At 36.6% G+C, this 72,089-nt stretch overlaps 3 protein-coding genes across 6 annotated transcripts; 1 reads left to right on the top strand and 2 right to left on the bottom strand.

The window, feature by feature from the left end:
- Positions 1-13,079: 13,079 nt before the first annotated feature.
- Positions 13,080-27,386, bottom strand: oacyl (O-acyltransferase like). The gene is made up of 15 exons (XM_051676834.1): positions 27,233-27,386; positions 24,651-24,784; positions 24,227-24,305; positions 23,963-24,098; positions 23,154-23,374; positions 22,322-22,489; positions 22,133-22,235; positions 18,505-18,606; positions 18,230-18,395; positions 18,041-18,120; positions 17,237-17,347; positions 16,840-16,963; positions 15,448-15,634; positions 15,080-15,222; positions 13,080-13,363 (listed from the first exon to the last, which is right to left on the bottom strand). The coding sequence occupies exons 1-15, from the start codon at positions 27,384-27,386 to the stop codon at positions 13,259-13,261; spliced, it is 2,013 nt and encodes a 670-aa protein (XP_051532794.1). The 3' UTR covers positions 13,080-13,258.
- Positions 27,387-31,952: 4,566 nt separating this feature from the next.
- znf532 (zinc finger protein 532) lies at positions 31,953-62,106 on the bottom strand. Of its 4 annotated transcripts, XM_051676814.1 has the most exons (11): positions 58,188-58,253; positions 58,022-58,085; positions 57,253-57,294; positions 53,305-55,615; positions 48,816-48,997; positions 48,007-48,183; positions 45,263-45,425; positions 44,790-45,095; positions 44,298-44,410; positions 43,958-44,099; positions 31,953-37,531 (listed from the first exon to the last, which is right to left on the bottom strand). In XM_051676814.1, the coding sequence occupies exons 3-11, from the start codon at positions 57,258-57,260 to the stop codon at positions 37,013-37,015; spliced, it is 3,921 nt and encodes a 1,306-aa protein (XP_051532774.1). In that variant the 5' UTR covers positions 57,261-57,294; positions 58,022-58,085; positions 58,188-58,253; the 3' UTR covers positions 31,953-37,012. The 4 variants fall into 4 exon arrangements, with proteins under 4 accessions (XP_051532774.1, XP_051532775.1, XP_051532776.1 ...); XM_051676815.1 differs by lacking the exons at positions 57,253-57,294; positions 58,022-58,085; positions 58,188-58,253 and adding an exon at positions 61,740-62,106; XM_051676816.1 differs by lacking the exons at positions 57,253-57,294; positions 58,022-58,085; positions 58,188-58,253 and adding an exon at positions 59,501-59,571.
- Positions 62,107-66,030: 3,924 nt separating this feature from the next.
- Positions 66,031-68,662, top strand: LOC127428457 (gastrin-releasing peptide-like). The gene is made up of 3 exons (XM_051676844.1): positions 66,031-66,265; positions 67,331-67,590; positions 68,118-68,662. Exons 1-3 carry the CDS (start codon positions 66,127-66,129, stop codon positions 68,154-68,156), a joined length of 438 nt encoding a protein of 145 aa, XP_051532804.1. The 5' UTR covers positions 66,031-66,126; the 3' UTR covers positions 68,157-68,662.
- Positions 68,663-72,089: the final 3,427 nt, after the last annotated feature.

Genomic DNA, 72,089 nt, shown 5'->3' with positions numbered 1-72,089 from the left:
CCTTTGTTGAGATGTTCAGAGTGCCTGCTTCATGCAAATCAGCCAATTATTATGTACCATCAGTCTCAGAGTCATCTATCTTTGGTATACAGGATGTCTGGACTTTAGTTGTCATCTCCATAGAATCTAATAATAAAAAGGCATTTGTTAAGTCTTTTGGGATGTTTAGAGTGTCTGCTTCATGTAAATAAGCCACAGACAGAGGAACGTCAGTCTCAGGATCCTCTATCTTTGGTATCTTAAGTGTCTTGGAAATTTAGTCCATTGCAATGTAGTGCATTTCTGGGTAAGTATTGTAAATCTAAAGAGGAGTAAGTATCAGTTGCTTTGTCTGCTGTTGAACATGGATGGTCTGGGCTCTGCTCAGTATTCTGAGACCGAGTTCTACATCATTAACCATTTGACAAATCTCACATAGAAAACTTTCAGATGAGACATATTGGATAAAGTGGAGTCTGTGCACAATTCATCTTGTTCTGCAGAATAAGAAAGTTGACTCAAATGGACTTCAGGACTTGCAAAAGGACTCCAAAAGGATGCCTCATCTGGAACTGGATTAATGTTTGTGTAATTTTGGTTTCTGTATGTCATATTGTCTACATCAATAAGACTCTGAGATGTTTGATGCTGTAGGTCAAGGTTACTGTTACTGTTCGACATATTGTCAGTCTCCTTTACAGCAACAGTATCAAAGTCAAGTTTATTAACTTAATCATTGTTTGGATGATTTCTAGTTATTTCCAGCATTGCAGTAAGATCAGAGAGCTGTCTTAAGACTAAATCTGATGCATTATCATATATTCTTTCCTCTTGAGTTTAGAACTCTCGATCTCCATGTTCTTGTCTTAGCTTGGACCTGGCATTGATCCTGAGCATTCTGAGGTTGGATCCGGGTGGCAATCAGGGGGTGGACTGAAGTCATTATCTGTCTGGTTGTCCAATACCTGGTCTGAGTCATCTCGCTGTAAGGGCATTGAAGCGAGAGAAGAGTTGACAGCATCAGTGTCCAAGAGCAGCAGATTGTCTGGGGTGACCACGTCGACCCACTCAGCTGTCATCTCTCTCTCTCTGGGTTACTGTGTCACTGTAGAGGAGGAAAGGGGAGAAGAGAAAGGGAAAAAAACAATGGATATGACAAAGAGAAGATCCCAGTAAATTTGTAAAACTCCCACTGAGGTCATTTAAAAAACAAACATTCACCATCATTATGGCTAATCTATCCTTTTTACTAACAGTTTCATGGTGCTCTGTTTTTTTGACACATGGCACCTTGGTAGTTGGTATTCTTTGAAGTACCTTGGAGTACCATGTAAATACCATGGCATATGAATATGGTAATCATTCAGTTCCATGGTATGAATGAATATGCCATGTTATTGCCATCTGGCACCATCATTTTGCCATGGTGCAGTACTTTTTTTTTTTTTGTAAGAGTTCCTAATTGCTGGACTAATGCAGCCCAGTCATTAGCAATCAGTGGCTTTGTTTATAACCCTAGAGAGCTGCCTACCTTGAGAGAATTTTAGGCATCATAGGAAAATTAACCCTTAAATGCATGGGTGTTTCGCCAAACATTATTACATACTCTGGTCTTTAGAGACCTGGCACGTATATCTATCCCAAATGGATCTAAAATATGCCCAGATAGTGTCAAATTTTCAAAACATTTTCAAGACAATTAGTTTTATTTTTCATTTATTAAAGAGATGATAAAACAAATATAGAACAGGATTCATTACTTCCACACTGAAATTTCATGAGTCACAACTGGCTGTCAAACACAGTGGGTTACACTTAACACAAGCTACACATAAGCTACACATATGTATGTTCTCAGGCACTTTTTGAGTCTAAAAAGATGGACAACTTACAACATAATTTCAGTAGTACACTCAAACGACAATATTCAAATCATACTGTTCATGTGTCACACTTGCTATAGTTTACTTCCACGTTGCTTCTTCAAATAGCAATGTCAAATGTAAGTCAAGTCAATCACTGAAACATCAGCACCACCTTGAGTAAGAAATATAAGCATAAGCATAGTTCTAGCGGGAGACTTGAAGCTGTACATCATCACGCCATTATCTAGTTAGCTCCTAGCCAGTCATACATCAGCCATTGCTTTAAAAGTCTGCTCTCAATTTAACTCTTTGCTGTTTTAGTGTGCCAACACGGCAACCTCCACCTCCCCACCACCACCAATCAAGTCCCGTCCTGCACGGGGGTAGGCTCCTCGCCCCCTGGCTCCTATCTCCGGCAGGATCTGACAGTTCGAGTATCAATCTCATCGGACTGCCAGACGGGGCTTACGCCAAAAGAGAAAATATATTCTGTGGCTCTATATCATTTCATCAGACATGTCATGTCAAATTTACCAAGTCTGCGAGTCTTTATGATAGAAATAGCATGTATAATATGTATGTGTACACGCATATGGAATACTGATAATTCACCATTGTTACATAGAAAATCAATGTGATAAAGTAGTCATTTGTATGAATATAGTTCTCTTTTGTCTTGTAATAAACAAAGAAATATATATCCTGTGATAGTAAATTTATATGGATATGAAATAATCATAAAAAAATTATTTATGGAAGCGCAAAAAAAACAAAAAAGAAACCTGACACTATTGCATATCTAGGGTCTTTAATGACCCTATACACTTTTGGTAATCAAGCAGTAATTTACACTATTCAGAAGAGAAAAGTTGAGGAATACTAAAGAGGTGTAGACATCCTGTAACTCCAAAAATGATTTTTCAATACATTTAGTTTTTTTTTTTTTTTTACTTTTTTATGTATGCTGGGCACACAATATTCATAAAGAGCATGACTGTGAGAGAAGTATGAGAACTGTGCATTAATTTTAAAAACAAATAAAAAGATTCAACCATAGGTTTGTCATTACCAGGGGTGTAAAGTAACGAATTACAAATACGTTACTGTAATTAAGTAGTTTTTCCCAGGAATTGCATTTTTACTTGAGTACATTTTAAGTGCTGTAACTGTACTTTTAATGGGCTATTTTCCCACCATCTGTGTTTGCTACTTCCCTGTCCTGATTTTATTTTAGTCTATCAACATGATTGGCTAGGGAGAGTCTCCTGACTCCAATCAAATCACACATAAAAAACTTGAAGGGCAGCTGTAGATCTGGCGCCAACTGCTATGTATGTGGAGGTTGCCTCAAGCACAGGCTGTGTCTCGTTTGGAAGGATGCGTCCTCCAGAGGTCGCATTTCTCGGCCACATACGTCATCAAGGCTGTCTTGTTCATAAAAGGGAGTAGGACACTTCGAATGCAGCCTTCGAATGCGACCTTCTTTCACGGGAATTCGGAGGATGCATGAGGTGTATCCTTCGTGGGCACTCGTAACCCACAATTCTTTGCTTCAACGGAAATTTAAAAAAAATAATAACGCCAATTTGCCCGTAAATATGATGTTCAAACGCAAGTAATGTTAATTCCCAAGTTGAAGTACCTCAGTAGATAGGTGCTGAGTATATATTATGTATAATTATATTAATATATAATTAAAGTATTAGACTAAAACTACACCTGTAAAATCAATTTTCTTTTCTGTTTACTTCATTATAACTCTACTAAATTTTTACTTTGTTCCCTTCTCACTCAAAGCACTCGCTCTTGTTAAAGAGTGGCGTGCTGTCATAGTAACCACGTTACGTTCCGTTTCCGTTTGTCCTAGGAAGGCATATTTCATATTTCTGCTTACTAGATTCTGTGTCTATAATGTAGCCTGTAAATTAGCTATCTATCACTGAGATTATTGGGTTGATGTGAGAGATTAAGGAAATGTTATCAATAGGGCTGGGCGATAAAACAATCTTTTAAAAAAAAAAAGAGATGTCCTCCATATCAATGATAAACTTTTGAGTAATTTTCTATACTTAGCCTATGTTCTACATCTAGACCGGGGTGTTCATTACATCAATCGTGATAACAAGACAACCACTGGTTGGTTGATCTAGATAAAATATAAAAGATTGACTTTTTATTTCCTGACGTCTGTAGCTGCGTGCTGTTTGATTGACAGGCGGCTAATGTTTGTAAGCTTTACATGCACATGTTGCTCAGAGAACGCTAATGCGGGTACATGCCTAAATGGTCAAATACACTTTCTAATTCCGGCAGTGCCCGTCTTGGTGAGGCATTAATATAAACGCAGTCGGTTTGGTCTAAAGTGAACGTAAACAGTGGGACAAAAAGCATATTTGCATCGAAATGTTGGACTTGAAGTGTGCACGTAACCGAACTGAGCACTGTCTAGTAGGCTATGTCATATAAAGGCTATTAATCAAACAACAATAACAAGGAAACAAGAAAACCACTCACTACTTTTGGCTGAATAACTTGAGTAGCTTTAAAAGTATTAATGTAATAGAATAAAACTTTAAATTAAATATTTTTTAATAATATTGTTAGTTTTTTTATATAATACCGACCCCTGATGTAGAGAGTGTGTTAATTTGTATAATAAATTACCAGGAAAGTAGAGATGATAAAATAATTTATAATTATGCTTTATCAAGTTTTTTCTAATGCCTGATAGAAAAGTATCAACCTTTGTAGTGCAATACTTCAGGCAGAACATTCCACCAGTCACAAACTTCAGAAAATTGTGCATACTGCATTAGAATGGGAACACAACTATTTCTGGGCTTAAAAGATACAAGAACTAAATCAATGATGGAACACTGTATTTCAGAAGGAGGACAATGTGGCCCCCCATGTGCTACTTAAAGAAATAGTTCACTCAAAAATGAAAATTCTCTTATCATATACTCACCCTCATGCCATCCCAGATGTGTGTGACTCTCTTTCTTCAGAACACAAATTAAGATTTTCAGAAGAATATTTCAGCTCTGTAGGTCCATACAATACAAGTGAATTACTCCAGTGGTTAAATCCATGACTTCAGAAGTGATATGATAGGTGTGGGTGAGAAAAAGATCAATATTTAAGTCCATTTTTGCTAGAAATTCTTCTCCCTGCCCAGTAGATGGCAATATGCATGAAGAATGTGAATCACCAAAAACAAAAGAAGAAGAAAGTGAAAGTTAAAGTGGAGACTGACTGAGCAGGGAGGAGAATTTATAGTAAAAATGGACTTAAATATTGATCTGTTTCTCAACCAACCTATCATACTGTATCTCTTCTGAAGACATGGATTAAACCACTGGAGTCACATGGATTAGGCTACTTTTATGCTGATTTATGTGATTTTTGGAGCTTCAAAATTTTGGCACCCATTCACTTGCATTGTAAATCCCTAATGCGTACATGTGCATCTCATAGCAGCTGCCGCAGAAGATAAAAAAATAAATAATAATTGATATTTGCTTGACCAGCAGCCACGTTGGTCTGCAATCAGTCTGAAATCTTTAAATACCAACCAAAGAAATTTTATTGAGCTCTTCTTTAACCACAAAAACATGGAGAATAATAATTTTGAGTCATAAATTTAACAGAATTGTCCTTCAAAAATGTCAGAGATATAGGCTAAAAAAAGACGTGCAAGTTACCCGGTGGTTTACAATAAAATAAATAAATAAATAAAATAAAAATGTAAAATAAAAACGTCATAACCAACTAAATTCATCTCATAACATGAAGTTTAGCTTCATACACAAACTCTGTCATCAAATAATACATTTATTTTATAGTCTATAATTAAATTATAAACAAAACATTTCACTGCCCAAAATATCCTAATATTTTATTGTGCAGGGTTGAATGTTGTGAATGGTGGACAAATGCTGTAAAAGAATGTATTTAAGCAGCTCGTCAATGCTTTGAAAATAGTCAATCAATAATAAATAGGTGCTGTTTATCTGTTTAGAGTTGCTGTCTGCTTTAGCAATAACGCTTTCCCCCCTGACTATTTAAAAATTTTCACAGTTAATTCATCAAGCTATTATGGACCATTTCAAGCTGACAACACTGCGTGGACCACAAGAGACTACAGAAGCCTACATGTGTAGATACATTACGCTTAAAAAGATGTAATATCCAATATGAATACAATTTTTATGTATTTTTATTTCGATATGCTGTTTTTAGTAAACTGTGAGACACATGATGTTGGTGACTTGACTCAATAAAGTTCTTGATTTTAAGTTTTTAACCATAATGAAACCACAATGCAAGGATTGAATTGGCTGCACAAACGCCACATGCAATTTAACCAGTTATCAGGTCATGTGTCATGTGAAACTGCCTTGTTTAGTTTCTATTACATTGGATACATACCCATCTTTATGTTTTCGTCGTGCCAGCCACTTAGGTAGTCGATGTTTTACAGTAGTCTCTAGTAACATTCAAGCGTATTGGTTGACTGATGAGTGTGCCTGTGCACGTGCGTATGTGTGTGCATGTGTTTGCTTAAACATTGAAACAACTCCTGCTACGTCTACGACTTCAGTGGCAAATACAGCTGCGTGCAGACAGAGGTGTGTTCATTAATTTCTGTTTTGTTTTTTTTGTTTTTTCATTGCATCACAAATGTCATGGAGTCGGATGGACTCGGAAAAAAATCTCGAGACACAAAGGCTCGAGTACGAGTCAAGTCCGAGTAAAAATGCATCCGGGTCCGTAACAAGTCCAAGTCCATTAAAATTGGACTTGTGACTTGGACTCGAGTCCGAGTGCAAACTCGAGTAACCCAACTCTAGATAGGGCCGTGGTCAACCATCAGAAAGTAAAAAAATCTGTGGTTAACTGTTACTGCTTGAGGAGTAGACTAGAAGTGGAAGCATTGATAAGCTGTCTGCACTGGCATGTGCCGCTGATCGGCGGTACTTGATCTTGTAGTTGTGAGCACCCAGAAGCAGCACCCAGCGTTTTATTCCGCTTGCTGCAAGGGATGGTATGTCTATGTGGGGACCAAAAATCAACATGGCAAAGGCCTCTTTTTCAATTTGTGGGTATTTCATCTCCTCTTTGTTTAAAGTCCTCGATGCAAATGTCACTGGCTTTTCTTACCCTGATGGTAATACATGTGATACTACTCTGGTTAGATTCGAACTCGCGACTCAAAGGGTGGTATTCAGTGTCTTTACTCGCTGAGCTACCAAGGCCCCCAAAAGGCCTATTTTTTAACTAAGTCATTCTATTACTTAATTCCTTGTCACTCTCCTCTCCCCCATCAATGTAATGACAACAAATGTATTGGGACAATGCTGTTATGTTAGCACAAGAGATGTCTGCTTCCAACTTTAAAACATTGCAAGGGTCCGATCATCCTCATCGCCAGCTCTTTGTTGCTTCTTGGAGCGTTGTGCAGACTACTCACAAATGAAACAGAGTCGGGAACACATTTAGTTTCACTTTTACCAGAGAGTGTGTCTTGGTTACAACTTTGGGTTCTGTTTATAACTCTATCCGGAAGAACTACATTACCCATCATTCCAAGGATAAGACACGAAACTACTGCAACTCAAATAGTTCAAATTAAATAGCTCAAAATACCCAACAGGTGCACTGTCCCTTTAAGTAAATCACTTACTAAACAAAAATGCAATAAAACAAATCAAACAAATAACTGCTAGGGTTAAGGTTATGCCAGGGTTAGGTTTAATATTTGGACATTTTCCACAGAAAGAAAACATATACCTGACTTTCACTCTGGAGGAGAATTTCCTCTCATCTGGTTTGCCACTGTGTTTAAATAGAACACCAAACAGAGAACGTTACCTCATTCAGAGTGTGTTTGGGAGAGTGTGTGTAGTGGAAAACTGTGTTATTTTGTAATGATGAGAAATTTATGGGCAGGTCATTGACAGCATTGTGTTGGAAAAAGGAACAGGTGCGGAGGCTGTAGGTCTTATAAACTCAGCATGACCATTCCTCTGTTTTTAACAAGGCATGATGATGTTTCTTGTGTGTATGTGTGTGTGCTCCCATACAAGTCTGAATGGAACAGTTGCTTGGCAGATATGGGTCTGGTATACAAACACACACTCATACACACACTGATACACACAGGTTTGTTTTTCTATAATGGGAGAAACTTTCAATTGACTTCTATTGTTTATATATTGAGCTATTTATATTTTATATACCCTAACCCTACACTCACCCTTAAACCTTACCTTCACAGAAGCCTTTTTGCATTTTTAGATTTTAAATTCTTGTGTTGAAAAAAACCTGACCCCCACTCACACGTCTTTAGTTGCCATCCCATTGGATCCCACTAATAAAAACAATGGAAGAACAGAAAGTACAGAATTTATCCTAGTTTAAAGTTTGTTAATGTTGCTCTGGCCGATATAAATAGTCCTCTTTATACTGATACCTATTAGCATGCATGCAGCACCATGCACTTCTTTACATGCAACATCTGTCATTCATAAAAGTTGTATGCATTCCCCATCCCTTGCATGTTTGTTTATTAAATATTTTGGCTAATTTCATTATGTGTTCAGGTACCAATAAGCATGCCTTACTCTCAGCTCCATGTAACTCCTTTTACTCTGTTTAAATATGTTCTGCAGATTTCCCCTCAAAATATGTATACAAAAAAAAAGCAAGAAAAATGCTAATATCCTGGCAATGACCAGCTTCTAATTATAAATTGTTCTCAGATCAGCTTTGCCAGTGGTGACACTTACCAACAGTTTTCTGCACATAAATTATTAAAAGATGGTCTTTGTTGAACAGAACACAGACAACATTTCTATACACTCTTAAATCCAAAAGGCTCTGCAAAAGCTCTGAAAGCTCTGTGGTTATGAAAAATAGCCACTGTAAAGGTTTAATTGTGTTGTTATTGCCAGTCCAGACAAATGCTTAGAGATTTAGTCCAGTTCTCGCAAAGAACCTGAAGCATTCATGAGTGAATGGAGATATGGAGCACATCCAGAGTGTCAACTTACTAAAGTCAGTTAAATATAACCTCACTAGGATGTGTTGTTGCACAGGGCATCTGAATGGCTTGCCACCACCTCTGAATCACTGTACGTGCATGGGGGGTGAAAAGGGGCACCCAAAGATGGGGCACCCTTTGACTTACTTCTCATTCTTACGTTCCAGCTGCCTTCACAAACAGCTAAAAAAAGGCACTCTTTTGATGAATATACTTTAGTCAAATGACGAAACAACTTGATTCATAGGAAGTATACAGCAACCATTTAAGATTAGAAGTTTAATAATGCTATATTTCAGCATGAGGTTTTGGAAGACCAAATTTATGATGAATTCAGGCAGTTATATTAAGAGAGCAATTTATTTTATTTTTAAATTAATCTCATCCTCACACACACACATACCAAGTAATTGTGTTGTCTATTCACAGTAACAGTAAACCAATGAGCTGTCTACTTTTGCACGTAATGGCCACAGAAATAGCCATACTACATTAGACAATGTAGATACAGACTTTACGCCACAGTCATACTGTATGCGGTCACCACTTATATTGAATGCAAAGTTAAAGGATGTCATCTGATGAACTAAGATATTTATAGAATTAAAAACAAAAGTCAACATTTTAAAGAATTCAAACCCATATGGAAAAAAAATTTATATATATATATTTTTATGTTTTTAGTGTATTTTAAGATATACAATATATATATATCATATTTATAAACATATTTATTAAAAATATGAATAACATTTTTAAAAATACATATCAGCAATGAAAAATAAAATATATTTTTCTGATGATTAAACAAAATATGGTAACACTTTACAATAAGGTTCCATTTGTTAACATATTCCATTTTTAAAATAAAAGTGTGTATATGTTAAAATTAGTTAATAACTATGAATCAACATGAACTAACAATGGACAATTGTATTTTTATTAACTAACATCAAAGATGAATAAATGCTGTTAAAAAAAAATATATATATATATATATCGTTCATTAATCATAACACCTAATGCATTAAATAATGTTAATAATGTTAATGAATAGAACCATAAGTGTTACCCAAAATATATACTGTATATATAAAAATGAAAATAGCTGGAAAATGATTTTCAACCATGGATAAGTCAAATTTCAATGTCTGCTCATATTGATGAATAAAGTGATTCTATGCCATAGGCTACTTTTGCAGTATTTAAATTTGTCATTTGTCAATTCACCCAAATCAATAAGTGAAGATGAAATCTGATCTAAGAAGCATCCATCTACAAATGTCAGACATTCTGAGTAATAAAGTCACTGTGAAGTTATTCATTTCTTTGGACAAGACCACCAACGAAATGACTAAGCTGGAGTAACACTATCACAGATTTTTGTTTTAATTATTTAAATGTTTATATAAGTACAGTGCCAGTAAAACATGCTTTAGTGTATGGGTCATGTTGTGCTCTAGACAAAATGCAGTACGCCACCCTGATGATTCACTCTACTCGGCTTTCACAGTATGTGATTTAGATTTATGTTCTTACGGAAAACTGTTAGGTTATGTCCACAAGGGGAGCACTGTCTGGCCTGTTACATGCTTATTTATCATACAGGCTTAAAGGAATAGTTTACCTAAAAATAAAAATGCTCTCATCACCCTCATGCCATCCCAGATGTGTATGAATTTCTTTCTTCTGCTGAATGCAAATGGAGATTTTTAGAAGAAGCTCTGTTGGTCCATACAATGCAAGTGAATGGTGGCCAGGACTTTGAAGGTCTAAGAAACATATAAAAGCAGCATAAAAGTAATCCATAAGACTCCAGTGGTTAAATCCATTTATTCAGAAGAGATATAATAGGTTAGGGTGAGAATCAGATCAATATTTATGTCATTTTTCACTATAAATCTCCACTTTCACTTTCAAATTCTTCCTCTTTTGTTTTTGGTGATTCACATTCTTCATGCATATCGCCACCTACTGGGCAGGGAGGAGAATTTATAGTAAAAAAGGACTTAAATATTGATCTGTTTCTCACACATACCTATCATATCACTTCTGAAGATATAGATTTAACCACTGGAATCTTATGGATAACTTTTATGCTGCCTTTATGTGCTTTTTGGAGCTTAAAAATTTTGGGACCGCATTGTGAGGCCCTACAGAGCTGAGATATTCTTCTATAAATCTTCGTTTGTGTTCAGCAGAATAAAGAAAGTCATACACATCTAGGATGCCATGAGGGTGAGTAAATGATGAATTTTCATTTTTGGGTGAACTATCCCTTTAAGTAACCTTCCTCTGAGTTTTTCCTTGAAACAGCTAACTACATCAATAAATAACACTTACTGTAGGCTAAATATAAGATATAAACGTGATTGTCAATAAACCGCTTCTATAAAAACTGATTCACGGATTCATCATCAAGTGTCCAGAGGAGTCCCCTAGCAGCATATTGTAATCTTTTGTGCTTGTGGGGTTAATTTATGTAAGGTAAATAGTTTATCACTGTTTTGTAAAATATGAAATCTAATTTTTTTTTAAGTGTTGCGTGTTTTGTGCATTTTGCATCTGTCTGAGCTGTTTTGGAATTGTTTTTCCATGTATATGTGGTAGACGGGCGTATTTGACTGCTTTTTCAGCAACTTGTGCCATAAGCTTTTTTGATGCCATAACGGGTTCTGTGTGAACACCCCCTAAGCATATTGATTGTTTTTAATAACAATTCATTCACGATTCGGACATCACTATGGCTTAGTTGAGTGATCGGCTCAGTCAGACAATGGAGTGATGCAATAACCTGATACAAGATACCAGTTCTGTCATTAAACATAATAATATGGTCGCAAATCAAATTATACTCAATATGCTCTATATTTCTTTTTTACAGATTACAACTTTTGTCGCTTCAGGCTATTTCTTAGTCATGGTGCAACTCACCCCGTGTTACACCACAGTCTCCCCTACACTTTCATTTAAAACATGGAGTAGGTGCAGCGTGACGACAATACAATTTAACAAAATGAAAAACTTATACTGAGTTCCATAACGTTTTAAGACTACAGCAATTCTATGATTTATAGTCAAACAGTTGATTGGCCTCTTGATGTTGATTGCCTTGATACACATACAGTATAATTAAATTGTTATGGCTTGCCTAATACCAGCAGGTGGGTAACAACACTTAAATGTGACCATACACATTTTCAGAGTGTGTACTGTAGGAGAACTCACCCCAATTGTTCAGTAACATGGAGAAAATTTGTATGAAGCTAGATGTGTGATAATAATGGTTACTGCTTTTTGAAAAGCTTTCTTGCTACTTACCATTCATTTCCTAAGATGTGGTCACCTTAACTACACTTTAGATGCTGATGTCTGGTAATTGTTTTGAGTTGTTCCTACTTTTGATATAGTCATGTGACATCAATTCCACTTTTGCAGCTGAGATGCATTAAATCAGAAGGCAATTAAAACTGTTAGAGCATGCAACTTCTTCAATATGTTCATATAGAATTGTTTTATGCTCCCCCTTAATGTATAAACACTGTATTACATTCATTGTTTTTAATGCATTTGTTACATTTGATTTTGATACACGATCATAATAAAAATAAAAATAAAAAAGGACCAAATTGGATGATTGGAAAACAAGCAAACAAAAAGTACAAGACATTACCATGGTATTAAATAGAATTTTTGGACAATGGACATTCTATGAGCACTATGGTATTTACTGTATATTGTTTTGCAAGTTATTGGTACTCGATAACTTAAAATGCCATGTAAATACCTTGGTATTTACATTGAATATGGTTCATTACATTGAATATCATTTAGTACCACACTATATATCAATGTACCATAATATTAGCCTGCCATCTGATTCTATCACTGTCCCATGTTACTGTCACAGTACTTTTTGTAAGGGTCATTATTACTCTTACTGTTATAGTGTGACTATATGACAATGTACGTTATAATTGATGTATAAAACTTGCAACTCATCTTTTCATTTTGTACACACAGTTCTATATTACACTGCTCATACACTGTTATAGCTGTATTTTTCATGTAGAATTAAATGAGAAAATGTGCAGACGAACAAATGAATAAATATATTTAATTCTGCTCTTTTGAAAACCTTCACCTTCCAGTGAGTCGGGTTTGAAGGAAGCATTTTACATTTATGCATTTGGCAGATGCTTTTATCCAAAGTGACTTACAGTGCACTTATTACAGGGACAGTCCCCCTGGAGCAACATAGAGTTAAGTGCCTTGCTCAGGGACACAATGATGGTGGTTGTGGGGATCGAACCAGCAACCTTCTACCAGTTATGTGCTTTAGCCCACTACACCACCAGTGCTCGAGGACTTACTGTGTCGTCCTCATCAGGAAGAGATACGGCTTTTCGATTAGCACAGTTAACACATAACCTGCAACAACAGTCAACAGCAGGTGACCTAAAAACAGGTAGAACTGAGGACAGAGGGGAAAGAGAAGAGCAAACTTTAATTAATAAAGGTAGCCAGAGCTGAAGGGGGGGAGAAAAAAAAAATAGTAAGATGAACTACTTATGCTACATTTGTTAAAGGGTCAATAGAGCTATTCAGTGTGTAATTTATGTTGTAAAACAAACATGTTTCGTCAAGTAATGTGTACCACAGGCCTTATTTTACTCATAAGTTCAAAAACCCCATTATAAAAACTCATAGGAAAATCCAGAGGGAACCCATGGCAAATTCTCATCCGGGTTTTTGGACTTCAAGCTGAACAGCTCTATAATGTGACTTTTTTTTTTTTTTCTCAGATCTATTTAATTATTTAAAAAATGCATAAAAAATACAATTCACACAAAACAATTACTTGAATACACCTCTTTTATGATGAACCTGTTTTAATATTTTTTTTTAGTTCAACTTGATTTTTAAAAAAAAATTCTGGGGCTTAAAGTAAAAAATTTAATGTGGTGAAGCCGTTCATAAACAGTAAAGAGATGGCTATATACACATATACATACATATATATATGATATATATATATATATATATATATATCAAAGTCTCATTAGAAGCTTAAAAAAAACAATGCTGGCATGAGTAGTGTAGACTAATCTTTTATTATATTTATTTAAAAATAAGCAGTTAAACAATTGTGTTTTAAAAAATGATTACGTTTTTCAAATATTTTGTCAACAAAATCTAAGTCATGTGGTGTAACCAACATATAGTGTCATTTTGTTGTTTATGTTGATGAAAACCATAAAACAGAGAGGTCGTCTTTAGACCCTCATGAAAAAAAATATTGACATTATGATACCTTGAATTTTATTTTTTAATCTTTTTAGTATTCAATGTGAAAAGATAGTCCTTTAATACTGTATCTTTCACTTGATGATTACAACACATTACATTTTTAAAGTCATTAAATAAATGTCAAATATTTTTCAAAAATTAACACAAATTGGACACAAAGATTACATTTCTACAAACTTGACACGTGTTTCAAACAAGATTAAGTGATTTCTAATTTTTATCACATTTGACAACCTTGTTTGTCAATGACCCTAAAACATTTTTTAAATTTTTTTTATTATCCCTTTTTCTCCCCAGTTTGGAATGCCCAATTCCCACTACTTAGTAGGTCCTCATGGTGGCGTGGTTACTCACCTCAATCCGGGTGGTGGAGGACAAGTCTCAGTTGCCTCCACTTCTGAGACAGTCAATCCACGCATCTTATCACGTGGCTCGTTGTGCATGACACAGCGGAGACTCACAGCATGTGGAGGCTCATGCTACTCTCCGTGATCCACGCACAACTTACCACCCGTCCCACTGAGAGCAAGAACTACTGATTGCGACCACGAGGAGGTTACCCCATGTGACTCTACCCTCCCTAGCAACCGGGCCAATTTGGTTGCAAAAGAGACCTGGCTGGAGTCACTCGGCACACCCTGGATTCAAACTCGCGACTCCAGGGGTGATAGTCAGCGTCAATACTCACTGAGCTACCCAGGCCCCTACCCTAAAACATTTCTAACAATTAGGGCCTAATTCTAAACCATCTTTGATTTAATGGTTCTATAATCAAACATAAGTAGTTTTTTAAAAATGTAAAGAGAAGTTTGTCATTTTAAATAATAGCTTAAACAATCCCACACACTATTATTTTGGTTAATTTGAAGGGAATACTTACAAAGTTAAGGTCTGTGTAATGCATGGTTGTCTCCTGTTTTCCATTGTACAGTATAATAATGATGGGGTGAATCAGGTAACAGGCAAAGCTGATGCTAGACAGTGGAGCCCACAGGCTTAGTGACAGAATTTTATCCACAATCCCTGCAGAGACAAATAAATACTTTTCATTTGAACTTTATACATTTTTATGGTTGATGGGTGATTAATACAATTATTTCTTATTGTTAAATTCAACTTTTCCGTTGTGTTTTTTTTCTCCTTCACCTGTGCAACCTTCTTCCTATCTTTTCTTCTATCCCATCATTGTTTTTAAATGGTTAAAAAAGGAGCTGTCAGTAACACTGTCAGTAAACTCCACTGTCTTACCTCCGTATCCCTCCTCACAGGCCAGGATGATCCACACCAGAGCCAGGGCCCACAGTGAGCGATGCATCCCCTGATAAACAGCATGGGGAAGGGACAGATGGGGCGGGACTTCTCTTAATACGTAGGCCAATCCCACTACCAGGGCCATGACTGACAGCGAGCAGAGCCAACCTATGACTGCCTGCCACTGTCACACAGCAACAAATGACCAATCTGTTATGTGAACGAAAATTGTTGCCCATAAAATCTGATAATTATGGAAGCCCATTTCCGCAATGTAGTGTGCGTGTATATAGATATATATATATATAAAATGATATACAGTCATAATTTTGAGATAAAAAGTCATAATTATGATATAGTAAGTCAAAATTCTATAAAGCCAAGTCATATTTATGATACAAATCATAATTACGAGATTAAAAAGTCCACATTTTGAGATAAGTCATAATTATGAGATAAAAAGTAATCTTATAATTATGACTTAGTAAATCATAGATATGACTTTATCTCATAATTATGACTTTTTTTCTTATAATTTTGATTTACCAGGGGGCCTGGGTAGCTCAGTGGTAAAAGACGCTGGCTAACACCCCTGGAGCTCACTAGTTCATATTCCAGGGCGTGTTGAGTGACTCCAGCCAGGTCTCCTAAGCAACCAAATTGGCCCAGTTGCTAGGGAGGGTAGAGTCACATGGGGTAAACTCCTCATGGTTGCTATAATGTGGTTCATTCTCGGTGGGGCGCATGGTGAGTTGAGCATGGATGCCGCAGCCATTCAACAAGCCATGTGATAAGATGCGCGGGTTGACAGTCTCAGATGCAGAGGCAACTGGGATTCATCCTCCACCACCCGGATTGAGGCAAGTCACTACGTGACAACGAGGACTTAAAAGCACATTGGGAATTGGGCATTCCAAATTAGGGAGAAAAGGGGAAAAATAAAAAAAATAAAAAATAATTTTGATTTACCAAAACACTTTTTTTTATGTGGCGGACATGGGCTTCGATAGTTTGTTTAATAAATACCATCAATATTTTAAGTCAACATGAAACAGCACTCACAACCCATTTTACTTATGTAATGTGACATATTGAAACAGGATATTCAACAATAAAAAAAAATTTAGGGTGGGACTTGATTTTATCCATTAGGAATTGATTGGATCATGAAAAGTGGGCTTGCTGACATCAACTGAAAAGTAATGTCATTTCAGAGAAGGAAGTTTACATTTTAATGAAAGAGATTACTAAGACAAAAAAATATATATATATATATATAGCTTTTTTTCTTTGGAAAATATGATGAATCGTGCACAATAAGACCACGGACATGCATTAATTAAGAAAACAGGGTCAATTTTGATTTCATGTTGATTTTAAAGACATCACCTGTTTTTTTATAAGTGTTTCTTTCTTGGTTGTCATGTAAATTCCAGCAAGAATACCCAGTAGATATGGCCCATATCTTGTATAGGGTTTGTTGTAGTAATACTGGAAGTAGCTCTCATATGCTCTGAAAACAAAATAAATTCAAATCAATACAGATTAAAAATGACTCCCATTTAAAAGCAATGGGGAAAAAATTAGGTGCACAAAAAAATTTAATTGGGGTCCAAACTCTTGCTTATGGGCTCTGAAGCAGTTTCAATGTCTCAGTATTTCATTTGGCAGCTGTTAGAGGCCTTAATCACAGTGTTTTATAAATGTGTGCTGTACCTGTGTGATTTATGTCTCACTGGGAGTGTTTTTCTATGTTTAAAGCTGTAATTAAGAAATTATCTCTTACAGTGTGGTCGGCTGGTGCACAGGGAGATGCAGGAAACCGGTGATTAGGGCTCCAGTTACACTAGAGACCATGAGGAGAACTGTTGACACAACGACAAGCACCCTTTTGTTCCTGGAAGTAAGCAAAGAGAGATAGTTTGACAACTGGCTATCAACAAACCCTGTCAAGAACATGTCAGTCATATTTCACCCCAAAATCAACAGAAAGAAGGAAAAAAAAGATTATGGTAACACTCTAACGTAAAGTTGTATTTGTTAACATTAATAAATGCATTACTGTCACCAGCTAACAATGAATGAACACTTTATTACAGCATTTATTAATCTCAGTTTATGTCCGTTTATGAAAATACAATTGTTAGTTCACGTTAGTTCATATTGCATTTACTAATGTTCATGTATACAACGTTTATTTTTAAAAACGCACATATGTATCAATTAGCATTAAACAAAATTAATAACTGCTATAAAAAAAATAATAAAAAAAGTGTTAATTGAAAGTTCATGGGTTAGTGGCTGGGTCATTTTCACTGACAGTTGAAACTATACACCCCTTCCCCACCCTGATGCGACAACCCAGCAGCGGTGTCAGAACAGCCCAGCTGATGAGTCACCATATGACTGCTGAGCATCACCATTGTGTCCTTGAGCAAGACACTCCCAGGCGACATATTCTGTAAGTCACTATAGAGACAAGCATCTGCTTAATGAAAACCTACTTATATTTATATCCAACTATACAGGTAAATGCATTTTATTTGAAGTGTTAATATATTTATGAGACATGCAAAAAGGCTGAACTTACAGTCTATACATGAATATCAAAAGAGGTGTTGTTGCATAGAACTGGAAATCAATGGAGAGATACCACGTCCAGGGTGCACACTTTAAAAAAAGAAGATATTTTGTGTTTGTACAAATGTCATGCTCAAAATATTATCTAAATATTATGCAATGCAGGTAAAGTATAGTGCAGAAATTTCATAAGACGCACAATGTCTGTAATGGTGAAAAGGTTGTTGATGAGGAGCAGGTTTGACCACCAGTATTTCTTACAGTTGAAGATCTCATCCTCAGCTATAAACCAGAAGACCCCACTCTGAGCAACGGAGAAGAGTCCAATGGTCAGACACACGATGAAGAGGTGGAGAGGTTGAATCCTAGATGCATGGAAAGAATATGTTTGTATTCAAGCAGCGGTTCAACAGAAAATCCATCCAGAACATTTCGATGTAGAATTAACATGGAAACAATAGAGATAAAACAGACCTTTTGAACCTCTTGAGGAGAAAATGGGCCACCAGACCAGTGCTAAGAGTGTTGTCTGACCTCCGGATGGAGCTTAACAGGGACTTAGCACTCAGAAGACCACTGATTCAAACAAACACAAGATATCACCAATATCAACAAGGCAACTAGATTTGTATGTTTTTTGAAGAAAATGTGAATGGTTGCTAGAGTGTTCTGGGTGGTTGTTTGCTGGCTGAAGTCTATAGAGGTCACCCGCAAGTCTCTAGATATGGCTCAGGTTGCCTTATCATCCGGCAGGTAAAAATCGTAAATTTGATCACTTAAAAAAATATAATAAAACAGTTCTTACTAACAATTCACACAATTTGAGTATAATTCCGTTGCACAAACAATGTGGGACAAGTTACATTTTGAAGTTAAATAATTAGGGTTGGGGGTGCGTTCAAATCTTAGCAAGCACAGCTAATTATTCATGCTAAATTTGAGATTGTAGCATTATATCATGTGGTTTATTAAATCCTCATCATGTTTCTTTTTTTTTTTTTTTTTTTACCTGGCTTAATTAAATTCCTGTAAATGATTGTTATTTAATAGCTGAACTACATACAAGCTACTTTTAACTCCAGTGGTTAAATACATACACTAAAAAAATCCTGTTAAATTTACGGTGAAAATCCGGCAGCTGGAGTTGCCCGATATATTTACTGTAAAAAAATACAGTACAAATGTTAACTGCTTTACGGTACACGTAAAAGAAAACTGTTAAATTTACGGTAAAGAAATAAAATTGTGACTTCTGTCATTTTTTTAAAATGATATATACCTGACAAGCTATCCTTCTAGAACTGTATAAATCTGCTTTTCACTATAAAATGTATTGTTAATCACCATAGTGACTACAAAAGGGCACATATTGACATGAAATTTATCAAGACAGGCCCTTCCAGGAGCAATGACCAATAAACATGTAGAGACAGTACACAGTGTCACCCACACAAACACAAAACTCCATCAGGGTAACACATGTTACACTAATATAATGCAATAACATGAACTAAACAACATAAAATATAACACATAATGCCCCAATGTACATTACTGATATTAAAAATAAGAATAAACATAACTATTCTCATAAAATGTAATGAAACGTAATGGGTCACGCAGGGACATCTGGGAACATTCGATAATTATTTTTCACAGTCGTTTTAACAATAGTTTACTGTAAAAAGTACATGTATTCTCTTGTTAAACATAATATACATTTGTACCTTTAATTAAATGGTAAAATCATACTTTTACATTTATAAAACATATATTTTTTTTAATATTTTACTGTAAAATGACATGTAATGTCTTGTTAAATATATTATTATTGTTTACCGTATATATTAAGGTAATTGCCCATTAGCCAATTAAAGGTTATTTTATAAAGCATCTTCACATTCTTTTACCATTTAAATTACACTCATTTTTTACAGTGTATCTTCAGAAGCAATATGATGGATATAAGAAACAGATCAATATTTAAATCCTTTTTTATTATAAATATCCACTATCATATTCTTCTTAATTTGGTTCTGGCGAATTAACTTTTTCATACATATCACCACCTACAGGGCAGGGAGGAGAATTTATAGCAAAAAATGACTTAAATATCAATCTATTTCTCACCCACACCTATTATATTGCTTCTGAATATATGGATTTAGCCACTGGAGTCTTACGGATTACTTTTATGCTGCCTTTATATGCTTTATGGACCTTCAAAGTTCTGGCCACCATTCACTTGTATGTATGGGCCTATAGAGCTGAAACATTCTTCTAAAAATCTAATTTGTGTTCAAGAGAAGAAAAAAGTAATACACATCTGGGATGGCATGAGGGTGAGTAAAAGATGAGAGAATTTTCATTTTTGGGTGAACTATTCCTTTAAGGAAGAATACATTTTTAAATATACAACTTTCAGATGATATTTTAATTCTGCAATCAGATCACCCGATTCATGGTTTTTGTGTCACATTAATATTAGCTATGATTCGGTAATATGTGGCACAAAAACAATGGAGATGTCTGATCAATTGAACTATTTTGCACGGACCAACCCAGGATTGGGGTGTTGTCTGTTACTATAGACGGTACTTTAATGTTACTGTAGACTGCATAATCTACGTATAGAGAGCTGCGGAACTGCAACTCTGTACATATCGTAAATGGGTCATTCCTACAATTCGGTGACATTCCGGCTTTGAAACTTTTGAAAAATAAAACATGCTTTTACTAAAATGACGTCAAGTCAAGTCATTTTTATTTGTATAGCGCTTTTCACAACAAACATCATTTCAAAGCAGCTTTACAGGAAATCATGCTTTAACAAAAACAAAAAATGAAACTGTAAAATCTATAATGTCTTACAGTGATCATTGTGTAGTTTGATTAAATATTATTGTAAAATATGTATAGAAATTAGATAATTAAATAATAATTGTATTTAGAACCCCTGTGAGCAACTTTTAAGCCCACAAAAGTTTGTAACATTATAAAAAGTCTTTATTCTTTTTAACAAGCCTATCAAAATTGTTATCGGGTGAAATTAAACAATATAAATACACCACACACTTGTAATGGGGACTCGAGAATTGTAGGAATTACCCATATTCCAGGCGTTCCTGAGCGAGACGCTGTTTAACATTGAAAAACAGCATGGAGGGATGCAATAATGCATTCAGTGTGAACGTCCCCTACTAAACTTAAAATGAAAAATGCTTTAATACAACGACCAGGAAGAAGAGAGAAAGGGAGAGAAAAGGCTTAACATGAAAATAGTGTATTTCTCCTTGGATTAGTGTCATTGTTTTGGCAGTAAATAGTGTTTATCATAAGGGAAATGTAAGAAAATCATGTTAAGTGTTTTAACTAAATCTGTACAACTGCACTTTTATTTTTAATTAATGCAGTAATGCAGTTTTATCTTACCTCTCTCTCTCTCTTCCAGAACGAGCTCTGACATATGTAATAAAATGTAATGACATGTCATGAATAGGTGCATTTACTGGTGTTTTAAAATCCCAATGGTGGGAACAATTACCATGCACTCGAATGCTATATGATTTTGACAAAATGATTTCTGACAGAAAACACAACAGAAGACGTCCACTGATTGTCACTGATCTTTCCCCCAGCCTTTTCTGTCAAGTGTAGCGTCTGTGTAAAGCAACAGCCGATATCTCACACAACTCACATGAAAGGTGTGTGTTTCAGGTCCATTTCTCTCGATTTGTGAAACACTCTCAGCAGTTTGGGTGTCTGATGCTAAAATACGGGACAAACGGCATCATGTATGGATTTCATACGGAATGCAATTTTTTCCCTTAATTACAGGACGATTCCTTATTTTACAGGATGTTTGGCACAATGGTGTAGATTTGGCTTGAACATTGGGGGTGTTGCAGTGTGAAGCATTTACATGATTCCATTGATCATAATATTTATACCAAGTACAACCATGGGGGGTTGTACTTTCTTGCTTTGATTATTGGGGGGGGGGGTTACCAAAAAATTTGTTAGGTTGGGTTGCTACTTTTAGTCATTTACTACCCAACACTGTTTATGGCTAGTGTGAAAGCTGATGATCAGGTGGTCTTACCCCAACAGAAGAAAAGAGTCAACCGCTAGATAGACTGGTCCACTGAAGGCAAACACATACAGAGGGTTGCTCTCTACCATTTCCTTCCATCTCTTATCATTGTCTATGAAGAAACAAAACAAAATCTAATTTTGTTTTGTTAGAGATCAATATCTTTTTGATTCTCTGTTTAAAATTCCTTGTTCTCACCCAGCTTGCTCCAGACACTGAGCTGTACCGTGTGTCCTGAGATGATCCAGAGTAAACTGAGGATACGGATACCATTTAGAGACGAATAACTGCTTCCAGAACTTCCTGTGCACAGCAAACCTTCACTACTGTTCTGAATGGAGAATCCATGCAGGCATGACAACACACCTGGAAACCAATAAAAATCAAGGGTAAAATAAAAACAGTCACATTCATTTTGTTTAAAGATGATGTGTGTCATTTTTAGATGTTTCAGTATTTCTCCTATCCCGATTTAATTTGCAGAGACAACTTTAAGTAAACCATTTGAATGTCGATTTCCCCCAAAATGGTAAACGCTGTGGCTCTGTGGTGCTATCATAACACACACAGCAACATTGTCTCAACCAATGGTGTGAGTTTGGGTAATTCTAACGAAATCTGTCAAGAAAATGTCCTGGTCCTATTTTACTCCAAATTAGTAACAAAATAGTATTCTGCATATAGAAAACTGCCATTAAGATTTTGTTATCGTTATATTATTTTCATGACAGTTACGCTCATTTTAGCCCCCATTTCTCAATACGAAAACATACGGTCACTATGATATTCGCATTGTCGCAAAGTGAAAAAAATTATATATTATTTAAATTGCAAAGTATTTATCATAGTATCATAGAAATACTCTGCTGCCTTTCATTTTTGCTGATCATTGTACAACAGCATCTTTTTTTTTTTTTACTGAAATAAAAAAAATTTGCAATTCCATTTGGTGGCTGTAGTGCCGCAGAAATTACATACACTTCAATTTTAAGATACGAAGAAAGAAAAGTGTGTGTCTGTGTGAACTTGCTCTTTGTGAAGTTCTGTTGGTAATTTTCTGCATTTTGATCACTTGTCTGTGTGGCATCCTGGGTGGCTGAGCCATTAGCCAAGACAGCTCCGTACTGGATGGTGTTTGAGGTTTGAGTAAGGCCAGCCCCAGGCCTTACCTCTCGCAGTCTCTTTCTTTTGATTAAGGCCACATAGATCGAAGCTACAAGAGGAAGTGCCAACAACACACTACACACAAACCTGAAAGGACAAAAACACAAAGTTAATCCTGAAAGCATCACCGGAATAGTTTTTGAATAGATTATTGCTCTCATGTGTGACTGTTAGAATTAGTTTCAAAAATGCATTTTAAAATGAAACAAACACTAGGAATGATCAGGTGTGTCAATTTAAAGGGATAGTTCACCTAAAGATGAACATTCTCCACATTACTCAATTTTGTGTTGTTCCAAACCCATATGAAACTCAAAAGGAGATGTTAAGCAGAATGACAGCCTCAGTCGCAATTCACTTTTACTGTATGGAAAAAAGATGCTATAAATATTCTGCCTAACATTTCCTTTTGTGTTCCACAGAAGAAAGAATACGGGTTTGAAACAACATGAGGGTGAGTAAATGATGACAGAATTCATTATAGACTGTCTGTTTATAGCTTTACTTTAAAGCTATAAACATTACTTTAAACTACTCCTCTGAAAATCAGTATATAAAAACTGTTGGGAAAATCACTGTTGGGATAGAATCAAGTATTTGAAATGGATTGTCTGAGTGAGTACATGTGGTGTGGGTCTGATGCGTATACTAAGTGTGTATGTGTGTGTTACTCACAGACAGTTTATAGCAGACAGGTCTAAATGGGGGGAATCACTATAGCACTGAGTCATAAATATGCCCAATGTGGAATCAGACATTAAGACTGAAGGCACAGGAGGAAGCAAAGAGATTCGTCCCTGCCCAAATGCTTCTGCAAACACACATAGAAACTCAAATACAGATGTGCACATGTAACTACACACAACAATGCACTAACATAGTGCATGCATGAGCATAGAACATGTATGCATTAAATGCAAAACGCAAAACGTGACTCACCATAATCCATTAGTTTCTGGACCTCTGATTCTGTACAAGAGTCTGGAACACAAACACCCACAAAATATTCCACCCTGTCCTGTGACAACAAACAAACACATCTCGATTCAAGATACAGTACTATGTTTAGTCATAATGAATTGAATCACCATATTTTACATGCTCCGTCATTTTGAGTCACAGACTCGCTTTGAGTGGTATGCACTAAAGTAAAAAGGAAAGCATTTGAAATGGATTATCTCAGCTAATATTTGAATGATTATATCTTTGCAATGGTTCGGAGTAACTATTACATATTTAGAAAGCTCAAAGTTTTCTTTTTACTTTAATGCATAAAACTCTAAATGTGTTTCTGGGTAAAAAAGTAACTCAAAATAATGGAGCAAGTCTCATATAAACATTTGCATGGTTTGTGCTAGGGTACCTGTTTGAGAAAGACCTGGCAGTACTGTCCCCTAAAGTCCGGGCCCTCCACAGACCGACACTCTCTCACAGATCCCAGTCTGTTCACATTACCCCCTTCAACATCACTGCCCATCTTACCAAATGCATCATACACTACATCAGCAAATGCACAAGGAAAACAGCAGAATACATTTAAACAGAAGAAAGTTATATTATGCTACATTTAAAAAGTAAAATAAGCCTTTATAAATACATAATGAATAAAATGAAATACTAAAATGCAAGGGTTTGGTTATAGGGACAAAAAGCAAGGATCATATTCAAAATGTTGTTATAAAGAAAATGCGAGAAAGTCAGTCTGGTAATATAGACAAAATAGCATTATTACCTAAAATAACAAGTATAATTTCCTGCCCCTCCATATTAAATATTAGCCTTTTGTTTTAAGAATTTCTGCAGAATAAACAACTTAAGAACAGACCACTGCACGGTTAGGAGGAAAAATGTGATGTGCGAAAGAAACTCGGATAATATGCAGTAATATGGGATGCGATAAACCTAAGGTTAATGGGCCAAAATCAAATGTTATCTTTTTCAAAAAGATTTACCTCGAGAAAATAATATCCAAGGGACATAAAGTGACATTCAGTAAAATGTATTATCCAGCATAAAAAAAAAAGGAAATCTAACCAAAGGGTAGAATAAATTAGAAATTAACATGTGCAAAATGACATCACAAGATGAACAAATTATGGGGAGAATGGAACATTGGAACATTGATATTTTCCCCCACTTTCTGATTTCCAACACCCCTCACTCCCAGAAAATCTTTTCTCATATTTCTTATTTATATGTACTTAGGTTTTTATGTGAAAAAGTAGGCCTCATGGACACAATAGGCTTTATGCTTAGCCTACAATTAATGATTTTTTATTTTTTTTTAAACACAAATGCCTTATTGACAAAATATTATTTTCTAATCCTGATGCTCTTCTCTAATGTGCAAAATAAAATATTTATTGGGAGTTTCACCAGCATCTTAAAAATCCTGCACCTCTTACACAATCGTTCAATTTTTAATGTCTTCCTTTTCTTTTCTTTTTTCTTTTTTTTTTTTTTTTACTTTTTGACAGGAATTATTTTGTACACAAAAAGTATTTTTGTTTAAATCTATTAATTTCAAGGATTGAACGTAAAATACCAATGGAAATCCGCCCGCGTAATCTCCAGAAAATATATAATTTTTAAAATCTTGCAAACGACTGTGATTGGTGCGTCCTGAACAGCGCTGAGAAAAGTAACAGGTGCCATGTGACAACACTGTTTACGTGCACCGCTTTAGAAAAGGTAGGATCATAATTATAATAAGGACATTTAATTGAAAATAAAACATAGTATAAAGTTTTCTTATTTTTTATGAATTAAACTTTGAACAAATAATTGATAACCCTTTATAAAAAAGTCATTATAAATAACAAACACAAGAGTTCTAAGATGTTTGAAACATGATGTTATTGTTAAGTAAGGGATAATGTACAGTCGGACGTGTAATGCGGAAGTAAGCGCGAGTTCGGCGCACGAGGCGTTAAAGACATACTTATTAATATTATGCCCTTACCCAAACCCCTTTTCTAAACTTAACCAATCAGTAGAGTGTGTAAACATGATAGGAAGCTGTTGTGTGTGACAGAAGCAAGTAATTGTCAGGTATTAGATGGAAACGATGTCCAGCGACGTCATTGGCTGTAGTGAAAGTCATAAGCATTCAAACGAGTGCAGTCCCACGATATCATACGAATTAGCCAACTTTAGAAAAGTCGTACGAATCTTGACGATTTGGCCGTGAGAGTGTGTTGGGGAAAAAGAGACTATGGAGTCTCCAGAAACAGCTAAATTCCACCTCCGGTTTGCATTGGAGTTCTGTAAGGTGTTTGTTTAGGCTATACTGTAAAAAATATCCATCTGACTGCTCATTACCCCCCTAATTACATGACTACTTACCAATAAATAAATAAATTGACATACAATGTTGATCTGAGTCACAATTATTTTATTAACTTATTTGTAAATATCGCAGAATGATACGAGAAGTAGGTAAGATGATTCGAAATACCCGGATGACTGGTAAAATATCACAGATGGCAAAATTGAAAAATCGAGTATTCCAGAGAGCCGTGTAATAAAGTTTTACAAATAATTAATAAAGTAAATAATAACAAAAAAAAACAATAAACTGCACAATAATGACTTAAAAAATAATAATTGATAACCATTTATTAAAAGTACATTTAAATAAGTAACAAGAGTCCTAAGGTGTTTAATACATAATTCTATTGATTGACTACATGGCATTACAAAGAACACACACACACACACACACACACACACACACACACACACAAAGGCCAAAATAACAAGTAAATCAATACTTATTGTACTGGAAAAAAACAAAAAAAGAATTAAGTGACCTAAATTTGGAAGGAAAAGTAAAGCAAAACCAGAAAACATTTATGCACAGACCCATTACAGGCCTCACAAAAATATCCAATCATCAACATAATTAATAAAATTAATAAAAAAATTAATACAAGTGCAACTTACTTAGCACTGCATATTGGCTCGGTGTCTCTTTCTCTAATTCCATAAGGAATGTCATGGTGTCCTGCATGCATTTTAGTGACACGTTCCAGGCAAATGCAGCTTGGTGAAAGAGCAGGCACATCAGAGTGACAGCAGTCCACCTTACCTGTAACATGTTGCACACAGTGTTTCATTTTAGCTGTTTGACTGGTTTAAATAAAAGATGGGCACATGATCAGGAAAAGAGCTAGATGTATGACAGGTTTTGGTCATGCTCTCTCACCATACAAAATGACCATGAAAATTAAGAGTCCATGCTCTGATCCAGGGCTGGTTATCACATCTGGACCAAATATAATTAACCTTTTATCACTGGAAGGCCAATAATTATCTGACTGAAATGAACTGTTTTGTGAAAGGGATTATGAGGTCTCTGTTCTCTTGGAGATAATTATAAAATTGTGTAAAACTTAGAACCAATAGGAAAAAATAAAATAAAATCACAAAGTAGAGCAAATGGAGACTTTTACAGGTCTCATGCATCTCTAGTAATCTCACATGCGTCTCCACTAATTTCAGAAGTGATTACAATAATGTGTAAGACTGTGCTCAGATTTGCCAAGATACCAAAATCGGCAATTGATTCCAAAGTCAGAAATTTCAATATGAGCTCAAACATTTTTTATCAAATCCTTCCAAAAACAAATGATCTGGGCTATTTTATGTGCATTCATTTTATAGCTGTATCCTCTTACGGTGTGTCAACATTTGTCTCGTTTGTTTCTATTTATATTTCGCCTAAAGCATTTAAATAGAACCATCTATAAAACAGTAGATTCTTGCATTACACATAACTCAGAAATTAAGTCCCATGTTATGAAAAAACAACAACTGAGCAGTAAAATATTTCTCTGTCATGGTTGGGTTAGGCATTAACACTCCCAGTGAGACATAATTCTGGTTAAACAGAAGAAAAAAAACATTTTCATAGCGGTAAAAAATGTATCACACCGCTTCCATCAAGTGCCTGGAAAGAGTTCATTGGTGTGCTTTACATGGAAAATATAATCTAAATATGGATGCAGCAGTAATAGATTACATTCTTCTATAACACAACATGGTTCTTTTTACAGGAAAAGAGAGAATAAATTATAAAAATAAAAAGGTTTCTCTACCCTCATCCATTCTCTACTGGAGAATTACACCCACCAGTTACACGTCAGTGTCACCTCTGTCACCAGGAAAGCACCAATCACACGGCTACATTTCACACTGAAGCCTTTTTCTGAGAATCTTGACTCTTAATTCCCTTGTATCCATGGTAACCAAGATCAGTGGCCAGCTGAGAATTGCTTTTAAAGGAACTGTCCGGGTTCAAAGCAAGTTAAGCTCAATCAACAGCATTTGTGGCATAATGTTGATTAGCACAAAAATTTATTTCAACTCGTCCCTCCTTTTCTTTAAAAAAATATAAAATCTGAGTTACAGTGAGGCACTTACAATGGAAGTGAATGGTGGCCAATCCATAAACGTTAAAATTGGCTGTGTGAATCTTTGGGTTGAAAGTAAATAGATTCAGTTCATGATTCATATGTTTTCAATTTGATTCAAAAGATTTTTTGCAAATTTAGAATGATTAAATTCGATTCACAATGAAATTCGATTCAATTAACAAATCGATTCTGCATTTTTTTATTTTTTTTACGCATTTATAGAATTATTTTAAACACCCCCTAATTTGTCTTAGCATGGTCTTTTTAGCAAGTCAGTCCACTCAGAGCCATCTTTGGAAGGCTCCCTGGCAGCTATTTTTCTATTTAAACAAGCGGCAAACAAGTGCAGCTTCTATCTACTTGAATGGGAAAAGACCGAAATCTTTAAAACGGTTGGTCAAGATTACGATCAAAAACATATTTTAAATCAGCAGTAAAATCTAACAACACTGGTATCATAAATTGTGCTTCTTTACCTCAGATGACTAAAAAAACGAAATTTCCCCGACTTATATAGCTAACGCGCATGCTCGCTCTCGAGTTGATTGACAGGCGATGACAGTCTCTAAAAGGTGATTGGCTCTTTTACCTGTAAGGCGGGACATCCGTTCTACATCCGTTGACATTCCAATTTCTCCCATTCATTTTAATATAAGTGGCGTGTCTCTGCTAAATAGTCTTTGGCCTTAGGCAAGAAAAAGAAAGACAAAATACTAAAGATAGTTTAGGCTATTGAACCAAAAGCAGCTTGAAAGAAAATACATTAAATACATGTATATGAAGGCTTCTGTGCGTGCAATGTGCCAATAAAATATTTTAGAGCCAATCAAAACTACAAAAGTATTCAATATTTAATTATAAAAGTTCAGTGTTTTTTATTTATTTATTTTAGATTATATTAATTTGCATTACTTTTCCAGGCCTGAAAAACTAAACTAAAAATATTTCCAGATTTCCCATGAGACAATAAAACAATCCAAATATTACAGCATTAAAGTAGCATCATATGACTACATTCAGTGTCCTCAAGGCCTCATATACTGTATAAGTAAGGAAAAGAGAAAAGCAATATCGACTGATGACTTCATCTTAAATGTTCTCTGCATGCCTAGTCCCTAACTAAACAATGATACCATTAAAATTGCACTATTTATCAAATAGAAAATAACGGTTAAGTTTCACCGCAATGACAGCATTTTATTTCAGTAGTGGCCATGCAAAGGCTGCATCCAAACATGTAGGCAGCTGACTTGCTGCATAATCAGTTAATGGCTTAACCAACAGAGTTTTTGAATTAATTGAACTTTCAAAGGGAGCATTTTCCAGTTTTCGTGACAGCCGTACATTGCTTTGTGCGCGTTTCAATCAAGACACGAGCACGAGCTTTCAGTTGCTCATGTGATTGTCAGTGGCCGTCCTGAGGAGAGATCAGACACGAGGTGTTGTTCAAAAGCTGCTCAGAAAAGTTTCAAAATGAGATTTACGGACGGAACTAAGAGCGGGCGTGGTCCCGTGAAGGGCGACAAAGGAGAGCAGCGCGCGTCTGTGAGGGGAGAGTGGCCGAGGCACGCTCGAGAACGATGCCGCATACGTCTCCATTAAATAACACATGTCACAATTTTTTCAAATTGTAATAATAATTTTTCACATTATTAATATGCTGACTATATTGTATATAACTGACACATTGTGATCAGTTGAATGCCACTTTGGTGAATAAAAGTATACACTGGCAGCCAAATGTTTGGAATAAAGTACAGATTTTGCTCTTATGGAAAGAAATTGGTACTTTTATTCACCAAAGTGGCATTCAGCTGATCACAATGTATAGTCAGGACATTAATAACATGAAAAATTACTATTACAATTTGAAAAAAAAAATTCAGAACTTCTTAAACTACTTCAAAGAGTTCTCATCAAAAAATCCTCCACGTGCAGCAATGACAGCTTTGCATTTGCAGATTCTTGGCATTCTAGCTGTCAGTTTGTCCAGATACTCTGGTGACATTTCACTCCACACTTCCTGTAGCACTTGCCATAGATGTGGCTGTCTTGTCAGCACTTCTAATGCACCTTACAGTCTAGCTGATCCCACAAAAGCTCAATGGGGTTAAGATCCATAACACTCTTTTCCAATTATCTGCTGTCCAATGTCTGTGTTTCTTTGCCCACTCTAACCTTTTCTTTTTGTTTTTCTGTTTCAAAAGTGGATTTTTCTTTGCAATTCTTCACATAAGGCCTGCACCCCTGAGTCTTCTCTTTACTGTTGTACATGAAACTGGTGTTGAGTGGGTAGAATTCAATGAAGCTGTCAGCTGAGGACATGTGAGGTGTCTATTTCTCAAACTAGAGACTCTGATGTACTTATCCTCTTGTTTAGTTGTACATCTGGCCTTCCACATCTCTTTCTGTCCTTGTTAGAGCCAGTTGTCCTTTGTCTTTGAAGACTGTAGTGTACACCTTTGTATGAAATCTTCATTTTTTTGGCAGTTTCAAGCATTATATAGCCTTCATTCCTCAAAACAATGATTGACTGATGAGTTTCTAGAGAAAGCTGTTTGTTTTTTTGTTTTTTTTGCAATTTTTGACCAAATATTGACCTTAAGACATGCCAGTCTATTGCATACTGTGGCAACACAAAAACAAACACAAAGACAATGTTAAGCTTCATTTAATAAACCAAATATCTTTCAGCTGTGTTTGATATAATGGCAAGTGATTTTCTAGTAACAAATTAGCAATTTAGCATGATTACTCAAGGATAAGGTGTTGGAGTGATGGCTGCTGGAAATGGGGCCTGTCTAGATTTGATCAAAAATGACTTTTTTCAAATAGTGATGGTGCTGTTTTTTTACATCAGTAATGTCCTGACTATACTTTGTGATCAGTTGAATGCCACTTTGGTGAATTAAAGTACCAATTTCCTTCCGAAACAGCAAAATCTGTACATTATTCCAAACTTTTGGCCACCGGTGTACATGTTTCCATTGATCATTGTATAAATATTGGGTTGGTTGTACTTGCTTGTTTTAACACACAATATGTGTGTTAACATGATTTTAGTGTGATAAAATCGCTTACTAAACCTTTCTGTGTAAAGTTATAGCCAATTTTGCAACTTCATTTTCATGATGATTAAATGTCAACAAACCCTAAACGACTGTAAAAAATGTCGATTTTAAACAAATTTACAGCTCAAATAATACATGAGTTTTAACATAAGAATTAATGTAAGTGCTTTTATAAAATTATAAGTTTCACATTTCTGCCTTTAATATTCCTTTAAGCAAATTAAAAGCAAACCAAGAACAATAAGTACAAGATAAAGTCTATCCCCTTTAGACATAGTAAATATTTTTGTTTATGTATCATTTATTAATTATAACTTTTTCTGCACAAACATAGAACAAGTCGACCGAACAGCAGCAAGACATTCTATAAAACAGAACAACCACCGTGAATGGCATCTCTCATGCACATATGCGTCCTCAACAGTACTCATGTATCCCAAAAAGAAAACAAAATAATAGCATTCTCAGATGAAATCCAGGACAAATGAAAACATCACAAACATTGAACAACAGAACCAAAGTACTTTCACAACTGTTGTTGAGCTCTCCTCTTTAAAATGAAAAAAGCTGAATCAAAATGCTACAGCAAACAGCTGACTTAAAGGGATAGTTTACCCCAAAAATTAAAGTTTTGTAATCATTTACTCACCGTTATGTCATTCCAGACCTTATGACTTTCATCCTTTGGTGGAAAACAAAAGGATAACTCTGCTCTTTTCCATTGTACACAAAATATCTCTTTTATTTGTTCCACAGAAGAAACTCATAACAGTTTGGAACAATATGAGGCTGAGTAAATGATGACAAAACTTTCATTTATAGGTGAACTATACCTTTAAGTGGAACACTGGATAAAATAAACAAAAGAACACCTTGTTTCACCAAAACATTCATTTATAAGGCAGGATTTGTATGTTTCTTTTATTAGAGCTTCAAGTGATTTAAAGGCATAGTTCACCCTAAACATTTAAATTAAAATCATTGCAGAATTAATTTTTTTTGGGTGAAATATTCCTTTGACGACTCAGTGGAACACCACACTTTTGAGGATGTTCCGTGACGTTATTGGCCAACACAAAAATGGCTAATCCACATTTGGCTTTTGAGCGCCAGAGGCACTTGACCACACTTTAGGATATAAGCACAAGGAAAGACGCAATTAAGAGTGGGGTGTGCTACTTAGGGGCAAACATACAGTGGAGGAACTTTGGTTTAAATAAAAAGCTCCATAAAAGCTAAATTAAAGGGGAAGAACATATTCAGGATTCATTTCATTGATATTGTTGTAAATTTGTATCACATTAATTATAAATATCCTTCTTTAAAAATGTTTCTTTCTTTTTTTGTTTTTTGTTTTTTATAAAAAAAATAATAATAAAAAAAAAAATAATAATAAAAATAAGGTTTTAGATTAAAGGCCAAAGTTTGCATACTGTAGTGTAATGAAAGACAAAAACACCATCAAACATAACTCAACTAAAAGTTATGATTTAGAACAAGCTGCCTGAGAATAAATGGAGTGAGGATACCAAAAAACTGGTATTAAAGGGATAGTCACTTAAACTAATTTTCATGTTGTTCCAAACCTGTATGACTTTGTTTCTTCCGTGGAACACAAAAGGAGATGTTAGGTAGACGTTTAGTCTCAGTCACCATTCACTTTCAATGCATTATTTTTCCATACAATGAAAGTAAATGGTGACTGAGGGTGTCATTTTGCCTAATCCTTTTGTGTTTCATGGAAGAAAGAAAGTCAAATGGGTTTGGAACAACATGAGGTAATGGTGACAGAAACATTAAGTGAACTATACCTTTAAGACACCCTCAAGTTTAAAAGTGCACCTTGATTCAACACAACCTTTTGGCAATGGCTGAGATATATACATTCAGAGAGCTATTGTTTTGTGTCTTGTTCTTATGTAGTGTTGGGTTATATTATTTTAAATGGACGACAAATTCACAGAACAGAAATTCAAATCAAGTAAAAGCGTTCGCTCACAGACGAATTCCCCAGTCTAATTGAATTTTCAACTGCATTTAGAGACTCTATATTCGGTTATCTTGTACATTTTGGACTGATTGTCCTTAAAGTTAAACCGGTTTCACCGATAGAACATGTAATCTGTGACATTCTGTGCACTTTTAGCAGCAGTTTGAGAAATGGGACACCGCAAATAAACTAAGTACTCAATGTATATCCTACGATTGAGACAGTATCTGCTCCCACGAGTCTAAAATAGAAATAAAAACAATCTATAAAAAAGATCTATACAACACCCATACAAACATCTATCATAAAGAATACAAAATGTTCTCATACATATTTTAAATACACATAAATCAGAGTTTAATATATTACATATCTTTAAACACACATTTTGTGCGTATAGATTTACACGTCATATATACATATATATATATATATATATATATGTATGTATGTATGTATGTATGTATGTATGTATATTTGTATATATGTAAATGTATGAACAACAGATGAGCATACAAAGAGTCCAGAGTGAAGATATGACATGAAACGCTTCTGTACAGTCTCTATTAAAACGTACAAACATAACAAAAAACTTTACACTACAAAAATAAATAATTTTTTGAAGTGTTTTGTCTTTTTTTCCCCGAGTAAAAATATCTAAACATTCTTTAAACAAGACAAACTTAATTCCGAGTTTATTTTCAAAGAATATATCTTGAATTAAGTTCATATTTCTTACCCCATTGGCAAACTGTTCTTTTCTTGTTTTAAGCATAATTCTAACAACATTCACCTTATTCAGCCCCACCACTTTTCAGCGCCCCTCTCTCCCGAATTTTGTCAACTAACTTCCTGTTTGCATTGAAGCTACTGAGAAGAGTCGATCAAAATGGATTACGTCTGAGAGCACAGAAAGTATATTTCAACAACAGTTGATGGTGTGAGTCTACATCCCCCCTTTACAACGTGAAAATGCTAGTGAGGTGTTTTTTCTGTCACTCTAATGTTCGTTTTTTTTGTCCGACAACCACAGAGGTAAATTGAACCTGGCAGATCACATTCAGACAGCTATGACACACTGAACTTTTTCATGATACAAGTGTTTCATTGTTATTCATGTAATTCTGCTTAATTTTTATGTCTAGTTGACATGAAATTTCAAATAGGACAGTTCGTATTATTTTACATGCAAGTTCATTACATAAACGAAATTACATTTACTTTTTAAAATTAATTTGTTATCCCACATTTTTAAGAGGCTTAAATGTGATTACAATAGTTGTAAACGCAATATAAAATTAAATGTACACACACCAATTCTTCTAGGTGCACCTGGACACAGTTTTTTCTTGGTTGTTGGCAGATAGGATGTTCCAAACTTCTTGGAGAATTCGCCACAGTTCTTCTATCTATTTAGGCTGTCTCAAATGCTTCTGTCTCTATATGTATTCTCAGACAGACACAATGTTCAGTGTTGGGGGGGGGGGGGGCATGACATCTGTTGCAGGGCTCCCTGTTCTTCTATTCTAATCTTTTATATTTGCAAATGTAATGTTTTGGAGTCTAACATTTATATTTCCTACTGACACTCTTAAGCTGAAGATATAACCATCTTAAGACAAATGCTTTTGTGAAACATCTTATGTGCCTAAGATTTTTGCACAGTACTGTATGTGTGTGTATGTGTGTGTGTGTGTGTGTGTGTGTATACAGTTGCACACCTTCCCCTTTCGGGTTTAACACTCAAAAAATCTGCTGATCTGGGGCCGGTTGCACCAGCTATACGTACGTTACAACTTAGCCTAGTTGTGGCGTAAATGGGCACTAAGTCACAATTTACGCACTCCTAAATATTTGAGCGTTGCACCATTAAATTTAGGTAGGATGTAACCCTAAGTATAAACTAAATATTTATGGAAGCCTCCGACCAGGAGTAACGGATGGAATAAAGAAGCAGACTCATTTAATGACAATGAGCTCATGTTTTGCGTGATAGTCTTCAATCCTTTCGACATATATGATGATGTTGGCATTTACACTCGTTTAAATTTACAAGAGAGAAAAAAAACGTACTTTTAGACAGCTCTTCAGCATGAAACCGATCTAATGGTGCCCTATTCAGAATGCGTGTCAAGTTTCAACATAAACGAAATATATAAGATATTCAAATGAATAAATGTCTATTTTTCCAGCCTGTTGTATTAGTATTTATTTATAACCCCATATTTATTTTAGATACAGTTACTATTTATTGTCATTTACACAGGGCAAATATACTATTTATCAATGTAGCTACTTTTATTATGTATTGTATTTTAATGGGGATTTAATTTATTACAGCTGACGGTTACGGGTTACAAGGTTTGAACATCAACCGTAATGAGATAAAACTGAAATGCATGGCTTTTTAATACTTCTGTGTACAAATTTGAAGGCTGCTTATTGGATCAATACATGTAAACGTCATATTATGCGACTACACATGACTTTACGGAGAGCTTACGACCAACTAATTAAGTCTTGCCTTAAGAACAGGTGGTGAAACCAAATTAAGCACTGACTTAGTTACAAACTAACTAGTAGTTACTAAGCCCTTAGTGTGATCTTTACGTCCTAACTTACGTGAGAACTTAAGCACAGCTGGTGCAACCCTACCCTTAACTATAACGCGATGAGTGAATGACATGAGAAGATGGTCAGAGGTGTCGTACAGAGATATTTTTAAAGACTAATGTTGTCTCTTGGAGTTTCGTGAGCACAGAGGCGCATCAGTACGTCCACAGAGTGAAGGTAGGATCTTTATTTATGAATGAAATAGGTCTACTCTTGTTTTAAAATCTCCCGCTCTGCTTCCAGTTGTTATGACTTCCCCTGAACACTTTAAAATACTCATGATGGCTTTTGACAACTCTATAACCTGTAAATCCACTTCGATAGGTAATTACACATTGACATCAACACCACAGAAATCTATACAGAATACGCTAGACCGGAAGATCAAAGACAAAATTCTTAAGATGGCTGCACGCTAGATTCTCTGCCGCATAAGGTGAATACAGTGAGGTTTAAACAATTTGCAAATGGGGTATGAAAAATGAACTTAATTCAAAATATATTTCTGAAAACAAGTCTTATTATACCATTGATAATGTTTACATGTTTTTACTGGAAAACAAGACAAAATACAGATAAAAAATGAAAAGAAAATATTTTTGCAATGCATCCACAAGGGGGCACTACCTCTCTCTCACTTCTCAGCTGTGTTCAGTCGTTTGGACTTGATGAAGGCCATTCCGTGTGTCCGCATGTGTGTGTTTAAGGCTCCCTCCGTTTCAAAAGTTTTAGAACATACTTTACATTGTGTATCCGGGATACTGTCGTTAGCCTCAGGGTTTGGAGTGTTCTCTTGCTGCCCATTGTGACGCCCGAGTCCTTGCGGCTCCTTCAACTTGTGAACAATGAACAGGTGTCGGGCGAGAGAGTGATGCGAGGTGTAGCACAGGCCACACTCACGGCATTGGTAAGACGAGACGTCAGTCTTGTGCTGTGGAATGTGTTCATGAAATCGCACAATGTCCTCGGTGGTAAAGCTGCACATTGCGCATTTGTGTGTCTTGAAAACATTAATCTTGAGCTTTTTTAGAGGCTGTGAAGAAGAGCTCTTGGGCTGCTGAACGGGAGATTCACCCTTTCCGTCCTCCTTCACTTCATCTTCTCCCACAGCATCCTCATCGTCAGAGTGGAGCTTGCGTTTAGGACTGGGTACCTGAGAGAGAAACACAATGCTTCTTCAAAACATCTCTTAACCTATAATATTTATGGAAAATTATCTAGCATACTACATTTAACCATTTTGCAGACACTATCTAAAGCAAGTTACAGTGCCTTCAAAGTATATATTTTATCAGTACATGCGTTTCCTGGGAATCAAACCCATGCCATTGCTGTTTCTAGCAACATGCTCAACCACTTGAGCTACAGGAACTCCACTTACTAACAAATCAGTGTCAGAAATTAATTTTACAATTAAGGAGCAATATTTGCCATCTTAATTTCTGACCCTGTAACAAACACTCTTAATGTTCTATAATGATCTACATTAAAAAGCAAGATCACATCATGGTTTAAATCAACAGCATTTATATACATATACTTTAATCACTATATATTAACACTAAACAGGATTTACTGAAAACCTCAGACACGGTAATTCTCATGAAATAAGACCACCTTCACAAGTTCGCATAACATTATTCAATTAGGGTTTTAAGTAGGCCATGTTCTTGGATCAACAACCTTTGTTGTTGCTGGAAATCATCCATCTATGGCCCTTGCAACAGTATTGAACAATACTGATTAGAAGTTGACCAATAGTGGATTTTGCCGATCACGATAACTAAAGGGGCGGACACACTAGGCTTTGAAAATGCTACATTTTTTCAGACAACACAATGGACCAGGTTATGATGTCACACGGGAGGGCTTCTGGTATTATTAAATAAAAATTTTCCAAATAAAAAAATTATATCTTATTCAAAATGTTATAAAATACCATCTACTCACTTTCCTGCAACAATAAAAACACACAGCTTTGAAATACAGTTTAGTTTACATACACTTAGGTTTAAGTCATTAAAAAAAAATGTTTTAACCACTCCACATTTAATATTAGCAAGCTATAGTTTAGGCAAGTTGTTTAGGACATCTACTTTGTGCATGACATGAGTCATTTTTCCAACAATTGTTTACAGACAGATTGTTTCACTTTTAATTGACTATATCACAATTCCAGTTGGTCAGAAATTTATATACACTAAGTTAACTGTGCCTTTAAGCAGCTTGAAAAATTCCAGAAAATGATTTCAAGCCTTTAGACAATCAGCCAATTAGCTTCTGATATTAGGTGTACTGAATTGGAGGTGTACCTGTGGACGTATTTTAAGGCCTACCTTCAAACTCAGTGCTTCTTTGCTTGACATCATGTGAAAATCAAAAGAAATCAGCCAAGACTTCAGAAAAAAATTGTGGACTTCCACAAGTCTGGTTCATCCTTAGGAGCAATTTCCAAATGCCTGAAGGTACCACGTTCATGTGTACAAACAATAATATGCAAGTATAAACACCATGGGACCACGCGGGCATCATACCGCTTAGGAAGGAGATGCATTCTGTCTCCTAGAGATAAACGTAGTTTGGTGTAAAAAGTGCAAATCAATCACAGAACAACAGCAAAGGACCTTATGAAGATGCTAGAGGAAACAGGTAGACAAGTATCTATATCCACAGTAAAACGAGTCCTATATCGTCACAACCTGAAAGGCTACTCAGCAAGGAAGAAGCCAATGCTCCAAAACCGCCATAAAAAAGCCAGACTACAGTTTGCAAGTGCACATAGGGAAACAATTTTTCGTTTGGCCATAAATGACCATCGTTATGTTTGGAAGAAAAAGGGTGAGGCTTGCAAGCTGAAGAACACCATCCCAACTGTGAAGCATGGGGGTGGCAGCATCATGTTATGGCCGTGCTTTGCTGCAGGAGGGACTACTGCACTTCACAAAATAGATGGCATCATGAGGAAGGAAAATTATGTGGATATATTGAAGCAACATCTCAAGACATCAGCCAGGAAGTTAAAGCTCAGTCGCATATGGGTCTTCCAAATGGACAATAACCCCAAGCATACCTCCAAAGTTGTGGCTTAAGGACAACAAATTCAAGGTAATGGAGTGGCCATCACAAAGCCCTGACCTCAATCCGATTTGTGGGCAGAACTGAAAAAGCGTGTGCGAGCAAGGAGGCCTACAAACCTGACTCAGTTACACCAGTTCTGTCTGGAGGAATGGGCCAAAATTCCAGCAACTTATTGTGAGAAGTTTGTGGAAGGCAACCCAAAATATTTGACCCAAGTTAAACAATTTAAAGGCAATGCTTTCAAATACTAAAAAAGTGTATGTAAACTTCTGACCCACTGGGAATGTGATGAAAGAAACAAAAGCTGAACTAAATAATTATCTCTACTATTATTCTGACATTACACATTCTTAAAATAAAGTAGTTAGGGCTGACCCCTAATAGTCGACCAAACATTGGTCCATGAGAAGAGTCTTGGTCAACCAAGTTTTGATTGGTCAGTTGGTTGCAGAAAAAAAAAACTCCACAAGAAAACCGACGAACACCAGTATTACCGCTGGTTGGATGCTAGGTGGTACTATGGGTAATTTTTGTTAAGCAGGGTTAGGGTTAAGCCTACACAATAAAGCAATTTGTATTTATTTTAACTAAAAATTCAAATGAACTGGAAAACAATTAAGTGCATTTAAAACGTGTGTTGTTCAACTTTTTGAAAGATGGCTTTACAACAGTTGTGAAGGGCAACATCTCTTTGAAAACTGACCTACATCTGTGCATTCTCTGCCGGTCGGGTATTTCGTTGTCTGGGAATAAATTTGTTTTGTTCCCTCCTTCACTATATACAGTTGTACTCAAAAGTTTGCATACCCTTGGAGAATTGGTAATATATGTACCATTTTTAAAGAAAATATGAGTGAGCAGGCAAAACACATTTCTTTTATTTCTTATGGGATTCATATTCAACTGTAGGTTATAACAGAATGGCACAATCATAAAACAAAACATGGCAACAAAGAAAGAAATAAAATGACCCGTTCAAAAGTCTGCATACCCTTAGTTCTTAATACTGTATATTGCCCCCTTTAGCATCAATGACAGTGTGTAGTCTTTTGTAATAGTTGTCTATGAGGCCCCAAATTCTTGCAGGTGGTATAGCTGCCCATTTGTCTTGGCAAAATGCCTCCAGGTCATGCAAAGTCTTTTGTCATCTTGCATGAACCGCACGTTTGAGATCTCCCCAGAGAGGCTTGATGATATTAAGGTCAGGAGACTGTGATGGCCACTCCAGAACCTTCACCTTTTTCTGCTGTAACCACTGGAGGGTCAACTTGGCCTTGTGCTTAGGGTCATTGTCGTGCTGGAAAGTCCAAGAGCGTCCCATGCGCAGCTTTCGTGCAGAAGAATGCAAATTGTCTGCCAGTATTTTCTGATAACATGCTGCATTCATCTTGCCATCAATTTTCACAAGATTACCCATGCCTTTGGAGCTCACACACCCCCAAAACATCAGTGAGCCACCACCATGCTTCACAGTGGGGATGGTATTCTTTTCACTATAGGCCTTGTAGACCCCTCTCCAAACATAGCGCTTATGGTTGTGACCATAAAGCTCTATTTTGGTCTCGTCACTCCAGATTACAGTGTGCCAGAAGCTGTGAGGCGTGTCAAGGTGTTGTCGGGCATATTGTAACCGGGCTTTTTTGTGGCATTGGCGCAGTAAAGGCTTCTTTCTGGCAACTCGACCATGCAGCTCATTTTTGTTCAAGTATCGTCGTATTGTGCTCCTTGAAACAACCACACCGTCTTTTTCCAGAGCAGCCTGTATTTCTCCTGAGGTTACCTGTGGGTTTTTCTTTGTATCCCGAACAATTCTTCTGGCAGTTGTGGCTGAAATCTTTCTTGGTTTACCTGACCTTGGCTTGGTGTCAAGAGATCCCCTAATTTTCCACTTTTTAATAAGTGATTGAACAGTACTGACTGGCATTTTCAAGGCTTTGGATATCTTTTTATATCCTTTTCCATCTTTATAAATTTCCATTACCTTGTTACGCAGGTCTTTTGACAGTTCTTTTCTGCTCCCCATGGCTCAGTATCTAGCCTGCTCAATGCATCCACGTGAGAGCTAACAAACTCATTAACTATTTATACACAGACACTAATTGCAATTTAAAACACCACAGGTGTGGGAAATTAACCTTTAATTGCCATTTAAACCTGTGTGTGTCACCTTGTGTGTCTGTAACAAGACCAAACATTCAAGGGTATGTAAACTACTGATCAGGGCCATTTGGGTGTTTTCTGTTATCATTATGATTTAAAAAGGAGCCAAACAACTATGTGATAATAAATGGCTTCATATGATCACTTTTTTTGCATGATCAGTCATATTTTCAAAATCAATGCCAAAATTTCACAATTTCTGCCAGGGTATGCAAACTTTTGAGCACAACTGTATAATTACAGTATCTATATATATATATATATATATATATATATAGATAGATAGATAGATAGATAGATATAGGTATATCTCAATATCCAATTACAATGGCAACACCCGGGCTGAGGGATCGTGAATATTCTTGATTTAGTGATTTTGATTTGAAAATCAAATTCATTTATGTAAAAAATGAAAAACTTAAATCAAATACATTTCTAAATTCAAATTGCACTCCTAACGAAACAAAAAAGCAATTAAAATAATAAAGTGATTGAACAAATAATATATACATATAAGTAACCACCTTTCCATTTACCGTCAGGCAAGTATCCATCTAAACTTGCAGGCGGAATATTACTTACATAAATGAAGACATAAAAACGATTATAAATGTAAAAATAATAATTATAACGATGATAATAATCACTGAAATATAAATCATGGTTCGAGGTGAACGTGTTTTTGTATATTTTATGTTTTAATCACAGATGTATAGGCTGCAGGATTGTGGTCACAATAAACTGCTCTGTGGAAATAAAGTGAACTGAACTCAAAGCACCTCCTGAGCTGAGATGTCTGAGGTCATTTGCAGCATTCATATAAACTAACAAAATGTTCAGACAGTCTCCTTGCTGGTTTTTCCGACACATTCAGCGTCATTAGGCATAGCGTTTTTGCGCTGCGGCTCGCTTTGTGCGTGCGCTTGTAAAATTTATATTTTAAAGGCTCATTATTACGGTTTAGTATTTCTCTGTAATGTAGAACAGTGTTAGCAATGTTACTTATAACATTCTTTCTCAGCCCTGGAACTCAAACCATTTTCTAATGCCCCCCAAAATATATATATATATATATATGTAATTAAATTAATATCATAAACATGTGACAACTAGTCAAATAATGGCTTAAACTAATGCTTACTAGTCGACTAGGAAAATCTTTGGTCGGGGGCAGCCCTAAAAGTAGCGATCCTTACTGACCTAAGACAGGGAATGTTTTCTACGATTAAATGTCAGGAATTGTGGAAAAACTGAGTTTAAATGTATTTGGTGTATGTAAACTTCTGACTTCAACTGTATATATCCTTTGAACTGAGCCAAAAGGTCAGTGTGTGACGTTTCGATCTTCTATTTGTCCTGCGCCCTTTCGTCATCCAGATTCGCAGTTCACCAAACTTGAACTTTGATACGCATGGGTAGCGTCATACAAAATTTCTTCGCATGAGCTTGCATTTCTGGTCTCCCACGTTCGGATGCATTTGAATGGGAGTGACTGAATCATGATGTGTAGTGTGACTGCCCCTTAAGGTGGTGGAAAATGCTGATAACTGATTAATTGGCTGATAGTTTTTGATAGTGATACGATTTATTAAATGTTAAAAAACTTGCTTAGCCTTTCCTTTGATGGGCACAGACATAGAGACTTCAATAGTAAACAAATTAAGTCCCAGATGCAGTTATTTATTGTGTAACCATTATTCAATCTTCAAAAAATGAAGATTAGGAGCATAAGGCGAGACTAAGAACAAGCCCAAAATACACTTACTTATTTTGGGACTCTTATTTTGAAATAATGGAGACTTGGCTCCATTAAAATGCAAAGTATTTACCAAATGAAGCCTTATATAGCCTATATATTCACCACATTAAGGATTATATATATACATATCTCACCAGATGAGGTTTATTATTATTATTCACAAGATATGAAGTAGGAGACACAATGTATGTGCTAACGATGTACGTTTCCATAGTCGCATACTTCTTTTTATGCCCTAGCTTCAATTTAGAACACTTGATTTATCTAATCAAAATAACAGAAATTTACATTGAAGTGAGGATAAAAAGATGGATGAATATTGTCAGTCAGTGACTAGAGGTCACTGTTATACTGTAAAACCAAATTGTTCTAACTGTAGAACAATACCTCCAGCGCTGGCCACAGAGGAACACGCTGGAATAAAAAATAATTTTAAAAAACGCTGGCAATTATCGGCATAGATTTGTGTAACCGATAGTTCCAAAAAGCAACTATTGGAACCGATTAATCTGTAAAACGATATATCGGTCTATCTCGAAAACAGATAGCCTACTAAATACACTATTTGTCTGGTTTACTTACCTGCTCTTTGCCCGCAGTGACCTCCATGTTGCTGGAATCTGCTGGAATCTTGGTCTTTGTGTCTTTGATGCCGTGCATCAGCTGAATGTGTTTCTCAAGCAGCAATCTTCTGGCGAAAGTGCGACTGGGTTCTGGACAGTGTCTGGGGAAACAGAGTCATCAGATCTGTTTGACTCTCGTAAGTATTGCAGACAATCAGGAGGATTTGTTTTAGTGGAGCTGGTAAAGTGGTTTTTAAGAATTACATTTAAAAATCCAGAGTAAGTAATCTGGAATTGAATTCACAAGCACAGATGCAACTAAAGGAATTCTGAAGGATCAAGAAACACACGATACTCACTGGCATGAGTAGACCTTCCTCAGGCCCTTGTGTTTGATTCTGTTGTGTCTGCATAAACTGTGTGAGGAACTAAAGGACTTATCACACTGTCGACAAGGGTGCTTTTTCAGTTGCTGGTGTTGGAGTGAGACAGAGAAAGAAAAATGGCCATTTTAGTCAGAAAATCCATTTGCGAGTATCTGAATATTTCCTTCCATGCATGCTAAGTAGAGGTGTTCACACTAGAAGTGTACACTATGGCTGCTCATTCTACAAACTAATCTATTTTCATTTGAAAGCTCGGTTTTCAGTTTACCAACATCATAATTTTCCAAAGTATACTGTTATGGGAAGCGTTTTCGAAAGTCTCTGCTCTCAGAGGAGGAAAACAGTTCCAGTGTGGATTTTGGTAAGGTGTAAACGTAGCAAAATCAATGCATTTTCAGACAAAACTAATTAGTGTGTAAGTGGCCTAAGCCTCAGTAGTTGAGCTTTACTATAGTTTTACCCCACCTTCCCATGCTCTCTCTTCATGTGCGAGATGAAGACTTCTCTCTGTGTAAACAGCCGGTCACACTCCCTGCAGGTCCAGCCAGGACAGGAAGTGGAAGATTGGATTTTTTTGGGAATGTCTGTCCCATTGGTGTTCTTCTTTGTCGGGGGTGATGGCTTCTTCTCTCCCTTCTCCAGGCTGTTGACAGAGCCACCTTCCTTGTTGTTGGGGCTGGGGCTCATTGAATTAGTAGGTTTGGAGCTGAGCGGGAGATTGATGCCCAGGTTAGGAGGACCCTCGATGGTCTTTAAGGTGCCATGCATGGACTTGAGAGAATAAAAGAGAATTTTCTTATACCAACTGTTTTAGAAAACACCACTGAATGAAAATGCAAACATTTCATTCAAGGTATATGAGTTTGTGACAATGCAAATGGATTCTTTTTGAGATTTTATATAGAAGTATCCCTTTAAGCCTGATTTAATTCTCTTACTTTAATATGATCCAACATGAACTGCTTTTGGGCATAGTGCATGGCACAGTCAGGACACTTGAAGACAGACACTTTCTGACTAGATATGTGCTGGTCGAAGTGCGTGTATAGCAACGTCTGCTGGGTAAAAACGGTGTCACACATGGAACACTTGTAGATCATCCTGCAAAATAACAAGAAAAACATTTTCAATGAAGTGTGTCCTTTCTAACGTGCTTTGTTTCTTGTTGGTATAAGTTTTAATTCCCATTACAAAGTTCAATAGTTTAGGTTAGACTAAAGGTACCATACCATACCAATACCATAGCTCAGGGCACCTTCTCTCTCTCTCTAACATAAATGTTGCAGATATTTTTGTGTTGAAGGAATTATGACCACTGAGACTACCACACAGAAGGATGCCTACTTATTCTGCATTGAATGCTCACGTTGTCAGTGAGCCAGCTGATCATGTTTCCAACATGGTTACAGATAACACAGGAAGTGCAAACAAACCATCTGCTCTTTCCATTAGCAAGTGTTGATGAACATGACAGGGTTCATGGGAGGATGGTTGGGTTTATAGAAAGGACGCAGTAATTAAAGTCACCATGCATAATTTTTTTCTCCACTTGAAAAGGTCAGTGGTGTATGTGTTCTAAATGAACAAATCTGACATACCTATTGAGTTACTGTCTACTGAACTACAACAATTATTGTGAGCTGCTTTGTAACAGTAGCAGTGTAAAGACCAAGTAAGCACAGTAACAAATTGATTTGGAAGCATTTTGCCTCCAAAAAGGAAAGCATACAGCCCCAAAAGAATGTCTACAGTCAACAAAAGTAGCATTTGCATGAAACATTTTCAAGTAATTTTTATTATAATGTCTATATTATAATTCTCTTTATTTCTATTATAAATATGTTCTGTTATAACTGTGTGATTTCTAAAAATAAGGTACAGCAAAACAAATAATCTTAAAACTCCTAAACTCCATACTTAAAAATTACAGGAATAAACAATAGCAACTTAAGAAAGAAAATATCATGTTATTCCAACACAGTGGTGTCCATAAATCCACTTTGAAAATCTGGGATTACATTTAAACCTGGAAATAATCATAGTTTTAGGATTTTGAAAAATTTAAAACAAAGAAAAAATATTTCTCAAAAATTAATGATTGAAATAAAAACAAGAAATAATGTAATAAATAAGAAATATTTAAGCACTATTTCTCGCTCACTAATGTAATTTAAGCAAATTTGGGACCGTGAAAACATTGACCATTTTAACTCCTTTGTAAGAATGGTAAACAAAGCCAGCATTCAGTAACATTCCCACACCATGCTGGAATAACATGGATTATAAGGTGTTTTACAAAACAAAATACTGCAACATTTTTATATATACACTGGTAGCCTAAATATTGAATAATGTACAGATTTTGCTCTTATGGAAAGAAATTGGTGCTTTTTTTCACCAATGTGGCATTCAACTGATCACAATGTATAGTCAGGACATTAATAACATGAAAAATTACTATTATAATTTGAAAAAAAAATTCAGAACTTCTTAAACTACTTCAAAGAGTTCTCATCAAAAAATCCTCCACGTGCAGCAATGACAGCTTTGCAGATCTTTGGCATTCTAGCTGTCAGTTTGTCCAGATACTCAGGTGACATTTCACCTCATGCTTCCTGTAGCACTTGCCATAGATGTGGCTGTCTTGTCGGGCACTTCTCACGCACCTTACAGTCTAGCTGATCCCACAAAAGCTCAATGGGGTTAAGATCCATAACACTCTTTTCCAATTATCTGTTGCCCAATGTCTGTGTTTGTTTGCTCACTCTAACCTTTTCTTTTTTGATTTTCTGTTTCAAAAGTGTCTTTTTCTTTGCAATTCTTCCCATAAGGCCTGCACCCCTGAGTCTTCTCTTTACCGTTGTACATGAAACTGGTGTTGAGTGGGTAGAATTCAATGAAGCTGTCAGCTGAGGACATGTGAGGTGTCTATTTCTCAAACTAGAGACTCTGATGTACTTATCCTCTTGTTTAGTTGTACATCTGGCCTTCCACATCTCTTTCTGTCCTTGTTAGAGTCAGTTGTCCTTTGTGTTTGAAGACTGTTGTGTACACCTTTGTATGAAATCTTAAGTTTTTTTTTTTTTTGGCAATTTCAAGCATTGCTTAGCCTTCATTCCTCAAAAAATTATTGACTGATGAGTTTCTAGAGAAAGCTGTTTCTTTTTTTGCCATTTTTGACCTAATATTGACCTTAAGACATGTCAGTCTATTACATACTGTGGCAACTCAGAAACAAACACAAAGACAATGTTAAGCTTCATTTAACAAACCAAATAGCTTTCAACTGTATTTGATATAATGGCAAGTGATTTTCTAGTAACAAATTAGCAATTTAGCATGATTATTCAAGGATAATGTGTTGGAGTGATGGCTGCTGGAAATGGGGCCTGTCTAGATTTTATCAAAAATGACATTTTTCAAATAGTGATGGTGCTGTTTTTTACATCAGTAATGTCCTGACTATACTTTGTGATCAGTTGAATGCCACTTTGGTGAATTAAAGTACCAATTTCCTTCTGAAACAGCAAAATCTGTACATTATTCCAAACTTTTGGCCACCAGTGTATATATATAAAAAAGCATTTTCATTAGTGGTCTCAGACTTTTGGACTCCACTGTAATTTCAAACAAGCACCATTTTATATTAAATATTAAATGGTTTTACAGAGAGAAGACTCACTTGGGCTCTCCAATTTTAACTCCTGGGTGCTGGGTGTAGGCATGGGAATGTGTACCCGGGGCTGATTTGAAAGCCATAGGGCAGATGGGGCATTTGTAGAAGATTTCACAGTGGGATCCTTGAATGTGTGACTTGAGGGCGGCAACATCAGCAAAGATGACACAACAGTGTACACAGCTATGCCCAAGGAAGAAAAAGAGTGTTACTCATGCAAATAACCAATTCGCCTTTCTTTGTTTCCATAATCGATGCCAGTCACCTTTAATGCGGCATCAATTATGGGTGAAGGGCAGAATAATTACAGTGAATAGCTCTGTGATTGCCATTGTGAAAGCATGACGAGCACTCATTTCATGTTCCACTCAAAACAAATTAAACACTTAAGGACACTTTGTAGTACAATGCATTTTTATGCATAGATAGGAGCTTTTGAGGCAACTTAGATATAAGGGGAAAAAAATAATTTGAGGCCTGCAAAGATTGTTACCTAGTTTTGCAGAACTTTGAGTGAGGTTAATGGGATAGTTCAACCAAAAACGAAAATTTCTGTTGTCGTTTACTATCCCTAATGAGGCATTCTACCATTCACTTTTATAGTATGGAAAGATGTGCAATAAAATCATTTTTGGGTGAACTGTCCCTTTAAAATTCACCTAGTGTTGTCATTATATATTATGAGCTATAAATAAATAAAACTTCCTTTAATTACATAGAAAGGAAAGCCATTTCTGGGAGGCATGGAGACATTTTTAGGATACATGGAGATTGTTTTGTGCCGTGACAGTTATTGGGAGAAACGGGGTACTAACCGGTAGCCAACTCGGCGTGTGTAGTGCAGGCAGTTCTTGGTCACATGGGACTGAAAATGGACAGATCGACAGATGGCTCCACACTCAGGACAGATATATGGAGACTTGTGCTGATGGATCCGTTGATGGGAGGCAAAACTGCACTGGTTTGGCAGTAGCATTTGGCAAATGGTGCAGGTTTTCTGTTTTAATTGAAGGAAAAGAACAAACAACATTAAAATTGTATAAAAAAAAAAAAAAAAACATCTTCTATAAAATGAAAGATTGTACATTGTTAAAATATTGAAGTTGCTATTTGCACCCTTGTGTACCCAAAAAACAAAAAAAAAACAAAAAAAAAAAAACCACAATAAACACACTGAGAATAAATAAATACATACAGTATCGGGGCATCACTGCAGTGTGTTTATTGTGGGTTTTTTGGGGGGAGTCCCACAGAAAACAACACCAACCCTACCCCAAACCTAAATGTGACCCTAACCCTACACATAATCCTACCCCTTAAGGCCGACACATACTCTACGCAAGTACATGAATGCAGATGCGAGCGCTTGGCCACCGCATTGCCAACACAAGGTCCGGTTGAACATGCTTAACGTGCATTCTTGTGTTACCATGGCGGGAACAAATCTCAGTAATCAAGGGAGCGATAGAGTTACCTTCAAACGTCTGTGCCATTAAACTGGATATGTTATTATTCAGGTAAGTTGCTATAAATATATTGACTTTAACTTATTGCTAAACAGTATTCTCTTCAAACTGTTGCTCTGCCATGACAGTAGTTGAATTGAAAGAGAAAACTCCCCATAGAAGTGGACAGTTCACACTAATCTCGCTATAGCGCCCCTTGTGGCAACGTTGAGAATACAACACGTAGTTGCGTAAAGTTATGTTTTGCGGTCTGAAACATTTCAGAATGCAACGACGTGTGAAATCGGGTTTGTGTCGCATGATGCATCTGTGTTCACGTACTTGCATAGAGTATGTTTTGGTCCTTAATCTAACCTTAGTCTCGTGACACTTTCGCAAAAGGAGTAATACAATCTAGATACAACCAATGCCAAACTGTTTAAGAAAGTGACCGCTCTTTGCACACCAAACCAAGAAGGGAACTTGTGTGACCAACAGACCCTGCTCCCTACTCAGACCAAACCCTTCTCTAAACTCCCCATCCAAACAAATGTCTGTGACCAAATCACTGTGAGGAAGTCAACTTTGATGTTTATTTTTATTTATTATTGTAAGTAGTATTAAAGGAAATATTAAGAGTGAAGACAGGGAAAAAAGATGAGCAGAAGAGTGGGACAAAAGGCGAATTTAACTCAAAAAAACACATTCACACCGGTCTTTACTCTCCACGCCATTGCAGCGACACTTTGTCGTAAATTTCCGTGGTTCCCCCAGACCAAGTTTATTATCGTAAACTAAAACTAATTGTAAAAAAAAAAAAAAAATTTTAGTAAACTCAAATAAAAATACAAAATAACATAATTGGAAAAACTGAAACTAAACAAAAAATTCAAGGCTCTGAAACTAAAATAAAATAAAAATAATCTTAAATAAGATTTAGTTTTCATTTTTGTTGTGGTATGTTTTTAAACCCTTAAAACCGTCGTGACATGCCCCACCTTTTTTGGGGGGGGGGTCGTAATATTTCATTACAAAACATTACACAATGCGTAATAACAGTTCAAATTAATGCACAGATAAATAAAAAAAAGTATATTCAATGTAGGGATGCTGCAGTGTGAGTTTTTGACGGCTAAATTACCGTCTGAGAAAAAAATTATGGTTAACCGGTTTTACAATTATATGCACATTTTGTTATTATGCAACAGCACTGATGCAAAAAAATATATATTATATAACAACTGTCTAAACGTCTAAGTGAACGTATTTCTGGGGGATATGTGGATGCTTAGAGAAACCCTATAACAAGAAAACTGATAAATAGGCCTACACACACACACACACACACACACACAAAAGAGGTAATAAGAGACGCTCCAATCTAGGGCACAACACCGTTTATGCGCATACCGAGCTCAGTGATGTGCTTAAGTGTAAACAGAGTGCTTCAAAAGTGTGTAAATGTAAGATTACTGTAGGTGCGCAACATGTAGTTCATGGCATTAAACCGTTTTTTCTTCTGCATCAGTTTATTAAAGCAATGCGTTGTTCTGTCAGACACTCCAACATAAAGAATCGGCAACAGACTCTAAATACTGTCCACAACACCTTACAAATAAACCTGTGCATAATAATGAGAACATTGCTTACAGCAGGCAATTTAAAGTCCGATCATGACTAAAATTGACATTTATTGTTGAATTTATGTTTGACGGATATGAATCTGGTAGATCGAATTCCTCTGTTATATTTTGGAATTTGTGTGTTTAAGCTTCAGTTTCACATAAATTGAAAGTTCATGTTCAGTTCGGGACACCTGGCCATTAAAGCACTATGCAGCCACCATACGTAACCATAGCAACAGCTCCAGTACCCACACAGGCACAAGATTTTTCCTTTTTAGTCTAACGAAAAACTTTTATATTATATATTTATACACTATATATAATATTTTTGCCATGTGTAAATAAAGCATTTCACAGTTTTTAACCATGGATTCTAAATTCTTATGGTTAAATTAACCGTGATATTTTTAATCACGGTTAATAGTAGAACTATATAATCCTGTTATCCCTAATTCAAAGCATACTCTTAAATATTTATACACTGCATCATATCAAACATTCAGAAAAAGCATTACGGTTAATGTTACAGAAAAAATGTTCCCTTTCAGAAAATTACAATTCTTACCATCTGAAATGCCTGTCTGCTTTCCTCACCATGAAAAACAACTGATAATTTCTATGGATGCCTTTAACATCTTCACTGACTCCACATATGACTCATGTGATATATTTCATGTTTTCTAAATCCATACGAAAGTTTTGTGTGGGTAACAGACCGACAGACCGAAATTGCACGTTGTCAGCCACTGACATGTGAGTTTTATTCCTGCAGGTGGCGCTTGACCCTTCAAATCTGAATCCTCCATTCATCCGCTTTTAAATCTAAGAACACTTTATATCCATTTGGAGACATTTTACACTGGATAGTTATTTTTACCTGTGAATGAAAATCCGCCTCAGCATTATCTATAAAAGCATTTTTAAAAATCCTCATCCAGTAATAATAAATGAATGTGAGTTCATGCATCCAGGCCAGCCCTGTGAAAAGTAACAGGTACCACGTGACACGGCGATACCAACTCGTACAACGGAGGGGGGACTTCAGTTTTTTGTCACAATATGACAGACTCACAGCCACACATAAAAATATATAAACAACGACAGATGCATGATCACCCCATTCACAGCATTGGGGGGTTCATGTGCCCCCCATCTCCCCCAATTCTACGCCAGTGGTTGTTAATATCAAACAACTCACTGTTTTTGACTGGACAACTTTATTAGCTTAAAAAAGTATTAATGTATTATAGAGTACATTATACAGTGAAGACCAGTAGTAATTAGGCTCTTTGTTGCATTTCATTCAGAATGTTTACTTGAATGCTTGATACTGCTGTTAAAAACATTTAAAGCTGTTAACAAAAGCACTGTTTTCTTAATTTTGTATTTTTTGTTCTATTACTTTTAATATATTTCTAGTCATTGCTGTATTGTTATTTTATTGCTGACTGTTTGGTAGTCTTGAATAAATATACATTACAAATTAGTTAGTGTCATTATTTCTTGTGAAAAGCTTGTATTGAGAATTGTCAAATTTCACTTACAACTACAGAAATATTAGTTTTGTGACAATGTACATATTGTGCATGGTAGATCTTGCTGCAAATTGCAATAACACGAAAAAGTAGATCTCAATCCAAAGAAGTGTGAGCTGTAGATGATGGAGATGGTGGCTTTTCTTTATTTGACTACCGTATGTAACATAATTAAACTACCATATGACAATAGCCTCCTACCCAGCGCAGATGACATTTCTGTCGCAGAGAACTGAGTTGATTGCATAAGTGTAGTTTCAGCAGGGCCGTTTCTATGGATATGGGGGCCCCAAGCGAAATCCTACTTGGAGGGCAACCGCAATAATATTATCTACAAATTAGACATTGGGGAGTCCAGCAATACATCCCACATTACATAAATGCCTGTTTTCCCCATTCTCCAATTATGCCTTAATATAAATACTAAAAAACTAAAACTAACAAGTAACTAACAAACAAAACTAAAACTAACAAAGAGCTAACAAACAAAATGAAAACTAAACTAAATTCGAGTGAAAAATTGAAAGTGAAATAGAAATAAAAACTAAATAAAAACTACAAAACTATTATAACCTTGCCCCAGACTACTGGGGCGCAAACAGCCGTGATGTGTGGTAGGTGCTATTTACACCTGGGAGCAAACAGTCACTAAGAAAATACTGAAAATGTTCTTACATCACAAATAATATATATACCCACCTGTCCACCTGACTCAGCAGCCTGCTGGTAGTGCATTGCAAGAGATGACTCTTCCTGAAATGTCTCACTACATTCTAAGCACTTTAAACTCGATCTGCAAACTTTGGAGGTGTCCTTGTCCAAGGGCATGGCAGCCACAACAGGAGCCGTAGAGGGGGCAGAGATCACTGTGTTTGGGTTTCCCTTCCCTTGACTTCCCCCCATTGATGATCCAATGTTAGTTAATGTGCTGGGGGAACTGGAAATGGCTGATGGTGCAAGGATCATCTGGTCAACTGGAATTGGCTTCAAGATGAGATGTGAACACTGCATGACTACCCCTTTGTCTTTGTGGCTCCTGGCATGAGACAGAAGACTGCACTTGTTGTAGAAGACCAGATTCTTGGCACAGTGGTTGCAAGTGACCTCAATGCGGACACTTCTACGGTCATAATGCTGAGTGAGGCTTTTTTCCAAGGCAAAAGAATCACCACATTCCAAGCATTTGTATCCACGGGACGGTAAAGATATACATGCTGAAGTGGGAGGGCTGAGGTTGGGTACATAAACTGGCACAGGGTTAATGCCACTTAAAACTTTGTTGAAGGCCTCTACCACCGAGCTCTGGGAGCTGGTTAAAACCTGGACCCGGGACACTTTCTTCTGTTGTTGTTGGGCCAACAGGGCTTGCTTGATGGGTTGCTGGGGCTTGGTCAGTACCTGGTGGAGCTCGGCTGTTGATGCATTCTGGGGCAGAAGATTCAAGTTGGTGAGGTGGACAGTCTTTGGCACAAGTTTGGAGTTGGTTAGGTTTGTTAGGCTGGACGCAGGCACCATGACAGTTTGTTGCTGAATGGCATTAGCAGCTTTGAGGATGGCACTGCTGGCACTCTGAACGGATGCCGCCGGTATGACTGTGGCTTTCACAGTTGTATTGTTGGAAAGTTTCAGGTTAATTACCTGGGAGCCTGCCGTCTTAACGGCTGAGACAGGTAAGAAGGCAGTGGCCACCGGCTTAATGGTCATTTGTTTCGTTACCTCAATAGCAGAGCCAGCAGAAGTTGCTACTACATTGGTGGGTAGAGCTGTTCTGGTGGAAGTTGAGAAGACTGAAGGCAAGGTTGATGAGGACAGCAGGGATGAGACAACATTTGATGGAGAATCGATACCTTTCCTCAAGCCTTCAGCATCAAACTCTGGCAGCACTCTGGTCACTGTCCTCTTGATCTGCCCTGAAGAGGTCTTGATGGTTTTTATGCGGACTTTGGGAATGACTGGGATGGATCCCGCTGGAGATGAAGGAGACCCTTTGCTGCTGCTTTCACTTGTAATACTGCAAGGGCTCTCTGGCTGTTTTGAGAGCACCTTCTTTGGAAGCTCCAGAGATGACTCCAGTTCTGGAAGTTTCTCTGTAACTTTGGAGATCTTTTTAGCCTCTCTGGGTGAATCTTGAGGTGTGGAAAGGGACTCTGGATATGTTGCTTCTGTGCTAGCTTTCTTCGCACTGAATGCAGCAATTGCAGCAATACAGGATGAGAGTTTTGAAGATGATTTGGCCTTGGATTGGGAAAGGCTGGTTGCGCTCAACCCAACAACTGGTTCTCTTTGCTCTTTAGCTTCTTGGGACCTGGAGATTTCTTTGGGCTGCTCCTCAGTTTTTCTTAGTTTTTGAGAGTCATGTAGATTTGAGTGACCATTGGCATTAATATTTTCAACTTTCAAATGATTGTGGTTGCCATTCGCTTTAGGCTTTGATGGAGCATCTGCCATTACAGGCTTAGAGTGCTGCATATGCTGCTCTTCAGGCTTCGAGCTTAGACCACTTAGAGGGTTCGGTATGACAGGTAAATTATTTTGTTGGTCTGCAGGGTCGTCTACTTCGATCTTGTCATCATCGTCAAACTCCTCAGCACTAGAGATGGGACTGAACTGGTTGAATGTTACGATATTTCCTGCCATCCCATGAATTTCACTTTTCTGGAGCTTATCGCTCTCCTTGTTGTATCTGTTATTGGGTGACATGGGCAAGGAACCATTGTGTACTCCATTTCCGACAGTGGGGTGGACATCCTTTTCTGAAAGAGCATGTTCACTAGCATCAAAGTTTCTGACGTTCTTGACTATGACACTAACCCCAACATCTGGACCAGAGGAGACATGGGAGTCCTCTTCATGTTGTACACTGTGTTTGATCTGTCCCTCATGGTCATCATGGCCAGACTCAATAGCGGCCTTGGGATCGACCATATCAGGAATGTCAAAGGCCGCAAGCAGGTCATCAAAGTCTGGGGTTTTCATGTCACCCATGGTTTTAGGAGATTGAGGGCAAAACCTTTGGGACACATAGAATAAGACACTTCTATTACAATTAGATAAATAAAATAGAGTCTTTGCCGGGTTCGACTGTGTGAATCAAAAGCAGGAACTGCTATTTAAAATCTCTGAGAAATAGCTTAAATACAAGACAAGATTACATGAAAACAAATAACATTCTGCATCACTTTATGTTCTTTCGCACTACACAAAACCTATACAAAATGACCACAACCTGGACTAAACGTATTCTCAAGCCATAACAGCCTTTCAGTTGTTCTATTAAACGACCATATTATAAAGCTATTTTCTGACTGACAGCATTTTTATTTCATTTTATATCAAGTCAAGTCATTTTTTTTTTTTTTTTTTGTATAGCGCCTTTCACAACACACATCGTTTCAAAGCAGCTTTACAGAAGATCAGGCATTAACAGAAGATAAAACTGTAATATCTATAATGTCTTAGGGTGCTTTCACACTGGCAGTTTAGTTCGAAACAGAGCACGGTTCGCATGAAAAATTGGTAATGTGAAAGCTGTCATGCGGACCGGGGAGCGCACCTCGATACCGAACCCGAGACTACCTGTAGGAGGTGGTCTGAGTTCAGTTACAATGGAACTGTAGCGCGATTCGCGTGAATGTAAAAGCAACTCGGACTCGGGTGTGCACTCGTTCAGGAAGTAAAGTAACCTGCGCATGCGTTTTAGCCGATGACGACATCTATCTATCTATCTATCTATCTATCTATACACCTTATAAATACTATATATAAATACTATTATAGGTTATAAATATAGGGTATAATAGGAGATGACAGTGGCGATAACTTCACCTTGGACACGAGCGTGAGTAAGCGTGCAGTGTAAACAAAGATGCAAATGAATTCCTTGCAATCAGCTGTCTCCTCAAAAAACGCAGTTTGCGAACAGCAGCAAGCCGCCTTCCCCTGGACATCTGATGAGTTACACCATGAAGCGCACACATACGCAGTTGTCGTTCACTCTGCTGTGCATAATGGCACCAAAATAACAAAAAAACAAAAAGTATGATGAGTCGCGTTGTGTTCTCCATGCGTGTTTGTGATGACGTAAGATGAATGGACAGGGGTTCGATAGAATCAAGTGAGTGTGAAACCAGACCAAAGCTGCGGGGGGCACCGGGATCAGTCGCACTCGGAATCGGACCGCAGCAAACGTGCCCAGTGTGAAAGCCCCCTTAGAGTCATCATTGTGTAGTTTGATAAAATACAATTATGTATTGTTTAAAATAAGTAATTAAATAATAATTATATTTATAATAATAATTATATATTTAATTCATTTTAATCTTCTTAAATCTCTGATATCATAAAACTGGGTCATAATAATAGATATCAGAATTTCATATTCGAAACCACTGATTGATCCTCCCCCTAATTCAGATTAGTGGTCGATCAATATGTTTTTTTCAGTGGACCATTCTTAAACTATTATATTTGCCCTCCCCAATCCAGAATTTGCAGTAAATTACGCCTAGATGGTTGTCTAAAACAGGCCTTTATTATTTGTAATACCTAATTTTATCTGCTCATTTCATTTAAATTATAATAATGATTCACTGTGCATGCATACAATACAAAAACAAATTGAAATCAGCTACTGAGAGATGTGAATACCTATTCATGTTAATTACTAATGCATGCTATATCCAACCGCGCCTGTAGATGCAAAAAAAAAGCAACTCTTCTGAGACACAAATTTATCAGTTTAAATGCACGTAAATAAGATTTTAAATGAATTGGAACTGATATTCTATAGTTTCTGTCTAGATATTTTGTTGAGCATAATTCCTTGACAACAGAAGCTTGCTTAAGACTGCTTTTGTTTAAGGCCTAAACAAACAGTAATCTCTTTTAAACTAGCATTTTTTTAAATATTATTATTATTATTATTATTTGCTCTTGCTCATTTTACTAAGCTGGGACATGAATACATCTATTGCAAAAGCAGTTTATAAAACAATACAATAGCATTTAAACAAATTACTATTTTCTCATATTAAAGGTGTTGAAGAATTAAAAACAAAAACCACAAAGAAAAAAAAGGCTGTGCTAGTGAGGTTAGCCAACACTCTTTACTCCTGCTGCTGCTGCTTTTATTGAAATGGAAGAGAGCACTGCAGCCCTGCCTCCATTACAGCTAATAACATCTGCACGCACAGGGTATGCAGGGCCAAGACGGCCTTCCCACACACAATGGAGCCAATGTGGTTAGGCATGTAAGCAGAGAAGGTGCAAGAAAACAAAAGAGAGAAAAAGAAGGAGAGAAATAAGGACAAGAGAATTGTAATGAAAGGCATTAAGCTGTGGATGCCAATATGGGGCCTGTACACATTTACAGCCATACAGCCTTGGCCAAGCTGCCCAATTTCAAACAAGGGTGTACCTCACAGGAAAACAAATGTGATTTTAAGCTTCAGTTTCAATCCAAGGCCTTTAATATCAGGAAGCTGTACAACACAACAGTCCAACTATTACAACGCCACACAATAAACTGTGAACAAACATGCAAACATATAGAATTGGAAACATGCAAATGATCCACTCCTCACCCAGAGTATTCCGACAACTTTACAGCAAAACACATTTGCTTTCCTTCCTTCCTACCTTCCTCTCTTTCTGTCTCTCTTCCTATTCAACCCCCCCCCCCAACAAAACACCACCACTTCCCTCCTCCCTGACAGCAGAGAGGGGAAAAAAAATCCACTTTTTGGGCTGGGCCCATCAAGAACCGATCCACCAGGAAGGACAACAAGCCAAGGCCATTCTCGATGGTGACCACCATGAAAAACAGTATATAGTGACCCAGCACTGTAGCTGGTCCCCATATCTGCTCAGTTCTCATAGCAGCAATGCCTAATGGCTGCTTTCCTCTCTGTAAGACCAGCTCTGGCATACATAAGCATTTTCAGGTATGCAAACAGTGTCTCTTCAATGCCCGTGGTAAGGGCTGTATCATTTCTGAAGCCCCGTTTGCTGGTTTGACTGCCATGGAGCACTCGGCTATCTGCCTGTAGCACAGTGACTGTATTGTTTCTGAGCCTCCTCGTCTGCCTCAAACCGGTTTCAGCCAGTTCTGGTCACCCTGCATAATGTGTGTGCTGCAGTGACTGCCACACTGGAGACACAGGAGCTGCCTTTTTTCACCATCAAATTTTCAAGATTCCTGCAAAAATATCACCTTGGGTGTGCATTAATATTATTGGATGCGGATTTGAAGAGTATGTGTTCAGAATAAGGCTGGAATTCATGTTTGCCAAGCTGAATCAAACGATAGGCCTGAAAAACACACACTATGGAGAATGTTTCTGGAAAAACATGCACACCAGAGACTGAAAGCTGGTTCATATGGATGGAAAGATTGATGGCAAAAAAGAAAATGAAAGACAAATAACAGATGCACATTCCAGGAAATACCACAAACACTGTGTAAGCCAAAAACACATCGAGCACACAGAGATAGCAAGTAGAATTTAAACAGCCTCGGTACCTGACCTCTGTTTGATTGTGCCTCTTGGTTTTACCCCATTCTGCAGCACTGGACTGCTTCTATTTCCTACTCTGCCTCCCTTCTCCTCTCCCTCTCTCACCCTCTCTCTCTCTCACTCTCACACTCTCCATGGTCCCTGTTCCTCTCTTCTATCCAGAGTCCCTGCTTCTTCCTTTGTGTTTTTTCCAACAAAATGAGTAAGAAAGGGGGAAAAACAGTTCTTTCAATTAAAATCAGCTGGTCGCCCCTAATCCTCCAGCTCTGGGCAACCATGTATCCTCTCTCCACTAAATGAAAAGGCAAAACAAAGGCCATAACACATATAAATACACACACACACACACACACACGGGAAAAACTAGGCTTTCGCCCTACCCTGGTTCTCCTCTCCCCTACTACCAGTAATCTCCATGGAAAGGCTTATGCAAGAGTCCAGCCAGGCCCCATTCTGTGTTTGTGACTTTTTTCTACACTATGAGCTTGGTTCCTGTTCTATAGGTCAGACTCTCCTCCACAAACTCAAGGCGGTGCAGGAAGGAAGGGGGCAGTGTTCCAACAAGCAGCTCTGGCCTTTTGTCTTTGCATGCACTCTGAGGGGGGAGGGGGATCCGTGCAGGGACGAGACTTCAGACTGCAACCAGCTGAGGCAACCAAAGGGAAGAGAAACAGATTTAAGGAGAGAGGGGAACAGGCAGAAGAGAGTTGGAGAAAGAATTAAGGAATATGAGAAGAGACTGGAAGGAGGGGTGAAGGGAGCCTTTCTAGTATGACATTTACTGAGAGACAGCAAGCAGGAAGAACAAAGGCGCTGGCTTGTTTGAGCCAAACAGGATAGAATGAGGTCATATCATATACTGCATGTGTGTTGTTTTTTTAACACAGGTGTGTAGAGAAACGTTCAGTAAGCAATATTACACTATTCCATTCATAACATTCTATTCAAATTCTATGGGCTCAAACGTGTTTGTATTTAGCACATTATAGCATATTTAGCATTTTAAAACAGTTGCTATGCATTCTATACATCCTAAAATGGCAGGAATTTCCTTGAGGCCATTTTTAAGTTATAAAACAAATATTCCCAGTCTTGGACGCTGATTGGTCAAGGCAGCATTCCAGCCGAAAAAAAAACATGATTTAGAAATAGTAGTAATGGCACGAGGCACGTGTCCACCCAGACACTGTGTATATCACTGCCAGCACCCATAGGGGCCAACTATTAAACTTAGTTTAGACTTAACATTTCTAGGAATGGATGACACTTACTGAATATACTAAATAATGCCTCAATGAAAATGTGCAACACTGTGCATTGTGCCTAACACCCTTTACCCCTGACACAGCACAGCCTTTTGTACATTATTGCTTAATTATGGCCCTATGACACCATTTCTGTTTACACTACATGATACAATGAAGCAATATAAAAATAAGCAATAGATGCTTCTAATTTCTGCCCCCCAGATTTAGCTGAGCAAACAATTTGATTTGAAAAGCCCTTTGAGAAAGCAGAAAAATGCAAAACCCAAGACTGGAGGACTATCAAATACTAGACAGACTGAGGGCCAGTCTTGAACTTATGAACGCTGACCCCTATCATGGAGATAATCTTTCATATTGAAAGCACAGCTTCTTGCACATACATTTTTTTCCCTTTATAAAAAAGTACTAAGAAAATGTATATTTGAACTATACATTTTAATTATAATATTTATGTATTTATGGCAGGGGGGTTTCTCCCCTTTTCTCCCCAATGTGCTCTAAGTCCTCATGGTCGCCTCAATCCGGGTGGTAGAGGACGAATCTCAGCTGCCTCTGCGTCTGAGACCGTCAGTCTGTGCATCTTATCATGTGGCTTGTTGAGCGTGTTTCCGCGAAGATCTAGTGCGTGTGGAGGGTCACGCTATTCTCCGCAGCATCCACACACAACTCACCACGTGCCCCACCGAGAGTGAGAACCACAATATAGTGACCACGAGGAGGTTAACCCAACATGACTCTACCCACCCTAGCAACCGGGCCAATTGGTTGCTTAGGAAGCCTGGCTGGAGTCACTCAGCACGCCCTGGATTCGAACTTGCAACTCCAGGTGTGGTAGTCAGCGTCTTTACTTGCTGAGCTACCCAGGCCCCCCAGCTATAAATAATTATTAAACAATAAATAATATACAATAACACTCAAAGAAAATGATGACTCAGGAAAAAAAACAAAACAAAAAAACATTTATTATAATTTTAAACATCTTTTCTTGTATTAAATAGTGAAAAGCCTGGCAATGATTGTTGTTCAGTGTGGCCTACATGAGGTTTCTTGAATCATTTACAGGCAGTGAGTTGCTCACATCTGTGATGACTTTGGAAAACTGGAATGAGAAAAACATGAATGCATGTAGCTATTGCAAAATAAACCAACATACCCAAAGTACACAGTACGAAAAGCCCCATTCAAATAATAATAATATTTTTTTTTTTAAAACATGACGGCAGCAACATATGTATCCTCTCCATTACACCACATTATCAGCAACCATCCTGGCCTTGTACAACCAGGAATATCCACAATGACAGCTACTGGAAATACCTATTAAAAGAGCAAAGAACAGATGCTGACCTACCTGTGGGTTATTGTAAGAACGGGGCTGTGTCTCAATTAAAAGCTTGCATGAGAGGGCTCTTCTTCTCAGTAGGGCAGCAAAGGCAAATTTCAAAGGCAAGAAGGCCAGCCATGATTCTTGCTGCACCACCAAATTCAGCAGAGCCAAAAATGACACACATATTCAGTATGCATGCAAGAGGGACTCAAAGGAATACATTGCAGTGCTTTGAAAAAGCTTTGCAAAACGTTGCTATGGGTGCATGCAGCCCTCATGACAGCATAGCTCTAAAATGATCGAGAATACATGGCTTTCCCCCTGCCTGCCGACTACAGCAGTAAGACATGGAGAGGTTGCTGCTGCCCACCCCACGAGATGCAAGCGCAGTCACGTGACGCCCCTGTGTCCTATTGATTCCTCATTTTGTCATAAAGCAGCCAGTTGCAACATTTTAACATTCGAGTTTTAGAACGTTCTATGGCATCAAGAACGAATTCTCGCAAAGCGCGGGTTGTTTATTCGCTTCCTGTTAACGGAAATAATAAGGATGTTGGTTTTGTTTGTTTTCATCTCGTTTTGGAGACATACTCTTAAGTCGCGTTTGTCGCTAAACACGTCCATGCGATGTATTTCAGCTCTTACGTTACTAAAATATCGTTATAATGGCGGACCGATGGGACATGGCCACATAACATTTGTGGATTGTTGGTTTTGTGCCACACTTACCCATGAATCACTGCGGTGATACCGAGTTTCACTCCTTATAATCTTCAAAGTCGTATTTAATCTCTAAATATACTTCTGGTACCGTTTTAAAAATAATATGAGGCAGTTGTCATACGTAAATGGCTGTATGTTAGGATTATAGTGCATTATAATCGCACGTTAGGACAATATTTACATCATGCGTTCATGCATTTGGTTTGTGGCTGCCAACCAGTTCAGTCCCTATAGGATCAAACCTGACTGATTCCCAGAAGTCTTTGCTGCATACATCAGCAATTTGCTGGTAGATAAGCAAGAGTCTTCAATAAAGAACCCAAATACATTAATTATGTCTAAATAGAAAATCTGGATACCATATCCGAGGACATAATCGTGCAGAAATAAGCAAGCAGTGACGGAGTATGGTGGAGATTACATATTGTTTATTTCAGGGCATATACATGGATAAATATTAGCATAAAACACAAGCTGTGAGTGAGTATGGTGGGTATTAGATTGGTTATTTTAGGTCAAATATTGACCTTAAAGGTTAGCAGTAGCCTGTGGAAACTTGTGCGAATGGTACACCTGGTTAATAAAATGCAGAGATACTTAACATGGGGGAGAAGAAAAAACAAAACAACAACAACAACAAAAAAAAAAAAAAACCCTGTTTGAAGGGTAGAGTTGTGTTGACATATTTTCATTTCTGACCTTTTCATTTTTAATCTGTTCCTTAAACAAAGAGTTACTCATTTGCTTACTGGGCCTGAAGCATTGGATTCTATCATTAACCCCAGATATCAAATATCTGTTTCATTACCATTGTTATTAAGAATGTATTTACATTATGAGCCTCAATCTTGTATTCGAAAACATTTGTGACATCGTAAAATGGCCATTTTAGTCATGGTTACCGGCTGAGTTTGAAAATACATTTCTGTTGTTCCAAAAGCATGTGAAAAGTTAAAGTATGGAACATTCTGCACTCTGTGCGTTTGTTCTTCATATTTATAAATCATATAAAAGTGTTTCAATAAATCAGCTTTCAGACTGTCATTACTAAAATGAACTGCTAATTTAAACGCCTTAACATGCTAAAAGTTTCAGCTTTTCAAAGCAGATAATTGACAAGGCATTAAATGATGTGCCTATAAAATATTATTTTAAAGCAACATTTTTCTCACCATAACAGACAGTCCTTTTACTATTTAAATGAGTGCACAATGACACATGCTGAGTTAAGGTCTGTTTCCACTGTAGCCTATTAACGAGTATGAAAAAGCAGACAATTACTAAGATTATTTTATCGTTAGCATTTCCCTGGAACTCTCGTTTCAAAGTAATATCGTAAAGTGTCATTTTAATTGTGACTCTGAATGTAATCCATACAGAATACAGCATGTAGGTCATCACCTGTCTTACTGAGAATAAATTAAAAGACATAACATCCAATATTGCAGTTACCTTTATTTATCTCTTCACATAGTGATATCAAATTATCATAGATCATTTTCAGTTGTCATTATGCTTGTATTGTTGATCATAGGTTAAAGTGGCATATTGCAGTTATCATCCTAGTAAATTTATAAGTGCATGTCAACACAGACAAAAGAGCAAGTGCAGTGCTATTGGTAAGCACACTCTTGCCCTGGGTTGGTTAGCTTCAACTGAAACCAAATAGTTCCATCTAGTGGTGAAAGTGATGTTGTGTTCATTGGCAAGAATCACATTTAGGTGTCAAACTGTGATCAGGTCTGCCACTTTCTGATTCTAGGTTTTTTAAGTGTTCTTTGAAAAAAAACTATATTGTGCTTTGTCATTTATAGGGTATGTCTCAACATTATTAAAATAAATGTAGGAAGAGAAATTTAGATAGAGTTGCAATTGATAAATCTGTTCACAGCAGTTAATACATATTTATTTAATTCCACTTTATAGCAATGCACAAAACAAGCTTTATAACAATGCCTTTCATACCTTTACATAAATTATTTTTTTTTTTAAATGGCATTTTTCATCATTTGAAGCAACAAAATACTTTCCCAAAGATAAACAATCCACATAAAATAATTATTCCACCTGTTTTATAATATAAAATGTCTGCCTTGACATTCACACCTCATTTAATTAACAATTTGCATAATAAACCTCAATCAGTGATGACATAAACAACATGTGAAATCTTACCTGTCCTGCATTATACTGGGCTGTTCACAAAGCTGACAGTGCCTTAAGGTCTCAGTTGTATTCTAAAGGTTACCAGACCTTTCAAAAAGGAAGGACTCCTTTTCAGGCTCTGCGATGGTCACGCTATCTCAAAATATATTATATCCCTAAGTATATCCCTAAAAATTATATCAATAGGATTACTCATGTATTATCATTACAAAAATTCACAGAAAAACTCACGCAACACCTCATCTGCATGCATGTATTGTTCACGGGTTGATTTTTCCATCCAAGTAAAACTGCAATCATCACAGACCATCTGCTCTTTCTGATTTAAAAAAACAATACATGCATATAGGAGGTAGCCAAGGACATTGTTTTCCTCAGTGGCACTGAATGCAGAGATAAAAAGCAGTGTTTGTCATGTAATGATGAGACCATCCTTTTTATTTCTTCTGTTTCATGGCTTATGTCATGTATATGTTGGTTTGTTTGGAGGGCTTTGCAGGAACCTCCGTTCGATCATTGTTTGCTGGGTGATGAGTATGAATTTAACAACTAGTATCGGTGATGAGTGCCAAGTAATTGCAAATCAGGATGAAATCATATCAGCAGTGTTGATGTACAATTTGGAGCAAGTTTGCTCCTCAAAAACCCTTCACAACCCATTATGTTTTGGGATTTTTCTCCCTATGATTTTTTACATATTTTTAATGTCATTAAAATACTAATGGCTTGCAGTTTTAAATGAAGAGTTAAAGAAAACAAAAATGGTGTTATATTTAATGATATATGGTTTCACATATATTCTGTGCTCATGGTGTTACTTCCCTTGAATTTCAAGCCTAAACAATAAGGTAATCGTAGTGTTTCTTGGGAACTGGGTATTGCTTAATATGCCTTAAATCCTTTCATAATATAATATTATACTACTATGCATGAATTTTTAACTGGGCATATGCTGACCATTACCACTTTTCACTCTTTCTCTCTCTCTCTGTCTATCTTTCTGTATTGCTTTCCCCCTTGTTTTCTTCTTCTTCTATTAAATAAAGAAATTGGGACTCTATTGCACCAATGAGTAACCATTAACAAGCTATTTTTACTCCCATCTAATGAAATACTGATGACACTTCACATTGAATCTGTCTTGGGGAGCATAATAACCCGTGGCTGAGATAATGACACGTTAGCTCAACATGACATTCGAAATTTTTTATTTTTTTAATTTTTTTATTTATTTTATGTCAGGTAGCCCCTAACCCACCAAGATACCTCTGACGCAGAATCCCTGGGAGGGGACATTAAACTTTCAGCGTATTATCCTACATGAATCCGTCATCCAAACATTGGCACGACAATTTCTCTATAGTGCACGAAATTATTGCGTCATTATCGTCTCACTTACTAAGTGTTCGTCGTCACGGGAGCATATAAATTAACCGATTATGCACATGCACCATTAGTAGGGCATATACTCATAACTGGACGAGATATTGATAAGGAGAACGTGAAGGGACCCGAGTCTTCTATGGGCATAATGTGCTTCGTATGGAGATACAGATTAGCTGTTTCAGTTATTTTGGTTTTAGTAATCTGTGATATGCATGCATCGGATGGTGCGCAACCAGTTGGAAAAGTTAATCCACGCGGAAACCACTGGGCAGTTGGTAAGCGAAAATTGTGTTTTGTTTTTTGTTTTGTTTGTCATTGTGGGTTACACTTTATACTGCAGTATTCATGTTATTGTGTATTTACAATTAACACTTAATTCACTTAATGTGCGTTAATTAATTTTGGGAAGGTGCTTGCAATTTCTTCTTTTAAATGAAATAAATAATGAGAGAATTGCCATATCGCTTTTGAATTATGTGGGAAAAAATGTAAAATTGTCTTAAAGTAATTTGATGCAATAATATGTGATCGAGAAGACTGGATGTTGAAAACATCACAATGTGACATTATGAAAGCCAGCACCTTATAAACCCCAAACCTTCAAATATAAGGGTTCTGAACAGCCACAGGATAACCTTTAGAAGTTCCTCCAAGACCTTTAAATATCTACTTCATATAAAAAACATCTATGTAGCCTACTGATGCTTTGAAGGACCAAAAACCCAATCCACTGATGATCTGAAGAACTTATAATACAAGAACATTCTTGATCTCTGTAGAAACCTGTTTGGAGCCATAAATGTTTCTTGATAAGAACATGATTCTTTGTTGAACATGAGGTGCTGCAAAGAATCATTAAATAACATATTTAACACTTATTAATAATAATAATTAAAAAAAATGCAATAGGCCTATATTAAAAAAAAAAAAAAAAAAAAAAAGCAATCAATAACACTAGTTATTGGAAATCACACGACAGTGTGCCACTGAAATAATTTGATTAAATGTAGCCTAGTGGTACTTTTTAATAGGGACAGTTACGTCTAAAGTGATTACAAGTCTCATAAATGTCACTTTAGCTTTGAGAGTGAAGAGGAAAAGTGGATCCACTGGGGTGTAGTGAGCAGACAAACAGTCGAGTCTTAATTGGATGAAAATAAGTGCCATGCAACTGGAGGAAGTTTAAGTTTTTGGTGTTATTCGATGATGATTGGGTTTTAATTAGAGACATAATCAAACATAATATGCATATCATATTTGTGTTAATTGCATGCATTTATTGTGTAATCATCAGTTTCTTATGCTCCCTGTATAATGACCTAGGCCTATATCTGTTTTAGGGCACTTAATGGGCAAGAAAAGCACAGATGAGCGGCTTAGGCTGGACGATCTAGACAGCGGTGGCGAGGGCTCTATGGCGACCCCAGATCAAGACCTGCAGCCGGACAGATACACTGACCCTTTCCTGCGGGCGATTATGAGAGAGCAGACTGAACCGGAGATCACGCGAGAGCGTATCAGGCTTGACGCGTTGGAACGGCACCAGCGCGTGCTAGCGAAAGAGCGTCAGATGGAGGAAGAGAGCGACAGAGCCAAAATGGTAAGAACGTGACAAAAAAAAATTCTTAATATGATACGTATCTTAATGCTTTTGCATTTTTGCAAAAGACGCATGTAAAGTGTAAAGATGGTTTTATAGTTTTTGCATGCAAAATGCATGTAAAGTGTCCACCTTTACACTTTACATGCATTTTGCATGCAAGAACTATAAAACCTGAATCACCTTTACATACATGTAAAGGTGATTCAGGTTTTATAGTTCTTGCATGCAAAATGCATGTAAAGTGTAAAGGTGGTTTATCACATTACTGGCCTGTAGCTGGTCTGCAATGAATAGACTATAATAAACATAAAAGAAAACATTTTTATCCTTATCATTGTTTTGACAAAATTTTGAAAATTTTAAACAATTGTACAGATATTTGTTGGGTATGACATTGTTTACGTTTTGCCTATGATAAACAGTTGTTTTCTTAGGGCAAAAGGTAAATACTACAAAAGTCACAAACTTTAAGTAATGTCTTTTGGCACTTTCATAAGAATGCTTTTTCCTTATTTCATTTAAAGTTCGAGAAATTATTATCACGATCTAGGCATGGAGGATGACAACACAAGCTAAGGACATGCTTCTGTGATTCGAAGTTCTGGAAAATGACAACATTGCTTGACAACTGGCTCTGTCGGATACAAATCTCTTTATTCAACAATGTATAAATAAGCATGTTATATTTTTGTATGCAAAATCTCTCTATGAAATACATTACAAACATGTGTCAACATTCTGTATGTTTTTATGCTGTTGTTTTATCTTCATGATAACTGACACTATAGTGTCCATTGTAGTCCCATTTCAATCAACTTCTATTTAATACATTTTAACCTGTTTGACTGTCTTCAGTGGAAGTACAGAGGTGACATTTAAATGCTTATAAAAATTACAATGTGGACAAGTATCATTGTGTGTCATTTGAAATGTCTTGACAATTTTGAGTAAAAAAAAAATTAAGAATTTCTTATGTTTCTATTACATCTTAACAATTAATTTGCTGGGCTAGTATATGTGTCATGTGAGAGGATAAAAAGGCACCTTCTTTTCATAGAAAAACCAAAAAAATCAAACCGTTTAAAAGGCCTATTTGTCATAATTGATTTCTTGAGGTTGACTGACCATAAACTGCCCATTAGTCAAGCAGTCTAGTCAAGTCGTCATTTTTATTTGTATAGCGCTTTTCACAACACACATCGTTTCAAAGCAGCTTCACAGAAAATCATGCTTTAACAGACAATGAAACTTTAATATCTATAAAGTCTTGTGTAGTTTGATTAAATATGATTGTAAATTGTGTATAGAAATGAAATAATTAAATAATCATTGAATTTAGAACCCCTGTGAGCAAGCTGATGGTGACTGTGGCAAGGAGCACAAAACTCCATAAAATGTTGGTTAATAAAGAAAAATAATCTTGGGAGAAACCAGGCTCACTGTGGGTGCCAGTTCCCCTCTGGCTAAACAACATGAATATAATGCCAATATTAGTTATTTGTGTGCAGTGCAAGTCATGGTTTAACATTTGTAAAGTAAGTGTTAAGGTCCGGTTTAAACAAGATTTTATATGAACTGTAAAATTAATGACTAATGTCTTTGAAGTCCATCCTGGATTAACTGCAGAAGTTCACATCGATGCATTGTCCTTTGTTAGTTGGCTGATATTGGCTTTGTTGAAGGCTTTTGTTGGCAGTTAAATTATAGTCTATGTATTCCATCTCAAGAGTGTGGTCCATCGATAGACAAAGGTGATGCAGGTGAGATCAATGAGGTGCATCGCAGTTCAACCGGCAGGTCATTTCGGTGAGGTTCGGTGGGGTCCATCCTAAATCCAAGTTTCAGGCAGTGGCATATGAAGTATCTGATGTCTTACAGTTGGAGTTAGCATCAGTTCATCCTCTGAAGTCCATCGTAAAAGACCGAAGTGATGTCTGGCTAGCATTGGCTGTAGTTTGTTGTTATCACTTAGAGACACATAACAGTGGAGTCCGACACCAAGCAGGAACAGAGCTGGATCTGGCCGGCTCTGGTAATCTCAGGATATGAATCCAAATAACAAATATAATAATGTTAGCATAGATGGCCTTCAATTTATTGCAGAGTTATAGATTATGGAAATGTTTCTAAGAAATGTTTCTGGTTCTGGCAGACCTAACTAAAGCAGCCTAATTGTGAGTTGATGGATAAATTAGGTGTATGTCTGGCTAAATAGATGAGTCTTTAGTCTAGACTTAAACTGAGTGAGTGTGACTGCATCCCGAACAGTGTTAGGGAGACTATTCCATAGTTTAGGAGTCAAATAGGAAAAGGATCTACCTCCTTTTGTGGATTTTAATATTCTAGAAACTATTAACAGGCCAGAATTTTGTGATCGTAATGAACGTGATGGAATTTAGCATGACAGAAGGTCACTTAAGTACTGCGGAGTTAGACCATTCAAAGCTTTGTATGTAGTTAACAGAATTTTAAAATTAATACGAAATTTAACAGGTTGCCAACGTAACGACGATAGAATGGGGCTAATTTGATCATATTTCTTGGTTCTAGTCAGCACTCTGGCAGCTGCATTTTGAACCAATTGAAGTTTATTTATCAAACTTGAAGTACATCCTACCAGTAATAGATTACAATAATCTAGTCTTGAGGTCATGAATGCATGAATTAGTTTTTCGACATCAGCAACAGAGAGCATGTGTTGCAACTTAGCAATATTTCTGAGGTGGAAGAATGCTGTTCTATAAACACTGGAAATGTGATTTTTAAAGGACAGATTGGTAATCAGATATAACTCCTAAATTCTTCGCTGTAGAATACGATGTAACAGTACATCCATCGAGAGACAAATTATATTTTAGAGGCTTATTTTTAGAGGTTTTTGGTCCAATAATTAGTACATCTGTTTTGTCGGAATTAAGTAAAAGGAAATTTCTGGCCATCAAATCTTTGATTTCATTGATACACTCTGCTAATTTGGAGAATTGTGAAATTTTGTCAGGTTTAGAAGAAATATACATTTGGGTATCGTCGGTATAACAGTGGACAATACCTTGTTTACATGTACAAGTGGTAGGTCTGATAAATAGGACCTAAACCATGCTAATGCAAGTCCACTAATGCCAACATAATTCTCCAGCCTATTCAAGAGAATGTCGTGATCTATCGTGTCGAATGCAGCACTAAGATCTAAAAGCACTAGAAAAGAAATGCAGCTGCGATCAGATGATAAGAGCAAGTCATTTGTAACTCTGATAAGTGAGGTCTCTGTACTGTGATGGGGCATAAATCTTGACTGAAATTGTTCATATATACCATTTCTCTGTAAAAATGAACATAGTTGGGAGGACACTACACTTTTCTAGTATTTTTGACATAAATGGTAGATTTGAAATAGGTCTAAATTAGCCAATTCTCCAGGATCAAACTGTGGCTTCTTAATAAGTGGTTTGAGAACTGCCATTTTAATGTTTCTTGGGACATGTCCTAAGGATAATGAGGAGTTAATAATATTAAGAAGAGGTTCAGAGATTACAGGGAATACCTCTTTTAAGAGCTTAGTTGGTATTGGATCTAACATACATGTTGTGGCTTTTGATTTTTTGATAAGTTTTGTTAGCTTTTCATGACCTATGACAGTGAAGGATTGAAGCTGCTCGTGAGGAAATTTATGAGACACTGTTTTCTGAGGTGCCGTGACAGTTGATTGCATAATTCCAATTTATTTCTGATGATTTCTATTTTATCAGTAAAGAAATTCATGAAGTAATTACTATTGTTCTGCGACAGAATATCTGGTTCAGCCGATGCTTTATTCCTAACTTGTCACTTGTTAGATACCGGCAGGTGACAGGGAAGCTCTCCACCACACACTAAAGACTACATCACTACTTCAGCATTGTCTGTGACAACTGGCAGGAAATTGTTGATGGTCTAGCTGTCTCCCCACTCTCAGCTGCCCATACACAATGATGGGTCCAATTATAGAGCCTGATGTTATTTTTATTTATTTTTTTATTTTTTTATTATTATTTTTATTTTTGCCATAACTGCTTTAAATACTTTAAAAACAAATTTAGTGACCAGTGGGCACCTACAGGATCCATATCTGTATAGCATCTCTTTAACAGAAACTCCTATCCACAGTTTTCCTGACCAACCACTTGTGGGCGCCATGGTGATTTTGATTGCCGCTAGACTTTTTTCTGGTTCCATAATAAGCAATGTAAAAAAAAACTACTTTTTTCCCGTAAATTTGATCGCATAAAAAATATAATAAAACAGTTCTTATTAACAGTTCGCACAATTTGAGTATAATTCGTGTCCATGGCACAAACAATGTGGGACAAGTTACATTTTGAAGTTAAATAATTAGGGTTGGGGGTGCGTTCAAATCTTAGCAAACACAGCTAATTATTCATGCTAAATTTGAGATTGTAGCATTATAGCATGTAGATTATTAAATCCTCATCATGTTTCTTTTTTTTTTTTTAACTTGG

This window comes from Myxocyprinus asiaticus, chromosome 38, assembly GCF_019703515.2.
Source record: "Myxocyprinus asiaticus isolate MX2 ecotype Aquarium Trade chromosome 38, UBuf_Myxa_2, whole genome shotgun sequence".
NCBI lineage: Eukaryota > Metazoa > Chordata > Actinopteri > Cypriniformes > Catostomidae > Myxocyprinus > Myxocyprinus asiaticus.
This window is presented reverse-complemented; position numbering and strand designations above follow the sequence as displayed.

What these genes read in the sequence shown, in the direction of transcription:
- LOC127428457 (XM_051676844.1), top strand. Translation starts at nt 66,127, where the DNA reads ATGGGCATAATGTGCTTCGTATGGAGATACAGATTAGCTGTTTCAGTT. An exon ending in CGGAAACCACTGGGCAGTTG is followed by an intron (nt 66,266 to 67,330) that starts GTAAGCGAAAAT and finishes TATCTGTTTTAG; the next exon opens with GGCACTTAATGGGCAAGAAA. An exon ending in AGAGCGACAGAGCCAAAATG is followed by an intron (nt 67,591 to 68,117) that starts GTAAGAACGTGA and finishes TTTCATTTAAAG; the next exon opens with TTCGAGAAATTATTATCACG.
- znf532 (XM_051676814.1), bottom strand. An exon ending in CTGCTGAGTCAGGTGGACAG is followed by an intron (nt 48,998 to 53,304) that starts GTGGGTATATAT and finishes CAATTAAAACAG; the next exon opens with AAAACCTGCACCATTTGCCA. An exon ending in TGAAGAGAGAGCATGGGAAG is followed by an intron (nt 44,411 to 44,789) that starts GTGGGGTAAAAC and finishes CTCCAACACCAG; the next exon opens with CAACTGAAAAAGCACCCTTG.
- oacyl (XM_051676834.1), bottom strand. Translation starts at nt 27,386, where the DNA reads ATGTTACAGGTAAGGTGGACTGCTGTCACTCTGATGTGCCTGCTCTTT. An exon ending in GACTCTTTTCTTCTGTTGGG is followed by an intron (nt 18,607 to 22,132) that starts GTAAGACCACCT and finishes TGTTTGAATCAG; the next exon opens with TGGTCTTCTGAGTGCTAAGT. An exon ending in AAACACTTATAAAAAAACAG is followed by an intron (nt 15,635 to 16,839) that starts GTGATGTCTTTA and finishes GCTGTGTGACAG; the next exon opens with TGGCAGGCAGTCATAGGTTG.